We start from the raw sequence: 72089 nt of genomic DNA, 5'->3' as shown, positions 1-72089 counted from the left end.
AGTTTTGAAGGCCTGGGAAGAGGTGGTGGTCCAGAGCTGAGGCAGAAGTGAGTTCCAGATTCTCACCGCCTTTCCAGAAAAGGATTGGGCCATCGATCTTTCCTTCTTGAAAGTGGGAGGTTCAAGCAATACATTTTCAGCATTATGTGATGGTCTAGAGCCTCCAGAGAGTTTCAGTTTATTCGCCAGGTAGCAAGGAGAGGAGGAGTGCAAGGCTTTGTGGGTGATACAGGCAGTCTTGTAGATAGATCTTGCCTCGATGGGAAGCCAATGGAGGGTGGATAAAATGGGTGTGATGTGGTCGCTTCTTTTGGCCCCATATATGAAACGAGCTGCTGAATGGAGAACATATTTAAGGGGGGACAGGTGGGATTTGGGGAGGGCAGTAAGAAGAGAATTGCAGTAGTCCAGTCTGGAGAGAACCAGCGATTGGACCAGGGTTTTATGGTCTTGCTCCGGGAAGAAGCGACCAATTCCCTAAAGAAGGCGCAGTTGGAATCGAGCAGACTTTGCAAAGGAATTGATGTGGGAGAGTAGATGGAGTTTTTTGTCGAGTATGACACCAAGGGATTTTGCGCTGTCGACAATGATGGGTTTATTGTTAAGTAGATTCATCTGATCCATCCATGATTGAACTGGGGGAGGAGAAAGTGAGGAGGACAGGAGGAGGTATTCAGTTTTGGAGGGATTCAGAATCAGTTGATGAGTTAACATCCAGTTTTGAATGGAGTCGAGAGTAGAGCTTAGGATGGAGAGATCGTGAGTGGAGGCCCCCTTAAGGTAGATTTGAGTGTCGTCCGCATAGAGATGATAGTGGATCCCTGATATACTTAGGAGATTTCCCAGTGGTTCTAAATAGAGATTGAACAATGTGGGTGCAAGTATAGAGCCTTGAGGAACACCTTGACCCACCGCCACAGGAGATGAAAGACTGTTCGCTATTTTGATCATTTGGGATCTATCAGAGAGGAAGGAAGCAAACCATTTAAGCACAGTGCCCTCCATGCCCATTCTCTGTTGAAGAGTGTTAAGGAGTGTTGTGATTGACAGTTTCAATGGTTGCAGTAAGGTCAAGGAGAATTAGAAGACAAGATTCCACCGAATCGAGTATCCGCAGCGCGTGATCAATCACTTACAGCAGGGCTGTTTCAGTGCTGCAGTTTTGAATATAGCCGGACTGGAAATTGTCAAGAAGATCATTGTCCTTGATATGATGAGAGAGTTGTTTCGCTACACATATTTCTGTGATTTTTGCAAGAAAAGGTAGGTTAGTGATAGGTCGGAAGTTGTTGAGATCGTTCGCATCAGCAGTGTGTTTTTAAGCAGAGGGGTGACCTGCCCAGTTTTGAAGGAAACAGGAAGGGATCCTTGACAGAGGGAGAAGCTAACCAGAGTGGTCCAATAGGAAAGAGAATGGGTATAGAAGTCAATGGCAATGGCACTAGGGATGGGGTCAAGAGAATGGTTGGAGGGCTTTGTTTCGAGGATGCATTTGAGGAGGGCATCTTCAGAGATGGGGTCAACGTTCTGCCAAATGGTTAAGGATTTGCGCTCCTCTGGAGGGGTAGGATGAATGACCTGATCCACAAGTGATTTCACTTTTTCGTCAAAGAATATAGCGAATTCCGCTGCTTTCTTTGTAGAATCCTCCAACTTGGAGGTTGGGGTAGAGCAGTTTGGATTCTTGATGAGATTGAATAGTTTTTGGGTCTGTTTTTGGCTGAGTTGAGGAGGGTTCTGAAGTGTGACGCTTTTCCAAAGAAGATGTGCTTGTGGTACTTGGATCTTGCTGAACGAAGCGTGGCCAAATTATCGGTGGAGGGCGCTTGTCTCCATTGTTTCTCCAGGAATCTTAGGTACTTTGTTTCTTCATAGAGGGATTTGTTGAACCAAGGAGCTGAGGGAGTAGGCCTTTTCTTTTTCCTTTGGAGAGGAGCGACGTTATTGATTTCGACTGCAGGGACTGTGTGAAGCATTGGGAGGTGAGTTTGTTAACATCTAGGTTCAGGTCTAGCCTTGGAAGTGATAGCGAAGCTGATTCACAGAGGGTACCGAGGTCAATATTTTTAGTGTCACGGAACCAGGAGGTAGCCCTCTTAGGTTGGCCGAGAGTTATAGAGTGTGATAGGTGAAGAGAGAATGGGATGAGGAGGTGGTCAGACCAGTCTACATGAATAGGGGTAGCGATAGTAAGCATGCCTGCTTTAGAAATAACAAGGTCCAGGACTGAGCCCTTAGAGTGTGTTGTTTCTGTGCAGTGTTAGATAAGATTGTTTGCAGAGAGGCAGGTAGCCAGCAATTTCGCAGAAGAGTCTTGAGGCGAGCCTCAGTGAAGATTGAAGATCTGATTGTCACTTTGCGAGTATTGGTCGCTGATGAAGCCAGTGAGTTCCTCCATAAACGAAGGGTCGCTACCAGGCGGGCGGTAAATGGCATGGAATCTGAGGGGTGAGCGGTGGTGCAATTGAAGCTCAAGAGATAGGCATTCAAAAGTGCGGAAGGAGCTGTTAGGAAAGCCTTAAATTGAAGGGAGTTTCTAAAGATGACTGCAACACCTCCCCCAACTTTATCAATTCCGTCATTTCTAAATATAGAATAGCCTGTGGGTAATAGGAGATCAAACATAGAGTGAGAGGTATCGTTGAACCAGGTCTCTGTGAGGAAGAGTATGTCAATATTGTGAAGGATGATGGTATCTGAGATTTCAAGTTTGTGTTTTATTGCAGATCTGCAGTTGTGGAGCAGACAGCGCAGCGCTGTCGAGACTGTTTTGGTGATGGGGCACTTGGGCTATGAGGGGTGATAGGGATATTGTACTTATACGAGGGTGCTCAGAAGGGTCTAGGTGGATAAGCGGTTCTGACAGAGGAGATGGTCGGAATAGTGTACATAGTAGGGTTACTTGGAGATGAAAGTGGAAGAAGGGTGGCTTTCGAGGACTTGTGTGAATTTGCAATGTTTGCAGACAACAGGTTATGCTTGGCTATTATGGGGTGTGGGGGCGAGGTGCATCTCGTGGGAAGGTGAGTGTTTTCCAAAGGAATCGAGGTGTATGGAAAAGTGGAAATCTTGGAGCTTAAAGTGAAATGGTAGCTTCGAGTTGGGAGATGGAGGTGATAAGAGAGCCTGGCTTATTTTCCAGAGAGAGTAGGGCAGAGCGCGCAATGTTGGGGGGCTCGATGGAAACAGGAGGGGGTGCAGTTGGCGGTGGAAGGCAGGGAGAGGTAGGGGAACGGGAGGGGAGTTGGGGTACAGGATTCAGAGGTGGGGAAAGGTGGTGGTTGAGAGCGGGCGTTGGTGCATCAGAGGTGAAAGGAGAGTTGTCTTTGTTAGCGTTGCAAGAAGGATAGGAATTAAGGACATAATTAGGGGGAGATAGGTGAGGAGCGTGGTGGTTGGGTGGAAGGAGAGGGGAGGAATGTGTGGAGTCATAGGAATGAAGAAGGTTTGGAAGGAAAAGAGGGGAGGGGGTTGGAGAGGTCCTGTCAGCTAGGTGAGGTGGCTGTGAGGGAATGGGCATCTGGCAGAGTGAGGGGGGTTGGGAGATAGGGAAGTTGAAGAAAGTAGGTGGTTCTGCTAGGCCCGAGGGAGGAAAAGGGAAAGGGTTACCAAGGGGGAAGGGGGTAGCAGAGCATTGCTGGAGGAGTGGGGGGAAGGAGAGAGATGCAATGGGTTTGTGGAGAAATCGGGGTACATAGCGAGGGGAGGAGGGGAGGAGGGGGTAGAGAAGAGGAGAAGAGGAGGGAATAAGGGGAACGTAAGGAGAGTTAACTAGGGGAGAAGGTTGGAGGAGAGGTGGACTAAGAAGGGGGGTGGCAGGTAGGGATAGGGGGGAGGAGAAGAGATTGGAGTACCGGGACTGTGTAGATTGGATGAGGAGCATATTAGCTAGAGGTAAGGCTGAAGTGATGAAGGGGGGCATACTGTGAGGAGGGAAGAATGGGAGAGGAGGGCAAAGGGGAAGGGGAGGGAAGAGGGTCGACCTTTGCCTCCCGAGGGTGCAGCCTATTGGAGTGTAGGGGGGTCAAGAGGTGGTCGAAGAGAGCGAGACAGGTGTCTTTGGCTTGGATCATGACAGTACCGTTGTTATAGAGTGAGATAGTGAGGGAGCCGTTGAAACACACAGAGGGGGACATTTTTAGCTGTTTCCCATGAGGGATAGAGGAGGAGGAGGTGATGTTAAGGGAATTATATAAGCTAGTGGACCAAGAGGGGATGTTGTGAGTGAAAAAAATGAAATCGCTTTTGAGCCTCCCCTGGTGGTGGTGGTGAGGAGAGGTATAAGGACAAAAAGGGGGCACATATTTCAGACGTCGGGTGAAGATATCTGAACTAATGTGAAGTCTGGGAAGTGAGGCGATTAGGAACAGGTTGTTACTTCAGAGTAGGAGAAGATGGGGGGACAGATTCCAGTAGTCGAGAAAGCTTTACTGCTTGGGAGTCTATATGATTCCGCTGGTATTTGATGGGCCCTTCACCTAGGTAATCACATAATATACATGGTGCCACCTGGCACTACATCATATTTACAAGGGAATTGTTTACACATGACAGGGCCAACTGGACCACTGTCAGAGCTATCCCAAAGCAAACTTAATAAAAGTAAAACAGATAATAAACGTACAACCAGTAACCACTGGTAATCACTGTACTTAGCATCAGCCTGTAACATAAACCACATTCTGCACAGCATCACATTAGGCGCCAAACGCATTGTACGCCCATAATCTCAACAGTCTAATATTAGACTCTAACCTCCTAAGTATCACTAACATTAGAGGCATAAAGCACAGGGTGGAAAATAATCTCATTAGCCTAAACCATAATATGCAAGACTACCTCATAATCATAAAAAACACATTTAGAGGTAACCAGAACAGGGTGCGTAAATCATACTTAGTGCAGTGGTGTTTGTGTAGTGTAGGGGGTCGTGCTGGGGTAGTTTTTAGGGTTTAAGGTAGTGCAGTGGTGTTTGTGTAGTGTAGGGGGTCGTGCTGGGGGTAGATTTAGGGTTTATGGGTAGTGTAGTGGTGTTTGTGTAGTGTAGGGGGTCGTGATGGGGTAGTGTTTTAGGGTTTAGGATAGTGCAGTGGTGTTTGTGTAGTGTAGGGGGTCATGCTGGGGTAGTTTCTTAGGGTTTAGGGTAGTACAGTGGTGTTTGGGTAGTGTAGGGGGTCGTGCGAGGTCATGCTGGGGGTAGTGTTTTAGGGTTTGGGGTAGTGCAGTGGTGTTTGTGTAGTGTAGGGGATCGTGCTGGGGTAGTGTTTTAGGGTTTAAGGTAGTGCATTGGTGTTTGTGTAGTGTAGGGGGTCGTGCTGGGGGTAGTGTTTTAGGGTTTAGGGTAGTGCAGTGGTGTTTGTATAGTGTAGGGGGTCGTGCTGGGGATAGTGTTTTAGGGTTTAGGGTAGTGCAGTGGTGTTTGTGTAGTGTAAGGGGTCATGTTTTAGGGTAGTGCAGTGGTGTTTGGGTAGTGTAGGGGGTCGTAATGGGGGTAGTGTTTTGCGGTTTAGGGTAGTGCAGTGGTGTTTGTGTAGTGTAGGGGGTTGTGCTGGGGGTAGTGTTTTAGGGTTTAGGGTAGTGCAGTGGTGTTTGGATAGTGTAGGGGGTCATGCTGGGGGTAGTGTTTTAGGGTAGTGCAGTGGTGTTTTGATAGATCGACAGCAATAGATCTCGCCAAGCGCCCAGCGCATGCACTGCGTATCTAGGCGAGACCTAAAAAGCATTGCACCAAGATGGCTGCCAACACTTCCTGGATTGAAGTGTTGGCAGCCAATTAGAGCCAAGCTCATGTTTGTGTAGTTAGGTCCCGCCCAAATATATTGCGCATTTTTCCTTTAATATCTCAAAAACTACTGAACAGATTTACTCCATTTATAAAAAAGGTCTCTTTCTGAATTAAGGGCTACCTTTTTGCCAAATTTGTTTTAATTCCATTCAGCAGGTCGGGCTGTTGCCGTGTCTAAATTTTCCTATGGGAATTAGCATGGAGAAAACACGTTTTGGGACACCCCTTTTTTCTCGGCGACTGCTCGTCAAATCACCCCGAAACTTGCAGGATAGGAGCTGACCGGAGCGGGCCATGAGTTTTGAAAATTTCGCAAAGATTTGTCAACCGGTGCCAAAGTTATTGGGAAAACAATAAACCCTTTTCCAATGGAAAATAGGTCCTAACTATAACTATCTACTGGCAACATATATATATATATATTCACTGAAAAAACCATAGGTTTCACACACGTTATAGTTAGGAATTAGCATTTAAAAAACCTTGCAAATTCAGTGAAAAAACCATAGGTTTCACACATGTTATAGTTAGCTGGACATTTTACTGATAAAAAACCAATGAAATTCCCCCGTTATAGTTAGTGCAGGCAACTATAACTCACGCGACCGCAATCCTCTGCTGATGCTAATACTGTATTTAGACAATTATTTGCCCATGTCTTCTTCCATTAAATTTTAGCTATACATATATTACAAATATTTTTTTTTCATAAAGACACATATGTCATCAGCAGAGGATTGCGGTCGCGTGAGTTATAGTTGCCTGCACTAACTATAACGGGGGAATTTCATTGGTTTTTTATCAGTAAAATGTCCAGCTAACTATAACATGTGTGAAACCTATGGTTTTTTCACAGAATTTGCAAGGTTTTTTAAATGTTAATTCCTAACTATAACGTGTGTGAAACCTATGGTTTTTTCAGTGAATTTGTACGTTTTTTTAAATGCTAAGTTACTTTACGCCATTCGTGGCGTGCGCGCCCACTTAACGCAGTTCGTTCCGTGCGCGCACGGTGCGCTTCGCGCACCGTGCGCGCACAGTGAGCACGCGGTGCGCTTTGCGCACCGCGCGCCCACTTTACGCAGTTAGTGCTGTGGATGGGCCATGTACGCACGATGCGCTTCACGCACCGTGCGCACATGGAGGACATATAATGCGCTTCGTTGTGAAAGGTAAGCTTTTAAATTTCCGCTATAATTGATATGCCATGTACAAATGGGCACCATTTGCACACGGGGTAGGGAGAGTGTGGATAATTTTTTTTTTCAAACATTTTTTTACCGTACGCGTACTATAACTATCTACTGGCGACCGCCAGTAGATAATATATATATATATATAAATATATATATATATATATATATATGGTCGCCAGCCAGCCTGAGTTGCGGGCGACTGTGAAGACTGCAAAGGTAGGCGGACTTGCATTTTTGACCGGTGAAGAAGTTGTGCTGATTCACATTCACGAGTATCGACATTGTGCGGTGCCGTCTAAGTGAATATACTACAATACCAAATTTCCGTAACCTGAGCACCATGGCCGCCAACGCTGCGAGAAGCCGTGAGGAGGCGGCAATGGAAATGTTCGACGATTCTTCGGTTTTGGAGTCCGAACCGATTGTTTCCGCGGAGGTTCCCAGGGTGGGCAATACTGATCTGAAAGAGCTATTTAAAAAGTTGGAAAAGGCCATGCGAGTAGAGACCTCGAAATGGTGGGAACACCGTTCATTATCACGCTATTTGGAAGTTGGACGCATACCTCGTGGTTTGCGTATCATGCTGGCACCCAGCTACGAGAATCCGGACCCCCAGATGCTAGTAGACTGGGCGGAATGCAACCTACAATCTTCTGCTAACCTGTTGAAAATTCTGGTGAGATACGCTGAAAGCGATCGCCTAAAAATCCAAACAACTATCGAGGAGTTAAATGAACAAATTAATAAACTAGGCCCCTCGGATTTGGAGAAAAAATACCGTGATGAAATGCACACCCGATTAGCCAAAGAGGAAGAGGCCATTAAGAAACGCAAGGCCTTCAAATTTCAGAGGGACAAAATTGATTACCAAAATGGTCAAATTTTTACATTTGCCAGGAAGTTTGTCACTCTCAAACAAAAGGTTTGCCAATCTGCCACAATATCGAATTTGACGGGCAACATAATCGGGGCTCATTCATCATCTTCTGTTTCTGATCTTAGCTCTATTCCAGGCAGTGAGTCTGAAAATGAACAAACCTCTATGAGTAAAGATTTGGGGTTTACAAGGCTTACCCCGGCACAAGAGGTGGATTGCCTGCGACACGACAGACGCCAAACTTTAAGGCACATATACGGAATACAAGATTGGCAGGAGAATCAACATCAAGCGAAGGGAACGCAGAAAACATCACAAGATCAAACAGCGGTCAAAGATCGCAGAACAACAACAAGAGAGGTCAGAAGCGTTGGACTCGCAAACATTAAACAACACTTCCAAACCCCTCGCTGTCATAAACCTCACCAACATGCAACTTAGTGCCAACGAAGAAAAGATCCTTGCCCTCGGCCTCTCCTTTTGTCCAGTTGATAACTTCAACTATGCACAAACCCGCATAGATACTTACAAATTCATACGTAAGTTAAAGCTTCGAAAGTTTTTTGAACTAAACAAAGATAAAGCCATCAAAACACAAGGCGTAACATCAGCCATTCCCTCCAGTCCTCCAATAGGTACGGTGGGTGACTACAATCTTCTTTGCGACCTTCAGCTATTACAGGAAGAGGGCCGTGTTGACAATCTATCTCAAATCGACGTTGCTCCCACTATCATTACCAACAAACCGGGCATAACACCATTTAAACCGAAGTCCACTTTTAGTCCCATCATGGTCCATGACAATATAGAAATATACAATGAAATGGTTACCTGCCAACTAAAATCTCTACACAAATCAGTTAAAGGTGTTCGGCATACCCAACAACATTGGAACCATGGTTATGGACAATTGATGAAGAGGATCCAAAGTGATGACAATATCATTGTCCGTCAATCGGACAAGGGAGGCAACGTCGTTTTATGGCCAAGAAAGTTGTATGTTGATGAGGCCCTTTTGCACCTTAATGACAGGTCATGCTACAAGAGAAGCAAATGGAAGGTGGTCAAAGCTACATGGGGAGATTTTTATAGCAAACTTCTGGCATGGAAAAGTTCTGGTCTCCTCAGTATTGAGGAATTTAAATTTCTGGAAGTCAACCATCCCATCATGCCGGTTTTCTATCTTATCCCAAAGATACATAAGAACACAGCTAAGCCCCCTGGAAGGCCCATCATCTCGGCCAGGGGCAGTATCTTGGAGAACACGTCACTCTATGTCGATTTCTTCCTACAGAAGCACGTGAAGGGATTAACATCCTATATACAAGACACCAATGACTTTCTGAGGAAGATCAATGACATTGAGTGGCAAGATGAATACTGGTTAATCACGCTGGATGTCACCGCTTTATATACCAGTATTCACCATCATGATGGGATCAAAGCGGTTGAATACTTTTTGAGATCTGAGCCAATGTACATGATGGACCACTGTAAGATGATTCTGGATATGATCAACATCTGTCTGAATAACAACTTTTTTCTATTCCAAAACACAGTGTTCCAACAATTGAGGGGCGTGCCCATGGGGGCTTGCTTTTCCCCGAGCTACGCATGTTTACACATGGGCTTGTGGGAAGAGCAAGTCCTCAAAGTGGAGTATAGTGAAGTCATGTCTAAAAACATCATTACTTGGCTTCGCTATATAGACGACCTTTTTGTGGTTTGGAAGGGGTCTAGAACTTCGGCCTTGGAATTTATTCAGGCCATCAATGTCAACCGACTCAACCTACAATTTACAGCTCAGATTAGCCAAACTCAAGTTAGCTTCCTAGATGTGGAGGTTTTTGTTTTTGAGGGCAATCTACATACAAAGCTGTTCCGCAAAGCAACCGCGGGCAACACCGTGCTGCATGCTCTTAGCCACCATCCTGAACATCTTATACGCAGCATCCCGTATGGGGAGATGCTGCGCATTAGACGCATTTGCAGCACGGATGAACACTGTACTTTAGCCCAGGAACAGAGTAAATTGAGGTTCTTAGCAAGGGGTTATTCCCCGGCAGTGATTGACAAAGCAGTGGCACGTACTAGGTCCAAACCTAGAGACCTTACCCCGATTGCCAGAAATAGTGATTCCATCTCCAGTAAGGCCTCTAATTTGACTTCCATCCAGAATGATGCACCCAGATTAATTTTGACCTATAACCGTCAACATCACAGTTTGCGTAAGATTTTTAAGAAAAATTGGTCGCTAATCCGCTTTGATCCTGTAATAGGTAGCAATATGCCCAATGCCCCTGCTGTAACCTTTCGGAAAGCCCGGTCTATGAGCGATATGCTAGTAAAGAGCAGTCCCGAACTAAGCAGCAACACCGGTAATTGGCTACAAGCCAGTAAGGGATTCATTAAGTGTTCCTCTTGCAAGGCTTGCACATTGGTCAGAAATACCACTACCTATTCATCTCCATTTGCCAGCTCTTCCTGTAAGATTACCAAAAAACTAACATGCAGGACAGATTTTGTGGTTTATGTGCTGGAGTGTACGTGTGGCCTGCGATATATTGGCAGCACCAAATTGCAGGCACACAAACGTATACTCCAGCACATGAGGGCAATCACGAATCATGACACATCATACCCCGTAGCAAGACATTTCGGTGACAAACACAACAGTAACCTTAAAGATCTCAGCTACTTTCTCATCGATTCTGTGCCTCCACTAAGACGTGGGGGGGATCGGGAAGCCATCCTTAGAAAACTTGAGACGCGGTACATTTTGGAGCTAGACTCCAAGGTACCTAACGGGTTAAATGCCAGTGAGGACTTCTATACTTGGCTCTAACCATTGGCTTTACCGCAACTGTCCCGATGAAACATCCTGCATAGCATGTTATAGTATTTATTCCGCGCCTCTGTTCGGATTCTATATGACTGTTGAGCTTCGTTGTCCGTTTTTCCATGTCACTTTTTTATTATTTTTTGAACAGCAGCCACCCCCTTTTTTTTTTTTTCCTATCTCCTCTTTTTTGTTGTTTTTTTTTTTTAAAGAACCAGATATTGGTTCTTTTCTGATTGCACTATCAACACTTTCTTGAACGTAGCTTCATTTAGAAGGTCCTAGGAACATAAGTGGGTAATTCTGTTACCTTTTTTTAGTGGGGCATAGTTTAACATGAGTTGGAATGGATTAAACCAGTTAGTAACTCAACTGATTTGATATGAAATCAGTTGTTCCCATGCGCAAACCAAATATGAGAAATGACGTGTATTTAAGGTGAAATATGTTTACAACTCTGGCTCATAATTAGATGGAGTCTATACATTTGCTGCGTTAAACTAATGAAATAATATTATTAATAATTTTTTATGTAAACGTTTTTTCAACCTGTCGTGTTCTCTATTTTGTATGGTTTTCTCCATCTTGTGCCTACCGATTTAGATAAGTTTATCTATCTTTGTTTATCATTGTTTCCAGAGACCTATTGTTGACCTTATTGTCTTGTTGGGGTACAAAATGTATTTTACATGTATTATCACTAATTTTGGTATTACAAGACAATTTCTGATTTTCAAATCCACGATATTTAAATCTGTTGTCTATGTTCATGATTACGTTGTCACGTTATTATGCACTTGCACTTTAAATACTCAGGCTTTCTCTGTTAGCGTCATGTGACCAAGGCCTCCAGTAGGTCGAACCGCGTCATGGCGGTGGTGCAGGTTACGGAGTAAAATAAAGAATTAAGAGCACCTATTCCTGGGTCCGTGTTCGTCTTTGGCGTTTCCATGCAGCGCATTTTGTGAGGCGATTCCTTGTGGCGTATATATATATATATATATATATATATATATATATATATATATATATATATATATATATATATATATATATATATATATACACTAGCAAAATATTGCAGCTTAAACATCAAATACCAAAATATCCACATCAATGTACAGTGGAGATATGAACATCATCAATGTGTAAAGGGTTAGAAATTGTGTTTCTGGTTGACTACAGTATGCACTCAAGCCAGGCAGAACCCATCACTCTAGTCAGCGTAAGTCAGATATACACTGAAGATAACCTATGCTCACCCTCTGGTAGCTTGGTGGAGAGCATTCAGTCTTTCCAAAAGAGGAAATGTGTAAAGAATTTGTGTGACACACTCACCCAGCAACACAATGAACACACCACAAAAGAGACTCCACACAAGATTATATAAAAATATTTTATATTGCACATAAAACAAGACCAAAACAACATGAATAATGCCATTAGTGCAAGTAAAGCAAATTTGTTTAGAGACAAACACATGAATTACAATATGAACCCATAGGGCACAGAGGAACCTGCACTTCTATTAGACTGGTTACGGTAAATTATGTGAGCTCTTCTGAAATGATTGTATTTTGAAACAAAATGTAGGGCACAGGGGCACCTGCACACCTACTATTAAACGTTATACGGTAGACTCTTCTACCAAACCACATGTCCCTTCTACTATACCCTACACTGCATTGCTAAGAAATGCCCAGAGACAAACGTCTGCAGTTTGGGGCATATGTGATCTCTTCTGTGCCCTCTGGCTGGGACACAGAACAATGCTCCCTCAGGTCATACACATTTATGAGGGGGCAGAAGTATGCAGGGTAAGCAGAAGACCTTGCTTGGCTCTTAGATACCAGCTGCCCGCAAGCATGAGGTGCAGCACAGTATCTTTTTCGTGGCAAGGTTGGGGGCTCCAGCTGGGGAGAGAGTTGCCAACACGGTCTTCTAGAGTGTGTCCTTTTAGAAAGTAGCTACCTGCAAGTGCGCGGTGCAGCTGTAGAAGCTTAGCACCCTTTTCCTTGCAAGGTGGGTGCCGCCACTGGGGAGAGTTGCCGACACGATCTTCCAGACTGTGTCTTCTCTTCTGCACTGTGGAGCAGGAGGGGCCTCACAGGGGGGTTCCCTTGGGGCAGTGGCAATGATCCGTGCAGGGAGAGTGCTCCACATGCACTGTCTGGAAAATTAAATGGCCACCACGTGCTGGTTCATAGCACCTTGACAAAAGCACACTCACTTCAGGTTTGCAGAGAGGGGCAAGCCTACAAACCCTTGGAGTACACTTGGGGGTCACAAAGAAATTAGAACACAGAAGGCCAGCTCATTTAGGTCAGGTTGCAAAGTGACAGTATTAAATAAATCTATATATTCCATACTAATATTTAATTTATACTTTAGAATTTTTAATTGTTTTTTTTTTACACTATTGTATGACTTGTTTAACATCTTTATAGATGTTTTACTTTTTTTAATATTATTTAAACATTTTTACTATATTTCCCATTCATTTCCATGGTTAGGTGCTGCTGTTTGTCAGAACAGGTACTTCAATTTCTAAGGATTTTTTAAGGGTTTTGAGAATAGGGGGATTTAGGATGCATGTTTAAAACATGGGTGTAGTTTTGTTTGTGAGTTTTTGGCACATTTATATGTGTTTTTGATGGTGTTTTTCACTATTGTGTTGTTTGAAATATTTTAAATTGTCATATTAAAGTATGAATATTTTATGCTAAAATATGTGATGTTATATTTAATTTTTACAGGTTTTTGTCTACAAACGATTGCTCTGGGAATTTTGAGGAGTTTACCTTTTTTGTGAGGAAATCAGTTTTTATTTATTACAAACTTGTGGTTTTCACTTAGATTTCCTTTTTTTGGGAATTCCTGGAGTGGTTCTCTTTTTTAAAAACGTTCTTGTTTTTTTTTAATGGAACCTACATATTTTTGATTGCCTTGAGGGATATTGAGTGGAATGTTTTTATTTTTGCATTTTTTGGGGGGCTTTTTGGATTTGTTTTTGTCATCTTTTTGTGGATTACTATTTTTGTTACGCAGAAATGGAGTAAGATCTGCAGCTGCAAAAGAGTATGTTTTATTCTTACTTTTTTTGTGGGTGGGAAATGTGATATCATATTGTTTATGTTATGTGTATGTTATTATTATGTGGAATTGTTTAGATTATGGGGCCGATTCCAATCCTGGAAAAAGGCTGTACAAATCGTTGTATGGAGTGTTTTTCCCGTACAACTCGTACCCGGTAAACTTTTCTTACAACCTAGGAAGTACGATTCGTACAGAAAGCCTCTTTCCATACAAATCGTACAAAAGACCATACAGCTAAAATAAACCGACGATTCTGATCCGGAACAGCTTGCACGCGACGTCTGTATGTATTTAAGCAATGGTTTCCAGCCCAGCAAGTACGATTCGTCCCTACGGCACTCCGTACGGCTCTTTTCTTATGGGAGCCAAAAACAGCTATAAAAGCAGAGTCCCCAGGGGTATGAGTCGTACAGGCATACACCCCCGTGCGTTGTGTATGTACGGTGCGAGGTTGGGGTATGCGATGTTGGGGTACGCGATGTTGGGGTATGCGATGTTGGGGTACGCGATGTTGCTGTACGCGATGTTGGGATATGTGATGTTGGGGTACGCAATGTTGGGGTACGCGATGTTGGGGTATGCACCGTACATACACAACGCACAGGTGTGGATGCCTGTACGACTCGTACCCCTGTACGACTCGCACCCCGGGAACAACTTTTCCCAGAATACGAGTCGTACAAAGTTCGCTTCGTAGCGGGTAATGGCATTCCCCATGTACGGGACGTTTTCCGTACAAATCGTGAATCGGAAAGCCGGTGTGGATTTACAATTTGTATGGAAAAGTGTCCGGGTCCGTCTGGTACAACTTTTCCTGATCCGATTTGTAAGGATCAGGCCGATCTGTACAAATCGGATCGGTAAAAATTTTTATTTTTCCCGGACGAATCGTACTTCACGGGTCGGACGGGACTTGTACGATTTGTATGGAAAAATTTACCGATGCGAGTCGGGCGGGAAAAAAAATACAGGATCGGAATCGGCCCCTATGTGTTGTATTTATTTGAAGTGATGTGTTGAAATTGTTTTTAAGTTGGTTGGTTGGTTATTGCAAAAAAATATATATTAATTTTTAGATTTTATTATATCAGTGTTTATTAACTTTGTGATTTTACATAATTGTGCAAATTATGTAAAAAAAAATATATTATTACTTTTTTTAAAATTATTTGGTTCGTTGGTTTAGAGTATTTTGCACTTTTTGATGTTCTTAGTAGGTTGATATATTTAATTTATAATATTTTGGATATCATTTCGAAGTAATGTAGTCAGTTGTTTATTATGAAGAGTTTGCCTTTAAATTGTCACATGTTGTGCATTTTTTTAGTTTGTTTGCTAAGTTTAGGGCGTATTTGGGTAACAGAATTCTCTATTCTTAGTTCTTGGTAGCTTTGCTCTTTTCGTAATGCTTCAGTAAATTTGTATAATGTAGGTTGAGTTCTGCCTATTCCTGAAACTTGGAGGGGAGCAGAGGTAATAACTATCTTTAAAAAGGGCGATCCTGCTACCCCCTCCAATTACAGACCTATTAGTCTAATCGATAATCTTCAGAAGATTTTCGCCAGGCAAGTTTTAGATAAACTGCAAGAATGGATGGATGCTAATAAGGTATTGTCCTCTGCCCAAGCAGGCTTCCGTGCCAAAATTAGCACGTGCGATCAAGCCTTCAGGTTTTCCCTGCTGGCATGGAAGTAAATGCCTCTTAGGAAACAGCGGCTCTACGTAGCATTTGTGGACCTGCGAGCCGCATTCGATTTGGTAGCACGTAATTTATTGTGGAAGACCATGCTTGATCAAGGAGCCCCGGAATACCTGGTGTCCATAATAGACAGATTGCACAAGGACAATTATGCTCAGATCAGGTGGGGAAAAAACGGGGAATTGACAGAGAGGATGCAGATTCTTCGGGGGGTGCGCCAAGGGTGTGTTCTCCCCCCCACATTGTTCTCCCTGTTCATCAATGATGTGCTTAGTTGTTTAATGGGCTGTAAGAATGATGCCCCTTTGATGAACGATGCAAAAGTCCCCTTCCTACTCTTTGCAGATGACTCTCTATTAATATCTACAACTCCCATAGGTTTACAGGCAGTATTAGATAAATTCCTGTGCTTTTGCAAAGAGAGGAAACTGGAATTGAACACCTCCAAATGGTGTTCGGAAAAGTACGGGCGGCATACGAGAGATCAAGATTTCACAAGAACCATTGAAGCGGGTAAAAGGTTTTGACTATTTAGGCATAGGCTTAAATGAGACACTTAGCTGGGAATATCAGCTGAGGAAGAGCTCTCTAATACTAGGCTAAAGATCCAAATCAGTGTTAAGATTTTTAAAACAATCATACACCCAATCCCTTTCACCGGCCCTTGAAATTTATCGTGCAAAAGCCCAAAGTGGTGCCCTCTATGCATATAGGGATTTATCTCTGTAAATAAATTAACGATTTGCGAGAATAACTTTGCAAGGGCTCTTATTTCGCTTCTATTACAACACCACTCACCCAACTTTTTTGTGATCTTGAGATAAAAAGAATAGGCGACTTAGCTGCCCTGAGACCACTAACTTATTGGCTGCGCCTTTGGAACACCCCGCAATTAATTGACTACCGTAATTCTTTACGGGAGGTCCTAGCACGTAACGGGGCAAAACAGCTACCTTGGTTCAGACATATTGCTAAATGGTGCAAACTACTAAACTTGATGGGCTTATGGGAGAATACAGAAAGGGCTATTAAACGTGACATTCTGACCCTCAAAGCTACGTACTGGAGTGCAGTAGGGGAACATTATACCAATAATCAAAGAAGTGGTCAGCTGACATCTAATTCTTTAAATGTTAAATCTAGTGTTCTGTTTGAACCCTTTCTTGACCTGATTTCACCTCCTCTTGCCAAGAGTTTGGTTTGTAGGTTTAGATATGGTAACTTGCTACTGAAATTTCCAGAGAAAGAGGTGACTGGCCTGGTTTTAGATTTTTGCCCTGCCTGCCGTGAAGTTTACGAAACTGAAGAACGTGTTTTTTGTATAAAGTATTGGCAGTTGCGCAGGAAATGGATTAGACCTTTATGTCTCAATCTGGGAGCTAGACAGCACCAGATTGCGTTCAGGATTTTAAAATCAGGCACATCAGGGCCAATAGTTTTTGCTCTTAGTCGTTTTTAGGTCTCGCGAGCCAAAGGCTCGAAGAGACATTTTATATGTGGGATTTTCAAAGTGCTACCCACATTCTTTTGGCTGGCCTAAACCGTGAGTGCACGAGATCACATGCACGTGCACAGCTGCTCCTCTGCTCATTGCATTCCCCCCTCCCTTCTCACCCAGCCCTTTGATGCTCTGCTCCATTACTTTCACTTTCGCTGCTTTGACCCTTGCATTCCCCCCTCCCTTCCCACCCAGCCCTTTGATGCTCTGCTGGCATCTCCCTCCTCCCTGGGCGTGAAGTGGAGACAGAGCCATCCTGCTTGATTAATGGCTTTGCATTCCCATGTGTTCCCGTAGTAAACATGCCCGAGGCGCCAGCCGAGCACAAGGCTCACAGAGACATTCTCTTTACCCTCGTTTGTTTTTGCTTTGAGCCGTAGAGCAGAGAAATGGGCATAATTTCAATGTTGAAATCCAAAAAATTATCTAAGTGGATTGTTTCACAGGTTGAGTTGATCTTGTCCCAAAAACCAGGATATACATTTAAAATTAAGAAAACCGCCGAGACACCCGGAACAGTATTCGGAAAACCGGGACTGTCCGGCCAAATCCGGGACGTCTAGTCCCCTATTGTGCATGCAAAACCAGAAATGAGACTTTCACACCGTGTGCGCGCGCGCAGTCTACACTTAGAAATGAACACTGTACTCGTGCAGACGAGGTTCACCTTGGTATCACACATCCGTGACATCCCACAAACACCTTTACGTAAGAATAAAAATCATCCACACCCCTGCCGATAAGGCTTTTTTTTAGACCTTATATTCTCGGTAGTATAATATGTGTGATTTATACCCATTCGAATGTATAATGCGTTACTGCAACACACTCTCCAATAAAAGTTACACACTTGTATTAAATAATAATGTGATGTGGCGCTCAATTTTAAGACGTTGTGCATTCAGAACAAAAGAAGTGTGCAACCGTCTGTGGACGCTCTGTGTAATCATGACGTGTGTTTGCAGAAAACTACATTGTGTGAGTTAATTGCTTCAAGGAAAGTTCTCGTCAATTAAAGTTACACTGGGAAACGTAGAACACGTCAACACAGAGCAGGTTCGATTAGAGTGAATTTAAGTTTCTGACAGAACTCATGTTGCGGAAGCGGCCGCACCCCCAGAATACACAACGTGGCCAGCTAACTATTAAACTATTTTCACTTTAAGAAGAGCTGATAAGCCACAGGCCTTCCCCTAACACGCCGCACAAGCTGCCTGATCTATGCAGAGTTCAACGTGGAAGGTTCTGTGAATTCTTGAGTGAGAAAATCACCGTTCAAGTGAAAACAATTTATTTGTGTTTTGTTTCATTTAAATCTACCGAAAAAAGTTGTCCCTTTTGAATTTGGTTTGAACCCCCCTGTAGGTAGATCATAAGTCGAGAATATTTGCGAGGCACGCCCTCTAGTGGTGCTTGAGAACAGAACAGCCAACCTCTGCCGACCTTCCTCTGATATAAGTATTGTGCACTGCTGCGACAATGTATCTCTTAAAAGCCTGCGGCGTTGAAAGCACTAATGACCTTACATATTTTTCCAAGCAAGATAGGCTTCAAAGCCAATTTTGAAGGAGTATTTGGGGGATCTGGGTCCTCTGTGAAACATGTAGTTTAATGATTTAGTATCAAATCGTGTGTTTGTTAAGTAGATGCCACCAACCAAACCGCATGGTAATTTAGCTGCCAAATTTTTCATATCAATGCGTGGCATGTTAGGCTAATCTTTTTTTAATTACAATTCTGGGACTTGTAGTCTAGTTTAACCCAGCATAAATCCAGGACTACGAGTCCCAGGATTCTAACAAGCATTGGCATAGCCAATAGGTCTCGCTTTTGGGACGTTATAAGTGTTTAGCAATGCAACAGTTGCATAACTAAATACTTATAAAGGTCCCAAAAGCGAGACCTATTGGCTATGCCAATGCTTGTTTATTTTCCTTTTGGCTGATTCGCAAAAACTTTTTATTACAATAATGAAGTCACTTGTTAACTCTTTCCCTTCTTATGTTGTACATGTATCTTAAAATATTAAGTTGGTACATATGGTCCAGTACCCTAAATGTCTGGAAGACTGTATAACACTCCCTCTTTTAGCTTGACTAGGTCGAATGAATTTTTATATGTTGTTTTTTAACCTGCTTCGGGATGTCATTTGTACTTGTGCTCAAAATGGTTTATTATTATTATAATTGTATATATCTATGTGTTTTATCTTTTGCAAACTTTGATGGTGTTTTGTACAAATGACCGAATAAAGTAAATTGATGATGATGATGATTGTAACTATAACCAAAATGCTATACTACTATTGTCCATCCTTCCTTTTATGTCATGTTACAACTGATGTTCACTTATCATGCAGGTTACCATTTGTCAAGTGTTGGTTAGTTGAAATAGAAAAGCTATCACTACTACTATTAAGCCGTGTGACTGTAAGTCTAACCAAGATGCTATACTCATTTTGCCTCTTCTCACTTGTCGGCCATGTTACAACTGATGATCACTAATCATGGACTGTGCAATGTACATACAATGCTCTACTCAGATACATGTCTAACTACTTTGCTTGATGGTGTCCTGGTCTCCTCAACTGAAACTATTGATGGCATGAGTGACACCATACCAAATGTGTACCTCTAATATATGTAAGCCATGAAGGAAACTCAGCTGATTAGCAGTGGCAGGTGACCCGTTAACTATGCATTCCTCACATGATGAATAATGCTGAATATACAAACAAGGTGTATATTTGCCTGTGTTATACACAACTGGGCCTTGGAATGGTCAAATACACATTATGACTAATCTGTGTTGGTAGAAATGTTTTGGAAATGTCATGTTTATCCCTACAGCCAAAATGCCACATATCAGCATATCTAATGAGAAGATCAATTCTATTACATGTATTGAATGTATCCATATGTCTAGTAACCAACTTCAATACCAATCTCTACCGATTTTGTTTTATTCTAGGTCTCTATTTACTGTGACAAAAACGATGTACCTGTAGATACCACACTCCCACCAATAGCAATGTTCTATATTTCTCAACAGGTCAACGGGCACAGCACCTGGCTAGAGCTTGGCCACTGAACAGACCACAGCTCCACCCCAGGATGAAGCCCTCAGTGATGACTACACTCCTGGAGATGTGGACATCGATGATGGTCCTGGTACATCTGGTCAGCCTTGGCAGATGGCAAGAGTGGGGCTTGCTGTGCCCACAGCAACAACTCCCACCCACGCTGCAACAACACAGCTAACCCCTGCATACCCAAACTGTGTACCTAGCACAGTCAGTACCATGTTGTGCCAACAGTCCTGGATTCTGAGGTGGCTATCACCACCCCATTCAGTGAGGAACCAATGAACCAGTTGGAGGGTGCAGTCTGTACCAAGGGCATAAGCTCATGGGGTAGGGTAACTTTGGGCCCTCAGAGTGAGCCCACTGGGGCCACTGACACCCAGGCCACCACGACCAGTCTGGGAAGTTTACCAGGACTCCTAAGGTGTGATGGGCCGGGTTCTTACTGAAATCCAGGAAGTGATGCAGCAGTAGAGAGGCACATACCAGGAGGTGGCTGGCATCACCACCAACCTGGCCTCCCTGTTTGGAGTGCTGCAGGAAATAAACACCACCCTCTGCAGGGCTTTTCCACCTGCATCTGCCACATCCTGTAGCCCACATACATCCAGGCCATCAACATATGCAGCACCCACAGGAAGGGGGCCCTATTAGAGGAAGACATATCTGCAGACACCCCTGTCTCAGCAGCAGAGGATCCCCCCTCCCCAAAAGGAGGATACATCCACCCAAACATCCAGGAGGTGGGAATGGCAAGACACCCACCAATGTCAGTAAGAACTCTCACCTCTAATTTACCGCTGGATGTGCAACACACTCACTTTGTGGACTGTTCCTGGTAACTTTTCCATATCTGATTGGGAGTAGTATGTTGAACTTTGGACTCCAGACAATTTGGACTCTACAATGATGGTTTCATCCACCATGACTGACTATTTTACTTTTGGTTTTCCCTGCTTACATTTGTATGCACTTTTTGAAATTATCCTTGTTCACTTCAATAAATATACAAGTCACCAATTCATTGTCTTGTATCGTAATGATCACATCTACCAATGTATATGTACTACCATGTGAACTTTATAATGACAAAACTAGGTACTTCTGGAAGCAAGGATATGTTATATGCAGGCAGTGTTTAACTCCGAAACACTACCATGTCACAACAACGCATACATACAAGTGTCTTGTCTGATAACATCTTTATTCCATTTTTCAAATCATAGGCTGACAGAAAAAAAGCAAATAACACATGACTCAATTCTTTAGTGTCAGTGATCACATATTTAGTTGCAGACTTTCACAACATGGAAGGATGACACACATGACAAAATCCTCCTTAATAGGCAACCTTAAAATAGGTCTACATCATCAACTGGAGCCACATTGCCTACCTCACAAAAGGAACCCCACAGCAATAGAACAAATAAACAGACATATGTCAGTACAACAGTTTCTGACCACAAGGTCATTCCAATCCAGTGTTGCTTACATTTGGTGGAATGTCACAAACAAATGTCAGTGATGTGCCACAAGCACTTTGGCCTACCAGGAGGAGACACATCAACGGCTACATACAGTTCATACACAATGAGGATTTAGCCAATCTAAAGGCAGTTTTGCATAAACTGGGCCCAGCACAACATTGTGTTGGATCACATGATGGGACATATATTGCATTAGAACCAACACACTACAAGGAACAAGTCCAATGGAAGCCATGTAACTTTCATCCTATTGCTGTCCAAGCTGTCTTGGTACCAGTTTTGTACACCCAAACTCTGTGACAGACATACACAGGACCAATCCATGTCTGCTTCGTACATCTGAACAGCATCATATACCAGCTAATATCACAACTCTGAAATGTCCAACTGTAGATGCCAAGGTGAAGAAATCTAAAACAAACCAATACAGAGAGATCAACTGAGAAACCAGACGTATGGCACAACTCATATACTCAACTTCTAGTGAACAATGTCTAAGATAAAGTTTAAAGCTAAACAAACCTAGACTAACAAAACAAACACCTTTCACCCGATATTGCTAAAGCCTTATATTTCTATATGTAGCATTAAAATCCTCCTCACATCATCAGAGCAAGAGTTGCAATAATAGTCAAAGTCATAACATCTCACACCATACTTACACTCAGGAGAAGTTTTGGATGACATCTCAACGCAAGTCCATTCCTTCCTCTTCACCACTATCATCATCATTTAGCATTTCAGGTTTCTCACCCGGTGGCTCTTCATGGCCTGCATCCTCTGCAATGTTAGGGATGTTCGGTCGCAGGGCTATGTTGTGGAACATGCAGCGGGCCACGGTGATCTTACATATGTTATCGAGTGAGTAGAGGAGGGCTCCCCCAGTTTTGTCTAGGCTTCTGAATCTTGCTTTCAGGAGGCCAAAAACCCACTCCACTGGCCGTCGTGTTCTTCCATGGGCCTCATTGAAGCGGACTTCCCGTGGCGTTGTAGGGTACCTCAACAATGCCAATAACCATGGCTGGTTGGGATACATTGAGTCTCCTAGATGGAGGACAGACATAAGTGCAACAATGATTTACACACTTTCAGATTATACTACCTGACATTACTCACAAAAAGTTATGATGAATGAAACTTACCTGCAAGCCAGGCCCTCTCTGATAGTAGACATCAGCTGGGGTATGGTGCTGTTCGCAGTATGAAAGCATCATGTGCAGAGCATAGGAACTGGGCATTTTTTGGATATACCAATCCATTAAGCAGAAAACGTGCCCGTTGATAGAATGGTAGTGCTTCCTGTTGTGGTACACTTGTTCTCTGGTATGTGGTGGTACTAAGGTAATATGTGTGCCATCAATGGATCCAATCACATGTGGGATGACAACAAAACCATAGAAATAAGCATTCACTGAGGCTAAATCATTACGTCTGGGGAATTGGATGTATCTGTCCACGTGTCTCAACATTGCTGTAAGCACCTCTTGGAACGAACGACTGACCATTGTTGTGACATCCCACCAGAAATAGCGATAGTGAATTGAAAGGAACCTGTGGCCAGAAAATGCATTACTGATATGAGTTTCATAAGTGGTGTGATCGATATAGGATAAGAGATGTGAGGTAGAAGGTCAAGCTCCAACTGATGACATAAATCCAGTATTATTTGACAAATCAAACAAAATTTCCTGATCGCAGGTCTTTCTTCCATGGTCTGACGGTCTGGAAAAGGCTGCCATCGCCTCCCTCTCCCAGGGTACCTAAGTGAAGAGCAAAATAAAAATGTACATTGGTCACAGTGTCCTCCGTAACATATATGAAGATTAAGGACAAAAGTCATGTGACAAAACATAACAGTTTCATGAACCATTACACATATTCAGTGTCATCAAAGTCTACTGTTAAGCATCCACCAATAATCCCCAATGTGTCATTTATGTCTGTAACAGAACTGTATACATCATCAATTTAAAAAAGTTAAATTTGCACTACAGTAAGCTTTCCATGACATTTCATGTGAAATACCACCAACCACGGTGTACAGTGCACCTCGCACATTTTGGCGATATGCACAGTTGAGGTACACAGATGAGGTATTGTACAGGACATGATATATAAGGGAGTCCATCAAATGTAAACCTGTTAGGCCTCATTTGTAGTGGTGTCGTCGCACTGAACAATCACAATCACTGTCTTTCCTACCACTAAAATGGCAGATGCCTGACCTCGCATGTAGGACATTTGGTTGTTGACCGCATGGTGGGCGACTGTTACCCTGGCAGACACAGCCATAGGCTAACATTGATGACAGTGATGGTTGCGGTCCAATATCTTTGTGAGTCTATTCTGATGACTGCGTATGTGCCGTATATGTATGTGGCGGTTTGAAAAATTAACTCACATGCTACCTGAGACTGCTACTATCAACACCTACTCCACTTTAGCTGTTGTTTGTCACCTCTGGCAGCATGCAGGTGAGAGGGCCCGTCCCTTCTTTCCAGAGGAGCTAGAAACCCTAGCTGAAGAGGTCCTTCCACAGTATTGACAGCTCTATGGCTCATCAGAGGATCATGTTACTATCTCAAATACAGTTTTTCACTCTGCTCAACTTCTTGCTTTTGATTCCCATGGGCTACAATGTCCCTCTGAGTCCTAGAGTGTAAACTTACTGTGTTGTTCGGTGAAATGAAGGGGTCCCTACATAGGAAGATCATGTAATGAATTATGAGGCACTGTTCATTGTGGAGTGAAAATCAGCCTTGAAATGTGTGATCATTTCTATATTGTACTTGTGCTACATGCATAGATATATGCATGCCTACATTTCATAGTACCTAGAATGATTTCCCACATCACATCATGGTATATGTGCAAAGATATGTATAGGCTTTACACCATGTGCTGTGTTTTATACTGGTAGGGGCATATGGGGATCATGTTACCCATGTGTACATTCCCACAGATTACTCAGCCCGCATCAGGCATAGCAAAACTGTTTTCTGGGAGACCCCTATACTTCACAGACCCCTTCAGAGTGCCACACAACCTTATGGTTGCATATTAGATGGACAGAAGATTCACTTGTATGTATTGAATTGCTGGAAATGTGAAGTTCATGTGGGATCGGTATACCCAGCCTGCAGAGAGCAAGGTCTGATAATGAGATGTGGACAGTCTGGACCATGACCCAGGCTGGGGCAGAGTTACTGTGTCAAGACAACTGATGCACTGAGTAATCTCCCTGTAGACCTGCAGATCCATGGATGTTCCCAAAAGCAGTTTTTGTACCACTGGTAGCCCTAATATCTGTTACATGGACCATATTTGGAATGGTGACTGAAATAACCTCGTGATCAGATACTTCTTTCCATTGACCTACATTGTCAATGTGGGGGATTCACTTATGACACTCCCCTTACTCAATATAATAAAACAAGGGGGGACAGGGGGTTTGTTTAAGGAGGTCCAGTGTACATACCCCAAGAGACTATCAGCGAGAAAGGGCACAAAGTTCCTCATGTACAGTAGAGAAGAGATAAGGAAGGCGGTGGAAGGAGGGACTCAACCAACCGCTAGTAGCCAAGGGATGCCCGGGGGAATTCCGTTGGTGGAACTAGAGCTCTCACACACCCAGCAAGCTAGGTGTCATGCTTCATCATATGAGCAATGCCCCTCGTCAAGTCGGCGCTGCAATCCTTGACGGGCTCCCGAAATCGGGGCTCTTTATTGGGGATCTTTTGTTCCTGCCGATAGGTGCATGGGGGTGAGGGGTCTAGTATGTATGGATGTAGCAGAAAGTGAGGTAAAAGGGGTTAGTTAGTCCTAATTACTGTTTTATTCACAAGGTAAACTACCCTATTAAAATGGTGTAGAGTGGCCAGGCACCCCGGAGCCTGGCTGTTTGGGTAGGTCTTCCTGTATAACGCTGTATATGTGTTTGATGTGCTCAAGTTAGGGGTACGTAATAGCGTTATTTGTGTGATTAATTAAAACCATTATAATAGTGAGAACAGATAACAGTCAATTACACAAAGTATTCAACCCTGATTAAAATCCTACATTTACAGTTTGGTCTTATTCAGATACAACAAGGTTCTGTGTGCAAAGAATTGTACAGCTAAAACAGTAAAAGATAGCTATTAAAGGTAAAACCGCTGTTAGCGACTAATCTTATAAAAATTAAGAGACCATAAGATTCTGTATGGGCAGCAAGAACAAATGTGCAAAGTCAGAAGCATATAGATTTTTCCTACAAATAGCAATAGCAAAGACAGGAAAAGATCATTTATCCAAGTTAAAACCTGCTTTTAGCAACTAAAATTATTAAGATTAAGAGGGCATAAGACTATGTATAGGGAGTAGGAACCAACGCGCAAAGTCAGCAGCTTTAGACTCTTTCTGCAGATAGCAAGAGCAGTTGTGCAAAAACAAGCGTTTTTAAGTTCCAGTTAAATGATCCCCCTGCCTTTGGCTATTCTGTTAGTAATCTGTTTGGCCGTAATTGTGATTTTGAGTGTTTACTGAGCGTTATTTGGATCATGAGTTTTTCCTACATCTGCATAACCTGTTATCTCTTCTTCATTTGCACTTCAGGGAGAATCTGTATTAAAGTGATACCAGAGAAAGCTTGGCCAAGCTGTCAAGTGAGAGCTGACTCAATGAAAGGTAGGATTCTGTAAACTATTTACCGTGCACCAGAATCTTGTGCTGTTGTTACTCTTTATGTCATGGAGTAGCTTGGCCCAAAGCGTCTCTTCTAATTCCCTTTTCAATTGCCAAATTATCTTTTTCTTAGTTGCTTTTAGTTGCCTCAACTCCTGTAGGGCATTAGGATCCAGGCCAGATTGGTGAAGCCTCCTCAGTGATTAATTTACTGCTTTCTTAAGATGCTGAATTTGCGTATTTTGTGAAGTAGAGACGCAATTAGCTAGCCTGTTTTGTGATGTGGAAGGATCCCAATGTAAAGGCATTTCTCCTATCGTCCATCGTGACCCTTCATTTGCTGAGTAAGCTTCTCCTACTGCTTTGGTGAAGTTTTCCCAGGTGCTGGTTACTTTTAGGCCTGTCATTCGATTTTCTTCCCATAGATTCTTCATGAAAGCCACAGTCATTTTGGGTGATGAGATTTGCATTTGATCCTTTTATTATTTACTGTATGGGTGGAGCTAGAATCCTCCACTGGCCGGTTTGGAATTGCACCTTGCACTCATTGTAATATCTTGTGGAAGATGGTCACTATGATCTTTTGCTCTTAGATGGAATTCTGCGATTTTGCATATTAAGGGGAGGGTTACAAAAGTGTAGTCTATTGTGGTGCTAGCTGACACATTGTGAAATGATGCTGCAGGGTGAAGGTCTCCCAGGAAGCATCCGTTTAATGTGCAAAAGCTTATATATTCCATATCCCTCAGTAGATATTTGGCTAACCTAATTTGCTTTCCTCACTTATTTCTTTCCTGCTGCGAGATGTTCCAAGCAGAGAGATGTTCTTCCAGGAAGTAGTGCTCATCTAGTGGACCCAGGAAGTGCAGATTAAAATCGCCCGTTAGTACGAAATTTGGAATTGGCACCTCAATTAGTAACCTTATTAGTTCCCCTCCCAGGATTTTCACACCATTGATCTTATCACATTGGGTACAGGTATATGTTTATGAGCACCAGCTGTAGATCCTTGTGGCCACTTTTTATATCCACTCTAAGGCCCCAATTATGACTTTGGTGCAGCTGCACCGGCTCACTGCCAGTGCCAAAGTGCATGAAGACCGCCCGCCCAATAATGACTTTTTAAGTCATTATTGGCGGGCATTTCCTCTGCCATTTCCATGGCGGTGCCTATAAATAGGCATCACAATGGGAACGTTAAAGGAAATTCCAGCACAGCATAGGCTCAAAAGTCCATGCCGTGCTGGAAATATTGTGCATGCACTCAGGGAGGGCACATGTTGTACCACCTGTGTGCATCCACAAGGCATGAGGCACATGGGGGCCCTGCAGGCCTCCTTTCTTTTCTCCCTGCCATTGTTTTCATGAATGAAAGACCTCCATGAAATCAGTGGCAGAGATGAAAGTCATATTAATCTTGGCAGGACTGTGGTAGTCCCACCAAGTATATAGATGCCTCTTGACCTCTGCGCTCCCACCAAGGAATGGTGGTTCTCTGGCGGATCCGGCAGTCCCAGGCTGGCATGACCACTAGGGTTGTAAGACCACCACCTCCGTACCACCATGAGTCTGGTGACCTCGGAATGCCAGACTTGTATCTGGGCCCTTACTGTTTGTGTGCCATTTGTCGAACTTGACTTAGTATTGAAGGAAGTGGCCCACTCGGGCAACTCAGGTTACCTTGGACCACCTCTCAGCCTTCCTTACCAAGTGAAGAGTCAGGGGAACAGTGGAGAATATATCAATAATTATTTTATTCAGATACACTCAATGGAACCCTGTCTGCACAGTCTCGAAGAGTGGTACAGTGGGAACTGAACTCAACAAGCATAGAGATACATTATGTACATTTCATTCCCGGGCAAAGGCCCGCCCACAGTGGAATTTTCCAGGCAGATGCAGCTGGACAGTGAAATACACAAAAAAAGTTTTGGTTCTCATATTGTACAGAACCTAGTACAATCCAAGGTCATTTTACCATGTGCCCACCACCAGACAAGTAGGAGAGGGCCTCTGTCTAGTGAGAAAGGTATGCGCTAATATGAACAGTCTATTCCTTACTGAAGCAAAACTTAACATTTCAGAAACAAAACTTAACAGAGGCTTTTCTCAGAAACAGCAAAGGATTAGTTTCCATCATGATTCAAAATGGCGTCTGAGCAGAAAATGGTGCAGCGAATGCTAACTTATATAGGGCACTGCGTAAGCATTCACAGGTCTATTCAAACAGACCCTTCTTTGAGCATGACCTAAAACATTTTTAACTTTAGCATAGAAGAACAAAATTGCAAGCGATAATAGAGTATCAAACTAGGTTGCAGTTATGAACACTCCATACCATCAGCATCACAAAGTAAAACAGCAAGGAGGGATGAATTCTCAAATATTCCTTTATCAATATTCATCAAATCATCAACATCTTTCTGAAGCATTATAGCGGCAGTTGTGTCATGAATTCATATTTTCTTTTTGGGTGTGAAAACAGTGGTACAAAAGGGACAACAAAAGGGGAGACACTGAACGAGGACACAGCAGAGCATCAATACCACAATAAGATAAATCACTTTCTCAAGAATCCATCCCCAGCTGCCGAAAAGGGACCAACTCCAATTCCCACTTTCCATTCCTTTGACACTTTCACGAATATCTAAAATGTGTTTGATAATATTCTTTTCCATCTTCTTGGTTCCCACCACACACTGATCGCCAACTACCGCGCATGCACCACCACTCTCCAACCGAGTGGTGATGTCACGCAAAGCTGCCACTGTAGTATTAGATAAATTTTGCAGCTTGCATCCAAAGTATTATCTAGCCTTCTCACCCCTAGCCATAGAAGTACCACCTAATGTGAAAATAGAAGAAAGGATGCATCCAAAGGTGATACCATTACTGTAAATGTTGTCCTTTATATCGGTCACACACCCTCACAGAATTCTTTCACTAGTGTCCTTTTAATCCATCTTATTTTAGGCTTGGCATATTTACATGGTACACCCAAAGGCAATACCATTCCAAGGGCTACATCGTCGGTACCATTATAGACATTGGAATAAGTTCCATTAGGCAAGAAGAAAAATCCTGAGTGTGCATAAACTGGCCCCTCATAATCCACTGCAGCGCACCTGGAATTAATTCCAAAGGTACTTGGATCCACTTTATTCACTAATTGGAGGTATGTTTGTACAACACTATTCCTGAACAATTTATATACAATGGAGTATCCATACTGTTCACAATGGGGCAACAAGCAGGGTAATAACCGGCCTCTCGAGGGAATGTCAATTCCTTGTAATGCCAACCCACCAATGTTACGTTCTGTTCTTCCAGGTAAAAATTATCACAATATATATTGTTATCACAACCTGGATAACCCACTCCCAGTGGCTTTTTATGGTATAGACATGGCCCAGGATAACCAAAACCAAACCCTCCTTTCACTTCTGTAAACTGAGGTGGTAGAGTATATGTATAATATACGAGTGACAATGGATATGCAGTCCACAGACTGGTGACAGATTGGTTTGGGTAACAGGCGAACCCTTCACCAAAGAACCTCTTATGTGTTTCCAAGAATACATTACTTGGGGCAGTTCTTTTATTTTGTCTGGGGAAAATAACCTTACCCTTACTGCATAGAGGCACCCTTTGAGCATCTTCCATAACCCATGACACCCCACACAGTATTATTATCACCAGTATCAAAAGAACAATGCATGTTATTTTACTTTTCCTTGACCATATCATATTACGTTGTGCAGTAACAATTGACTGCTCCTCCTCAGCAACCCTTTTACCAAAGAAATCCATAATGAATTCAAAAGAAGAAAGATGCAAGAATTTTTTTTCCAGTGTCCGTTAGAGCCTCACTGGCACATGCTCCTGTTGTCCATCAATAAGTTGGCATTCTTGAGCACCAGTGGTGGAGTTTGCTCTGTCCTAAGCTCTTCTCCTAATCTTCTCCCACGTTGATAAAGGTGATTTTTTTCTTTCCTGACTAATGTTCAAACAACCAAGGCAAAAAAAATAAAGAATTTTCGCTCATTTCAATTATTTGTTGGTACTGTTATTCAGTACTACCTATCTTGTGTAGTCCGTCCCTAATATTTTTTCTCCTTATACTCAGTGGCCCTCAGCCAAGGACGCAAATTGTACCTGGTAGCCCCAGGCACTGTGTGATCAATAAACAAAGGTTCTTGGATAGCTCATATTTCTGATGGAACAGCCTCATTCAAAACATTGTCACTCTTCTTGTCTGTTTGTGTCCAGGTCAATTGAGCATCACTGAAGGGGACAAACCTAGGCACTTGCTCATATTCAGTGTTGCCAATACCCTCCTTGACCCACTGGTTGTATGGCAACAGCAAAAGAATCCTCCGGCAATGGGTGGTATGCACCCAGTTCTTTCGACCAGCAACCTTTACAGCCATCCGTGTCACCAACAGAACTTGCTCAGGGCCTTTTCAGTAGGGCTCCAGACTTTTCTTCCTCTGAAAATTCCTAACCAAGACACAATCGGCTGGTTTATTGTTGTGGCCTAGCCCCTCTGGTATAGGAGGTAGGGATTCCCTCACCTGTTGGTGAATGGAACGCAAACTTTCTGTCAATTGTCCAAGATAATCAAGCAACACATGAAATTCAATATCAGAGTATTTACAAGGATGTGGGACACCCCAGACATTTGACGAGCGTCCAAACATGACCTTGTAAGGTGACAAGCCTGTTCTAGAGTGTGCTGTAGTTCTTGTTGATAGAAGAGCTAACGGTAGAGCATCTGGCCATTTCAACCCTGTTGTCTCCTGAATTTTTACCAATTTAAATTTGAGAGTACCATTGTACTTCTCAACTAAACCCATTGACTGTGGATGATTAGCAGCATGACATTTCTGTTTAATGTGTATACCTTAACAAATCAATTTAATCACTTTCCCATTAAAATGAGACCAGTTGTCAATCCAGATAATTCGGGGAAAACCAAATCGAGGAAAGTATTCTTTAAGGAGTACATTAGCAGTTGTAATGACCATATTGTCCTTAGTGGGGTAAGCCTCAACCCATTTGCTGAACACACACATGACCACTAAAACATACTTAAGATTATTGCACCATTCTAAATCAATGAAATCCATTTGGAGGACTTCAAATGGGAAAGTGGGTGGTGCAAAATTACCAGGCAGTGTAGGAGTACCTTTCCCTGGATTATGTTTCATACAGATCATGCAATGTTTCACCAAATGCGAGGCTGTCTTATGCCATCATTATGCCAAACAGGGGCTAACAATTTACAGATGTTATGTTATGTTAACAGGGTATTTGTAGAGTGCACAGCTACTCAAAAGAGTGTCCCGGCGCTAAGTGGGTGTGGCAGATAAGACCTTTCGCACTAATATAGGCTGGACCTTGGGCCATAGTAACCATAGGAAGTACATATACATCGGGCAACATCCATTTCTGTTCTCCAGATTTATCAATCCAACATCCTTCCTCATTTAACTGTGCTGTACTCTCTTGCCATTGCACTAATTCCTTTATTGTGGCTTCGTTTTCTATCTCCTTTACATTCTCAACAGTATTTTCAAACATAGCAACCTCTGGAACCCACCTAGCTGGACCTGCAACTAACATTCTTTTCATTTTACTTTGGGCCGTCTCCTCGGCCACCCGATCTGCTAATGCATTTCTTCTACCCACGTCAACAGTGAACTTCCTAAGGGCGCTGCACTTAATTGTTGCCAATTTCTTGGGGAGCATTAATGCCGATAACAATCACAATAAGATGTGTCCATGTTGCATTCTAGTACCATGAGATGTAAGGAAGCCTCTCTCCACCCACAGAAGACTAAAATTATGGGCAACCCGAACCAGCCCTTCACTCAATTCGCAACCTCAGTTAAGGGCAACAAGCTCAGCAGCTTGAGCTGACTGATGGGGGACCCGTCATGTCTCTACCACCATACATATGCAATGTAGTAATAGCATAAGTTGCAGTGGCAGTGCCATCTAGTAATTTAAAACAGGAGCCATCAACATTATAATTCTCCTTGGGGGTCAGATAAGGGAACATCAGTCAGGTCTTCCTGTCCTTTCGTCTCTTCTTCAGTCATGTTTGTCAACTGCATCAGTCTCAGAAGAGAAGGGTAGGAACGTGGCTGGGCACACAGTGGCATATCGTTTGATCGTAATATGTTTAGCAAACAATGTCCATTCATAACCAGTAAGACGTGCACTGGATAGGTGCTGTGTCTTTGTCTTATTAAAAAGTGTATCCACATCATGGGGTACTATAACTGTAAGATCTGTATCAAGTACAAGTCCAGCCAATTGCCTGATTAAAGTGGCCACAGTCGCGACCGCTCTCAGACAGCTCGGAAGGGCCCAAGCAACAGGGTCAAGCAGAGCACAAAAATAAGCACAAGACCTCTGTTTATCCCCAAATGTTTGTGTTAAGACAGAAAGTGGGTAACCAGCCATGTCATGAACATAAAGCACAAACGGTTTCCTATAGTTAGGTGTCCCAAGCACCAGAGCTGAACAAAGCGCAGTTTTTAATTGCTCAAAAGATTGCTGACATTTTGGCATCCAAGGTCAAGGCTCATGCACTGCTTTCATTGTTAATGCAAGCAAAGGTTTGATTAGTAAAGACTAATTTGGGATCCACCGGTGACAGTAGGAAGTAATACCTATAAAAGTGTGTACGTCTTTTTGAGTTTGTGGAATGGGCATCTTAATAATGGTACTGATGTGCTCAGGGATAAATCTCCTACCCTCCTTCGACAGCAGGTGACCTAAATAGGTGACCTCCTGTTGACAATATTTAAACTTCGAAAGTGAGACCTTATGTCCATGATGTGCAAAATGCAGCAACAATTTCACTGTACTCTTGTTACGTATTCATATGCTCATGCGTGCCTTTCATTGGTCCTGGTACTCCAGATGGCATATCGAGGATTTCCTTCACCAGGATCCGCGCGCAGAAGCGGAATAATTGTGAACTACAATTCCCATTAGACATAGCACGTTGACGCTATACGTGGATGGAGACCGTCTACTAAAATGAAGATAGATTGCGGAACAGCGCTGGAAATTCTTCTTGGTTCCCGATCTATGGAAGGACACCGCGTTGCCTGCTGGTGTGGTAAGGGTGCTCTGCACCACTCGCCTTTACTCCATGATGCTTCCCTGCATGACGGGGACGCCCTCTTAGTGTTAACTTGTGTTGGGACTGTAGTTCTTGCTCCGCTGTCCGACGCACAGACTCCTTTGACTCTAGCCCTCACCTATCTTGTTGAGCCTCTCTGGTTTGGCTTGTATAGTTTTTTTGACTTGGGCCCCGATTTGTGGAGCATTTCTCATGAGGCTTTCCATTCTAAAAGCAGAGAATCACGGCTAGTAGTTCTCACCAGACAATCCCTGACATTATCCATTGCTCTACTGGGAGATTGTACTCAGCCAGGACCTTTTCCATTCATTGACGATTGATTGGATTTGGCTGTATTGTTCTACTACACAAATCAATGGAATGAGGATTTCCTCTTGTGTACTTATGGGGATGAAATATCTGGCTCTATTTAACAGGGGTGATGACCAGAGTGGTACTGGACTATGCTCAACCCCTGTGATGACATATGGAGTCGATAAAGGGTAGGGCACATTGTGGGAATAAGCACGTATTCCTTAGCTTATGAGCTTGGTATTGTTATTATGCTAGTAATGTTATAGAGAAATTCTTATTATATATTTTTTGATACAGCAAACCCAGAGAAAGAACAAAATTTTCCCCACCTGAACTATGAAATATGTAGGATACTGCTTGCTGTATGGAAGTATTATTTTTTGTTACAGGTATTTGGAATGTTCTATCTCTTGAGGAATTGTGATGTTTAATATACAGTCGGCAGTAGCGGCCCGTGGTGGGAGTGCTGCCAGATGCTGATGTGGAGCGGGGGAGAGGCAGGGTGGGGAGTAGTAAACTAAGGATTATGGCTGATTAGAGGTAAGTAAACATATAAATAATTAAAACAAATTTTGTTGCGCGCGCTGCATCGCAATGAAATTCCTTTTATTTATTTATATGTTTACTTACCTCTAATCGGCGTAATCCGTAGTTTACTACCCCCCACCCTGCCCCTCCCCGCCACATCAGCGCCCGGTAGTACTCTCACCATGGGCCGCTACTGACAGTCGGCCGCATTCAACAGTAAAATATATTTATGATCTTTTGCTGTAATTTCAGATCTCCCTCCCTGCTGGTCCCCTCCTATCCTTCCCTCGCTTCATCATCTCACTGTCCTGTACTATTATAGCTATTCTGGCTTGAGACTATCAAGAGGTGGACCATTCTGACCTATGAACTGACCCTGAGGATTTTAACCTTGACAACTGTCCTTGCAACCTTGTTCCATCTCAGAAGCAATTAACAGATCAGATACTCCACCAATACATTACCTGGGTAAAGCGATATTGAATCCAACTGACTTTTTAATGCTTGACTATAAATACTAGGACTCTCCGTATAGCCTTGGGGAGCACAACATAATCTAAAGATTCTGCCAGCCAGTGTAAATACAGACAAATACCTACTGTCCTGGTGTATAAGAATACCGAAAAATGCATTTTTCAGATCAATAACAGAAAATAACTTAGCAGTAGATGTGATCATCGATAAAAGTGTAGTGATGTCAGGAACCACCGGAAATTGCGGAAATACAATGTTATGAACCTCTTGCAAATCAATCACAAAGCAATAAACATCATCAAGAACACCAGAGGAACCCAAGGGTGTCCTTTTAAGGACCTGAAGAATAGGACTATTGCAAATGTTGGCAGAAGTTTCTTCCACTACTCCCTTTCGTATAAAATCCTAAATAATCTGAAGAAGGGCCCGTTCCCCTGCCTGCGATATTTTATATTGAGGAATACGGGGCAGATTAGCATTATCTTTAACTTGTATAGAAACTGGTGGTATATGCAACAGACCTACGTCTGTATCACTGGTGGCCCATAGTGTGGGTGTTACCTGAGCAAACTCATCTGGAAGGGGCACATCCTTAGATAAACACTGTCTAGTACTTTTATCTGGACCCATAGTAATATAGACACCATCAGGAGAACAATAAATAGCAGCATGCACCTTCTTCAACAAGTCCAAACCCATAAAATGTTCCCCACAATTAGATGTTAACAAGAATGGAGACTCCACAGTAAAAGGACCAACAGTAAGTTCAAGGGGGCGTGAAATGGGGCTAACAACTGGTACACCGGAAAAACCTACCGAAACATTATTTTGGCCAGACAGGGCTGACCCAAGGACCATATGTCGAGAAACATAACTTTTTATCGCACTTGTGTCCACCAGAAATTCCTTTGTGAAACCTTGCAAATCCGTCATGACATAAGGACCACACTGATCTACAGGTATCTGAACTGCTCCTTCACCCTGTCCCTGACTGTCATAGCTGTAGGACATACCTCGTCACATCATCTAAGTCATAATCATCATGATAATACTGTCCATCTCTGGGGTCATCAAAATAATTTTGATCAGAGCAGCCCACAGGAGCCGCAGTATTCTGATTTCTGTCGGTCCCATGACCTCTTCCACCAGAACCGCGTCCTCTAGGGGACAAAACCTTCTGTAAATGCACAGGGCACTGGCTACGCCAATATCCTTCCTCTTTACAATAGGCACGCTGATTCTGTCCCAAGGTTGTCAGAGAATGCTGCCTAGTACATGGGAGTTGTCGGGAAGGACCACCTCGTCCCCTGGTATTACCCCAAAAAGCCTGCTGCAACAACACTTTTGTCCTTAAATCTTTATGCTTTTATCAGTTTTATTCTTTTCCTCCTGATCTCAATGCTCATAATATTGAGCCATATTCAAAATAACAGAGGGTGAATGTAGGAGAGTAGGATCTGCTTCACATGGTTACCCCCACTTTTTACTGCTGTAACACTGTTTTTCGACTTTAGTCTGGCTGCGACCCTGCTATTCAGGGCCCCTGCCTAGCTGCTTCCTCTCTAAATTGATTCCATATACCTTAGGTACATCACAGATTGGATTCTGACGTGCCCTTATAAGTCCCTAGTATATGGTATACTATGTACCTAGGGCATAGGTACCCCAGAGGCCTACCAGGGGCTGAAGCATGTATTATGCCACCCCTGGAAAGCCCTCCAAAATGACACCACAGGTCTGCTATTGCAGCCTGGGTAAGGTGGTACATGCACCCCTTACTGAGATATAGGTTCACTATCTCACCTATCACTGCACATAGAAACCTATCAGTCACCCCTATGGCGGGCCTTATCAATCCTGAAGGCAGGGTTCTTGGTTATATGTGAGAGGGTGCCCAGGCATGAGCTGAGCCCCTCTGCAGCCTTCGGAATCTCTTCTCCGGGGTTGTCAGTAGTGCAGCCTGACCATATACTCTTAAGTGCATTATATCTAAAATGGTTAATGCTAACTTTGGACTGGCTGCACGGTAACATGTTGTGTTTGGTGTCAAACACCTTGGAATCATACCCCCACATCAATTCCTGATGTGAGAATATGATCCCACCCTTTTAGAGGGAGAGACATGGCAGCTCCGGTATACCCGGTACCAACTTACCAGAGCCCTGGCATCACAAAATGGATGCTGCAGCCACAGACATGGGTCTTGCCTCCTGCTGCTGACTGAAACTCTGGCAGGGGAGGCCTGGACAATAGCTTTCCTGTCACAGGGAGGTGTAACCACCTCCCAGACAGTCTGATGTGTATTGGGGCTGGGTGGGAGCACTCTCAGAGTGCTTTGAAGTCCTGAACTGGGGGCATATTTGGTGTCCCTGTGCATACCCTCCCATAGGTGGGTCTCTTGAGTTAGTCCAACCCCTTCCTTAGGTATAAGTAAGGAATCTCTGGCAACAGGACTTTAGATATCCCTAGACGAAACTCTGCAACTCAATCCTGGAACTTCGACTCTCTACTCAAGACTAGAGGATGGAAGAAATCTCCCTTGAGGTCAAGGAGTGACTCCCCTGCTTGGTAGGCACCAATGAAGCAATTGTTGGTCTGCATCTCTGAAGCTCCTGCTGGATGCCAAAGACTTTGCAACACAGGAAGAGAATTTTCAGACTTCTCAGAGGCCGACCCAAGTCCCCAGCAAAGCTGAGACCCGCAGCCCTCGTGAGTAATGTGGAACCGGAACTCCTGGTCACTGTGCACTTTTGCAAGTGCATTGACTTCTCGACATCTCTTGAAGTTGTGCTTGGGGTTACTTGTAGCCCCTACCTCAAGCAGAAAACCCGTCGAAGATTGTTGGCCTAGTCACCCCGACTGACCCGTGTGCTGCCATTTTGTGATTCCTCTTGAGGTCCCTTCGTGATCCCTGGTCTGTCGACTGGTGGGTCCCTGTGAAGGCAACTTTGATTTTCCTTGGGCTTCCCTGGTTGCTCCAGACGTGCCCTGACTCCCTACCAAGTGGTGAGTCCCTCAGACCTTGCTGGTCTGCACCAAAGGATCTTTCTCCTTTCTGCGTGGGTTGCTTTTGCCAAGGCTTGTTGTGTCCAATCCAGGCACCGATGCTGCAGCACTCGACATCCTTTGAGGGGACAGCTTGAATCCAGCTCCTGGTTGTCCTCGATGCCTCCTGGTCCTCGTGGCTGAAGAGTCAAGCTTCACCTTCTTCACCTGAAATCACCCGACATCGGTGGGTATTTGTCTATCGTGCCCCTGGTCACTGGCAAGTGACTCAGACTCTGTCCCCTCTGCTTTCAGGTTCTTCTCAACTTTGATCCAGGCTTGGATCTCTTCGGACACTTTGCATCTTCCCGGCAGCAGCTCTTCTTTGCCAGCTCCCATTGAAAACGAGAACGCGATCCAACACCATTTGATACCTATGCACCCGGCTTCCTTGGGTGAGGTAATTCGAGTACTCCAGTGCTCCCGTGGGTGTTGAACCTAGAACTTCCTAAGTCCAAAAGGGTTTGGTCCGGACTCATTTCTAAGTGTCCCTAATCTTTAAAAATCTAACCGCAACTTTCCCCATAGAAGCTAACGGGAGCTCGCGGCGATTCTAAAGGCTCTAGGTCTTGTGTCTTGTTAAGTTGTTGTTCTTATACCACTATTTTAGTATATGGTTTGGCTCGCCCCTAGGGCCTGACGTGTATTTGTGCTATTTTACTGTAATATTTGAAGTGTAACTTATGTGTTTAGACCTCTAGCCTCATAAAGAGTCTAGTAGAGTGTGTTTAGAAATAAATACATATATTTTATATATATACTTGGTGTGGTTCCCTTTCATTTGGTAATTCAAGAGATTATAGACTGGCTTTACATTCCTTCAAGACTTAGCCTGAAGGCTGCTCTCCATAACTACCACTAGGATAGCTTTCAATAAAGGTTGTCTTTAACCTATCATCAATAAGGGGTTGTTTGGACTAGTGCAAGGTGTCCACTATAATTAGTGGACAGCATATACCAGGCCAACATCTCACAGTGAAGACGTAGAGCAAGTACTTTCAGACGCCTGCAAACAAGTTATTATTTCAGGAAGAAGATTTGTAACAAACCTGTCAACAAACAAACAAACTCCTCCCTCCGTGGACATATCCTGCCCACTGTAATCCAAAAACATATCTTCAAACCTGGTAAAGAAATCGCATACACTCTCATCCTTCTTCTGTAAACAGGCTGCCAATCTATCTCAGCTTACTTTCTTATGGGGAATAAGTGTATGCATATATGTCATAATACGATCAGGCAGAGCATTTATAGAGCGCCCAGCTACACCAGCTCGTGTGTCCCCGCGCTAGGAAGCAGTTTCAGCTGGAGCAGAGGAAGAACCTGACTATATCTGATAGAGCCAGGTTTTCAGACCTCTACGGAAGGTGGATTCTGATTTCTCTACACATAGCAGAGGTGGGAGTGTGTTCCAACTTTTGGCCGCCAGGTAGCCAAAAGAGCATGCTCCCATCCTAGCCCTTTTTATTTTCGGTATTTTGAGCAGGTGAGCTCCTGTCGATCTTAACTGTCGACTTGGGTTGTAAGGGGTTAGAAAATCATGCAGATAACTGGGGGCTTTCCCCTGTAGGCTTTGGTGGCAGATACACATGGCCTTAAAAAGGATTCTTTTTCCCACTGGCAGCCAGTGAAGGGAGTCAAGGGCTTTCGTCATTGAGGCACGCATCGGTAAATTAAGGACTAGGCATGCCGCTGCATTCTGAATTGGTTGAAGGCGTTGCAAGCAGCCTTTTGGCGCAACCAGGTACAGGACGTTCCCATAGTCCAAATGCGAGGTCACCAGGGCGTAGATTATAGTTTTCCTTGCTGATACCGGGAGGATGTCTAAGGTTTTCCTTAGCATCTTGAGTGTGCCAAAGCATTTCCCTGCTACCTTTCTTGTGTTGGACTCGAAGGATAGTTTTTGATCGAGCCACACTCCGATATTCTGTACCTCTGATTAAGGCATGTGGACAGGGCCCAGCCGCTGTGGCCACCAGGCTGATCCCCAGATAGAGGGAGATTTCCAAATGATCATGACCTCCGTCTTACTCCCATTCAATTTTAGGCAGTTGTTTGACATCCATGAGGCCTGATCATTGAGACAGGATGAGAACTGAGTTGCTGTCTCACCAGAGTCTTGCGCAAGGGTCACCACAAGCTGGGTGTCGTCAGCATATGACACCATAGAGATCTTATATTTGTCCATAATATCTGCCAACAGGCTGATATACAGGTTAAAGAGGGTGGGGCTTAGTATAGAACCCTGTGGAACCCCTTGGAGTAGTGGCAGGGTTTTGGATCAGTAAGGGTGTTGTGCCACCTGGAAACTCCGGTCCTCTAAAAAGGACCGCATCAACTTAAGTGCTATCCCATCCAGTCCACAGACCTGCAGACGCTGACGAAGTACTTTGTGGGAAGCCATATCGAAGGCAGCGCTTAGGTCCTGCAGGACTAGGGCAACCGTCTGATTGGCATCCACTTGTCTCTGTATGGACTCTGTTGCGAAGAGCAATGCTGACTCAGTTGAGAAACATGGTGTAAAACCCGATTGAGTAGGGTGTAATAGATTGTGTCTGTCAATATGAGCCACTAATTGCTTATACACAACCTTCTCTGTGATTTTGGAGATGTAGGGGAGTAGAGAGATGGGCCGGAGATTGTCCAACAGCTCGGGCTGACTGAGGGTTTTTTCTTTAAAGGTATGACAATGGCGTGCTTCCATGACTTCGGGATCTCCCCACAATTAAAAGATGTGTCTATAAGTTGTTGTACGTAAGGACGAACCAGTTCTATGCCCTCCCTTATTCTGCTAGGTGCAGCAGGATCGGCAGGGAAACCAGATTAATTTTAAAGCCACTTCCTTGAGCTCTGTCATGGGGGGTAGTGGAATTTCCACAGGGGAGTGAACCCCAGCTCAATAGGTTTCTTATATTGTCCATTACGGCCATTACGTGCTTCCTCAGGGAAGGAGTTATATATGCTGGATATTTCTTGTAGGAAGAAATTGGCAATCCGATTGCACCTCTCCTCAGAGCTGATAGGTGTGCTCCTTGTCCTCTCAAGAGATGAAATCTCTCTAAGAGTTGCAAACAGTTCCTTGGAAGAGTTTTCTGCCATTTCTATTTTCTCCTTTTAATACACTGTCCCATGTACCACCCAACTTGGCAGCATTGTCTTGAGTATGCACCTGCCACCAAATATCGACCAGAACAAGAAGACCGTAAAAACATTTCAATATCAACTAGAGTCATTCCAGTAGAAAATGCAGCTTCTGTTAATTCTTATAATAGGCTGTAAGATTTTTTCTAGGATCGACAAAGTAGCCTTAAGGGCTGAAACCTCACTTCTTTTCCCTGGAGTATAAACCCATTGCTCCTAGAAACGGGCAGCCACAGCTGGTCTAGTGGTCACACCATGCTGATCCCTCAATGCAGGCATTTCTGGATGATAAATTGGGTGCACTTCACACATAGGGAACTGATTTATTTGAATAGGGCTCTTATCATACAACCGACCTCTATAAGAGACTATGGTAGAAACATTACCAAACACTTGTTCTGGTGCTAAATCAGTAACATAAACACGGTCTCTAATATCAAATAATATTTGGGGAGTCCGACTCAATGTGTGTATGCCAAAGATCAATCAACGTAGCAGACATATGTTGAAGAGCATGCTGTTGTAAAAAGGGCTCAAAATCACGTATAACTCACCAAATATTTTATACACTATAAACTGCTTTACGGTCCCACCGCATTGCCTGACTCACTATTACCCTTTTCTCATCCTCCCCTACTCCAGATCGCATCAACAGACCTGTTAGTTCCCTACATCTCGCCAAATCCCTGTCTTCAAAACCACGTACAGGGGTAACAGCATCCAACATCGGAGAAGGAATAACTGCAGAAGGAGGGGTAATAGGAGTAGTAGGTAGAACTGTAGTCAATGATTGCACTGGAGAAGAAAGAACAGAGAGTACATAAGTAGGAACAGTGGACGTAATAGTGGTCACTGTCGTCAAAGATGGTGAGGGGAGAGAAAGAATAGGGGGCACAGTAACCGGAGCTGTGTGTATAACAGCCGTAGATACAGGGGCAGATGGAGCGGACGAGACAGGCTGCTATGTCTGCAAAGGAACAATGGGATATATCCTCTATGGGGCATAAGGAGGCGGGGGTCGAGTATCTAACATCTCCTCTACAAAGGTATCATCTTCCTCTTTGGACACATAGGACTTGTCAATACACAACCGAAATCTCCTATTCTCACATTCTATTCCTGTTTCCTGTTTTTCTCTCTCATACGCCACAGCTTTCTGTGTAAGAGTCTGCTTTTTCTCTTTTCGTTCTTCTTTCTACATTTTTAACTGCCTTTGCTTAGCCTCCTTATGCCAAATTCGAAGAGAGTCAAACATCGACTGTCTACTTTGTCTCTTAACCCATTGCGTGCTTCTGTCAGCCAATGGCCATCGCGTGCACTACCTTCGTAGTGCTGCACACATCCGTTGGCCGACGCGACCCCACCCACTCATCAAAGTCGCTGCACCGTTGCAGAATTACTGCCGCGGTAAAAGGGTTAAACAACTGCTCCTGTAAAACCCCAATCTTCTGCTCATCAAAAGAGCCTCTCAGAGGCCACTGCAACTCAGCATTGTCCCTCGTATATTTGTGCCATAATGTACTAAACAAAATAGGGCCAAGACCATGTATCACATATATATCAAAATTATGGCTACTTACAATAGGCGCAGGCTGAGCTTCTTCCAACCTGGCATCTGCAGAATAATGACAACACAAACTCTGAAATTTTCTCAGACCAGGCATTGCCAAGGAGAAACAAAATTGTTATTTTTACCTGGCAAAGTATTTGCAAACACTTTTCATCAAGACAGTCCTTAGACCGGAACAAACTCAAACCACAATGGTACCCTATCCACATAGAACCAAAACAAAATCCCCGCATATCAGAAATACAAACAAACAGGTTCTCCACTGCCGACTCCTCAGACCAACCAGTCAGATCAAGGGTTTCACCGTTCAGGACTCCAGTCGGGATGACCACTCCACTAGGCGAGGTACCGCCCGGTGGTACAGAGGGAGCAGCTGCGAGTAACTGAAACTCTTCGTGCAGGGATCCCTGAGCTATCAGTTCGACCCGACGATGTCCTCGTCCTCCCCATCTGCAGAAAAGGGATGGATTAATAACCCAAAAGAGTCCCTGTTCAGGCGCCAACTGAAGAAAGTGAGCCACTCGGACCACCTCTCAGCCATTCCTTACCAAACGAAGAGATGGAGGAACAGTGGAGAATATACCAATAATTGTTTAATTTAGATACACTCAGAGTGGAGCCTCATCTTCACAGTCTCGAAGAGTGGTACAGAGGGAACTGAACTCAACAAGCATAGAGATACATTATGTACATTTCATACCTGGGCGAAGGCACGGCCATAGTGGAATTTTCCAGGCAGATGTAGCTGGACAGTGAAATACAAAAAAAAAGGTTTTGGTTATCATACCATACACAACCTAGTACAATCCAAGGCCGTTTCACCCTGTGCCTGCCACCAGACAAGAGGGAGGGGGCCTCCATCTAGTGAGAAAGGTATGCGCTAATATGAATAGTCTATTCATTACTGAAGCAAAACGTAACATTTCAGAAACAAAACTTAACAGAGGCTTTTTTCAGAAACAACAAAGGATTAGTTTCCATCATGATTCAAAATGAAGTCTGAATAGAAAATGGCACCGCGAATGCTAACTTATATAGGGTACTGTGTAACCATTCATGGGTCTATTCTAACAGTATCCAACTCATTAGCTGCACTAATGCTCATCTGAAGGTGTATATTGCAAGCCCTCCTTTTAAATGTCCAAATGTAGCACTTTTTGCAGCTGGGCAATGATGTGTTTTGAATCCTTGTAGACGAAATGGTCAATCTAGCCAGGTCTCTTGTAAGAAAATAAGATTGAATGTTTGAAAGTATAACAGCAGCTGTTATTTCAATATTTTATTTCCCAAACTGTTAATGTTCCAAGAGCATAATAGTAAATAGGTATTTTCCGTTAGTGAGGGTTTTGTTCCAAGTCTGGAATTATTACTCCAAATATTTATTTTTCTAGCTAGCCAGTCCTAATCTTCTGATGCCGAGGTACCAATCCTGGCTTGCCTAACCTTCCAACCGTCTGATTTCTCCTTGTGCACTGGTGATGTACTCCGTGTCCCTCTCAATATGGATTGTGTCTTCATCATAGTCTGCATGGGGCAGGGGTTTGACTGCTCATTACATTTAGGTAGAAGGGGTTCCGGATAACCTATTTTTTGATAGAGCATAAATTTGATCTCTCAGACATTAAATTGTTTTTGCTCATCCATGATCCTCTTCGCTATTCCAGGTGATGCCCAGGTTGCTTTTGTTGCCTCATTAGCTGAGAAATGTTCGTGCTCTTTGAACTCAGTTGATTTCAAATCAGAATCAGAATCAGAAAAAAGCTTTATTTCGATTGTAACCAAACAATCATAAAAAGCACAGATAAAAAGCGTTAATAAAATCAATATAAAATACATCACATGTTCTTAAAAAACATTAAAAACCAATTAATATTACATATAAAAAGAAGCAGACATCCTGATTCTAGATAACAATACTCTTTCTCTGGTTAAAAATTATTTAAAAAAACATGGATAGCCTCCAAGCAACGTGTTTATTGTCCAAGAGCTGAAGTTTCATAAAAGCAGGACAACATTGTCTCAGCCCCCATTTCCGTAGAATTGGTAAGATCCAGACCTTTCTTGTGTCCCCGTATAGTTTGCAAAATAAAACAATGTGTATAGGTGATTGGGACGACCGGTTGTCACATGGGCAAGGTTGTACCTCGTTAGCCGAATCATTCAATGTGGAAAGGAGACAAGCCTATGTATTGTTCCTAGTCTGAATCTTGTTAGTAGAAACCTGTCGAAAGCCCCCAGCACAAAAGCTAAGTATGGCTGCAAGCTAAAAGATTTAAGAACCAACTGATGCTGCATCACGCTGGGTTTAGTTATTTCCCTTGATAATCTTTGGGTCTCCAGGTATGAGAGTACATCTTTTCTTAGCTTTTTCCTGGTAATCAAGGTAATAGTGTCAGGGTTAGTAAAATATTCTTATTTACCCATATCTTTCGTAAAATCTTGGATAAACTTAACCCAAGGTATCCTTTGTACACCATCCAGGCTGAGACTATCCTGTAATAACTCTCTATTGAGGGTGGTCTCATAACATGACCAGATCCTGTGCCACAAGAGAATAGGCTCTACTTTGATGAGGTCTGATATTTGTGGAAGACCCAGTTCAGCATGTGAAACATAAGTGGGGGTACTAGAGGGAACCAATAAAACGTAAATTGTTTTCAACTAATTGAATCGGGTTAGTGTTCACAAAGCCCCAAATACCCGCCCCATAGGTGGCAGTTGGTACACACTTAGCTTTATATATTTTTAAAAGCTCTAGAGGTGATTTACGACCCAATTTATTTGCGAAGCTGGCTAGAGTGGACGTAGTTCTAACTAGTGCCAGCTTCTTTGCTTCGACAGCCTTAGCCCAGGTATCGTTATTACTAAATAGGATACCTAGATAAGAGAAGCTCTTGGTGGCAGTGATCCGATTTCCCTCCACAAGGATATCCCTACACTTTTTAATACCATGACCACATCTCATTATAAATGTTTTTGAGATCTTAATTCTGAGGTCAAAATCCTTCATATTTAAAGTCTTCTGCAGGCCATTCTGGGTACATGACAAGATCACAGCATCGACCGCATATAAGAATGCTGGGATTGGGCGAATGCCTACCTGTGGAAAGTCATTGACATCTTTAAGGAGAGCCTGCCCTAACCCGTTGACATAAAGATTGAAGAGAAAGGGGGCTAGGACACAGCCTTGCCTAACACCACTACCTATCGGGAAAGCAGCAGTACGTTCTCCTCCCAATCCAAATTGCACGCTTGATTTGGCTCCATTATAAAGGAGGCGGATAAAGTTAATAATATTTCTATCGATCCTCAGCTGTGACATGATCTCCCAGAGCTTTGAGTGCCTTAAGCAGTCAAAAGCTGCCGAGAGATCTACAAAGGCCAAATAAAGATTGCCCTTTTTAGCCCTGGTATACTTTCCCATCAATATCACTAGGTTTAGGCTCTGTTCCACAGTCCCTAGGCCTTCTCGGAAACCGTATTGAAGATCTGATAAAATTTGTTTTTCCTCAGCCCAGAGCTGCAGGCGCTCTAAGATGATACGTCCCACGACCTTGGCCATAGAGTCCAATAAAGAAATAGGCCTATAACAGAGTGGATCCTGTGGATCCCACTTTTTAAATATGGGGACAATAGTGGATTCCACCCGAGTTGGTGGAAAACCGGCCTTACAACTAGCGTTGATTATTTGAGTGATTATTGGAAGCCATAAAGTGACGTTGGACTTGTTCAGGTCCACAGGAATCCCATCTTGCCCGGAGGCCTTCCCACCTGCACTTGCGGAAAGAGCCCTACTCACTTCGTCGATATTGAAATCTAGGTTAGAAAACTGATTAATCAGTCCTGAATTTTCACTAACTTGACCAATACCAGTACTTGCCCTGTTGTATATTTTGGAAAAATGATCAATCCATTGACCCTCTGACATAGCTACTTCAATAGTTGGGCCCCCAGGATCTCTGACAAAATTTCGAAGGTCAGAAAATCGACCTACAAAAATATCGCAACACAAATATCGATGTCAAGAATATTGACATCCTATCTACAACATGGTAAGTGCAAAAATATCGAAAAAAAAATATAGATGTCAAAAATATCGTTTATAAAAATATCGTTTTTTTTTGTTATAATAAATATGTTAAATAAACATAATAATACTTATAAATAAAATAAACATAATTAAATATATTTAATAATGTTAAAAATTAATAATTAATCAATATAATTTAATAAAAAATGAATTAAACATATACATATAATATATAATATATATACTTACTTAATAATGTTTTTATAATTATTGTAATAAATTATAAATTATTTAAAAGTATTAAAAATTGCAAAAACATTACACACATAAAACAATAACATAAATAAAAATTATATAATTATGTATAACAAATTTACAAAATTACATTTAATTTAAAGATTGTTAAAATTAATTATATACTACATTAGCTAAAATAATAAAAATAATTATTAAATAGCAGAGACAATAAAACTACTACTCCAGCTCCCAAAAAAACAACATAAAGGAAAATTTTGGATAGCGCAGGGCTAAAAATTACTATATCCACTCCAGATAGTGTAACAGTAGGGAAAGTGTTGGATAACGTAGAGGTATAAATTACTATTCCGACTCCAGGGAGTGCAACAGTAAGGAAAGTGTTGGATAGCGAAGGGGTAAAAATAACTATTCCAAATCCAGAGAGTGCAACAGTAGGAAAAGTGTTGGATAGCGTAGGGATAAAAATTACTATTCCAACTCCAGAGAATGCAACAGTAGGGAAAGTGTTGGATAGCGTAGGGTTAAAAATTACTATTCCAACTCCAGAGAGTGCAACAGTAGGAAAAGTGTTGGATAGCTTAGGGGTACAAAGTACTATTCCAACTCCAGAGAGTGCAACAGTAGGGAAAGTGTTGGAGAGCGTAGGGGTAAAAATTAGTACTCCAACTCCAAAGAGTGCAACAGTAGGGAAAGTGTTGGATAGCGTAGGGGTAAAAATTAAGATTCCCACTCCAGACAGTGCAACAGTAGAGAAAGTGTTGGATAGCATAGGGGTAAAAATTACTATTCCAACTCCAGAGAGTGCAACAGTAGGGAAAGTGTTGGATAGCGTAGGGTTAAAAATTACTATTCCAACTCCAGAGAGTGCAACAGTAGGGAAAGCGTTGGATAGCGTAGGGATAAAAATCACTATTCCAACTCCAGAGAATGCAACAGTAGGGAAAGTGTTGGATAGCATAGGGGTAAAAATTACTATTCCAAATCCAGAGAGTGCAACAGTAGAGAAAGTGTTGGATAGCGTAGGGGTAAAAATTAGTACTCCTACTCCAGAGAGTGCAACAGTAGGGAAAGTGTTGGATAGCGTAGGGGTAAAAATTAAGATTCCCACTCCAGACAGTGCAACAGTAGGGAAAGTGCTGGATAGCGTAGGGGTAAAAATTACTATTCCAAATCCAGAGAGTGCAACAGTAGGGAAATGGTTGGATAGCGTAGGGGTAACAATTACTATTCCAACTCCAGAGAGTGCAACAGTAGGGAAAGTGTTGGATAGCGTAGGGCTAAAAATTACTATTCCAACTCCAGAGAGTGCAACAGTAGGGAAAGTGTTGGATAGCATAGGGGTAAAAATTTGTACTCCAACTCCAGAGAGTGCAACAGTAGGGAAAGTGTTGGATAGCGTAGGGGTAAAAATTACTATTCCAACTCCAGAGAGTGCAACAGTAGGGAAAGTGTTGGATAGCGTAGGGGTAAAAATTAAAATTCCCACTCCAGACAGTGCAACAGTAGGGAAAGTGTTGGATAGCGTAGGGGTAAAAATTAATATTCCAACTCCAGAGACTGCAACAGTAGGGAAAGTGTTGGATAGCGTAGGGGTAACAATTACTATTCCAACTCCAAAGAGTGCTACAGTAGGGAAAGTGTTGGATAGCGTAGGGGTAACAATTACTATTCCAACTCCACAGAGTGCAACAGTAGGGAAAGTGTTGGATAGCGTAGGGGTAAAAATCACTATTCCAACTCCAGAGAGTGCAATAGTAGGGAAAGTGTTGGATAGCGTAGGTGTAAAAATTACTATTCCAACTCCAGAGAGTGCAACAGTAGGGAAAGTGTTGGATAGCGTAGGGGTAAAAATTAAAATTCCCACTCCAGACAGTGCAACAGTAGGGAAAGTGTTTGATAGCGTAGGGGTAAAAATTAATATTCCAACTCCAGAGACTGCAACAGTAGGGAAAGTGTTGGATAGCGTAGGGGTAACAATTACTATTCCAACTCCAAAGAGTGCAACAGTAGGGAAAGTGTTGGATAGCGTAGGGATAAAAATTACTATTCCAACTCCACAGAGTGCAACAGTAGGGAAAGTGTTGGATAGCGTAGGGGTTAAAAATTACTATTCCAACTCCAGAGAGTGCAACAGTAGGAAAAGTGTTGGATAGCGTAGGGGTAAAAATTACTATTCCAACTCCAGAGAGTGCAACAGTAGGGAAAGTGTTGGATAGCGTAGGGGTAACAATTAATATTCCAACTCCAGAGAGTGCAACAGTATGGAAAGTGTTGGATAGCGTAGGGGTAAAAATCACTATTCCAACTCCAGAGAGTGCAACAGTAGGGAAAGTGTTGGATAGCGTAGGGGTAAAAATTACTATTCCAACTCCAGAGAGTGCAACAGTAGGGAAAGTGTTGGATAGCGTAGGGATAAAAATTACTATTCCAACTCCAGAGAATGCAACAGTAGGGAAAGTGTTGGATAGCGTAGGGTTAAAAATTACTATTCCAACTCCAGAGAGTGCAACAGTAGGAAAAGTGTTGGATAGCGTAGGGGTACAAATTACTATTCCAACTCCAGAGAGTGCAACAGTAAGGAAAGTGTTGGATAGCGTAGGGGTAACAATTACTATTCCAACTCCAGAGAGTGCAACTGTAGGGAAAGTGTTGGATAGCGTAGGGGTACAAATTAGTACTCCAACTCCAGAGAGTGCAACAGTAGGGAAAGTGTTGGATAGCGTAGGGGTAAAAATTACTATTCTAACTCCAGAGAGTGCAACAGTAGAGAAAGTGTTGGATAGCTTAGAAGTTAAAAATAACATACTTTTAAATGAAATAATTATTTAAAATAATTAATAATTTAATTATTAAATAACTCAAATTACTTACAAATACCAATACATATTTAGTAAAAACATAACTACCAATAAATAATTAATTAGCAAAAAATTATTAATAAATACCAATAAATAATAATTAAGGAATATTAATTACCAATTTAAACATTATTGAACAATTAAATTTTGTATACCAAAAATTAATTATCAAACATTAATTACCAATTAAAAAATCTTAAACAATTACATATTTTTTAACACAAAATAATAATTATTATACATTAATTACCAATTAATAATTTATTATTAAGATATTAATTAGAAATATCACTAATTAATATTTAAACATATTTAATTACCAATTGATTATTAATCAACAATAAATTTTTTTTCATAACCCAAAAAGTATTATTTTAAATATTTACCAATTAATAATTAATCTACAATTAATTAATTATCAATACCCAACTACAAATTTAATAATTACTTAATTAGATTTCAATTACTTCCAACACTATTCCCCTATAAACGCACGAAACACTCAAATAATAAAATAATACAGTCAAAATAATTATCAATTAATCAATTATTCAAAACTAGTTACCAATTAATAAAAACTTAATTACCAATTAATAATTAATTAACAATAATATAATTAACAATTAATCAATTATTCAAAACTAATTACCAATTAATAAAAATTAATTACCAATTAATACTTAATTAACAATAATATAATTATCAATACCAATAAATAAATATAAATATTACTTAATTACAATTAAATTACTTCCCACCCTCTTCCCCTATAAACCCACAACCCGCTACAGAATTTAAACGCAAAAATTATTTTAAAAAAATGTATAATTCCTAAATATTTATAATTAATTTCATATTATTAAATTACTTCCCACCCTAATCCCCTATAAACCCAGAACCCGCTACAGAATTTAAACGCAAAAATTATTTAAAATTAATTTATAATTCCCAAAAATTTAAAATTACATTCATATAATTAAATTACTTCCCACCCTATTCCCCTATAAACCCACAACCCGCTACGGTACTAAAACACAAAATTAACTTAAAAAAAACCATTATTAACATATATAAATTGTATACATATATTTTAAAAACAGTAGAACACTTAACAAAAAATAATTAACACATACATATTAAATACATAATAAAATACATAACAATATTATAAATATCGATATTAGTAACATGGATATTAGTAACATCGATATATTTCATATCGATATTACTAACTTCGATATTACTATCATCGATATAACAAAAATCGATATTACTTACCTTAGGGTCGATATTCTGTCCATCGATATTCTTGACATCGATATTCTGTCCCTACGATATTCTAGACTCTATATTATGGTAGGTCGAAATTAAATTATCGATATTTAGACTGCTCACCGGGCCCCCAACCGGGGTCAACAACAGTTTTTTAACCGCTTTCCAGAATGCAGCACTATCTTTTGAGTGTGCAGCTTCGGAAAGCTTCTCCCATGCCTCTTTTCTGAGGGCATTCTTCCTTTCTTGGAGAGCCAATCTGTAGTTCTTCCTCACCTGTCTGATATTAGTGATGTTCCTTGGTACATTGTGCAGTTCTTGTTTCAAATGGGAATGTGCCCGAGAGCAATTTAAATCAAACCATCGCTGGATGGCTGGCTTTTTACCCCCAGGTTTGAACATTATGTCCCGAACCACAGTTGCCAAGTTTTGAAATGAGGACAATATGCTCTCAGGGGATGCTAATTCGTTCAGACAGATGTCAATGCCCTTACGACACCTTGTGATTATTAGTTTATTAACTACCTCGAGCCCATCATGTTCCAACGGAGTGTATAACCATTTGTTTTATCTAGTTTTAAGTGTACCAGGGCATCATCTACCTCCTGGTTCTTACTTCCTTAGCCAGTCACAACAAGAGTCAATGTGATACATAGAGGGAAATGATCACTCAGAGAAATTGTATCAACTTAAAAAGTAAGCAATCTTGGGGCAAAACTGTTCGGCAACAAGATATAGTCTATTGTGGAGCAATGGCCCCACCATTGTAGGTCTGCTGCATTGGGACAGATCTTGTACATAGATCATTGGCAAAGCCGAGGTCTAGGTTGAAAACTAGTTCGTTAAAAAGATCACCTGTACCCTGACGGCAAAAGTGTGTATTATGTGTGCCTTCTAACTCATTAAGACCACATATCCTTTTGTCTTCAAAGGGGCACAGGGCACAGTTAAAATCCCCACATACAATGCGCATATTTTCAAGGCCCATTACATTACACATAGGTGCCGATCACGATCCGGTAAAAAATATCCCCGTGCGACTCGTATCCGGTCTTTTTACCGTACGAATCGTACAAGTGCCGTACGAACTGGCAATCACGATTCGCATGGTAAAAAGTCCATACGAACCGCATTGGGAATCATTCCCCACACGTCCTCGGGTCGGAAAATGTGTCCGACACGTCCTCGTACGATTTACCGTACAAACGTGAAAGGTGAAGTCTGACCGAGGAATCACGATCCATCCCGTGCGTCCGAGGTTACAACCGTATGGAAAAATCACCGTCCGCACCGAACTCCCATAGCAACCATGGAGACGTGCCCGCATACGCGCCGACCCCCCCAGCCCCCGTAGGTACGCGCCGACCCCCCCAGCCCCCGTAGGTACGCGCCGACCCCCCCCCAGCCCCCGTAGGTACGCGCCGACCCCCCCCAGCCCCTGTAGGTACACGCCGACCCCCCCCCCAGCCCCCGTAGGTACGCGCCGACCCCCCCAGCCCCCGTAGGTACGCGCCGACCCCCCCAGCCCCCGTAGGTACGCGCTGACCCCCCCCCAGCCCCCGTAGGTACGCGCCGACCCCCCCCAGCCCCCGTAGGTACGCGCCGAACCCCCCTGTATGTACACCCGTGTACGTGTCGAACCCCCCCGTGTACGTTCGAGTCGTACCCCCACCCGTGTATGTACGGTGCGTACCCCCCGTGTACGTTCGAGTCGAACCCCCCCGTGTACGTTCGAGTCATACCCCCACCCGTGTACGTTCGAGTCGAACCCCCCCGTGTACGTTCGAGTCGAACCCCCCGTGTACGTTCGAGTCGTACCCCCACCCCTGTACGTGTCATACCCCCGTGTACCTACACCCCAGTACGTTCGAGTCGTACCCCCACCCCTGTACGTGTCGTACCACCGTGTACCCACACCCCTGTACGTGTCATACCCCCGTGTACCAACACCCCAGTACATTCGAGTCGTACCCCCACCCCTGTACATGTCGTACCACCGTCTATGTACACCCCAGTACGTTCGAGTCCCACCCCCACCCCTGTACGTGTCGCACCACCGTGTACCCCCACCCCAGTACGTTCGAGTCGTACCCCCACCCCTGTACGTGTCATACCCCGTGTACCTACACCCCAGTAAGTTCGAGTCATACCCCCACCCCTGTACGTGTCGTACCACCGTCCATGTACACCCCAGTACGTTCGAGTCATACCCCCACCCCTGTACGTGTCGTACCACCGTCTATGTACACCCCAGTACGTTCCGGTCCTACCCCCAACACAACCTCCTAAGCATAGAGCGCACCCCAGGCCCCAACATCACAACCGCATGTACGAGTCGTACCAACCCACACACAAGGACAGCACCGTACAACCAAATGGCCCATGTACACACCGTTCACACGCTCAAAACGCACGTACACAACCAGGACAAAACAAAACAACACAAGAATACACCATTCGAATGGCACAAAGCCACTAAACATGGCCAACAAACACTACAAATACACCTTCACTGACCTGCAACTGCCAAAAACAAACAGAGGCCCAAAACACCACCACTCCTTATAACACACCCACCCAAACTTCAAACACTGCCACACCCACCCATGGACCAATAAAAAGGGCCCACACACACAAACCATGAGCCTTTGCAACAGACTCACTGCTGCCAGACACCACAGAACCATACTACAAGCTACACCACACCTTACACTTGCACACCTTCACACAACCACCCTCACAGACACCCTCTCATCACATTCACACACACACACCCACAACCATCCACACACCCACCCCAACATCCACACACCCCCCCCACCATCCCCACCCACACCCCTCACCATGCCCACTACCAAGAATCCAAAGTTCAGTAACCGAGAGTTGGAGGTCCTTGTTGATCAAATCCTCAGAGTCGAGCCACAGATCTTTGGAACATTGGTCAGAAGCACCAGCCTGGCAGCAAAAACAGCCATGTGGCAGACCATCGTCGATGCTGTGAATGCTGTTGCGGACACCAGAAGGACCAAGCAGGAATGCCAGAACAGGTGGTACGATCTGCGGAGGAGGGTCAGAGCCAAGAGGCAGGAGGAACACGACCAGGCCAACGCCACCGGAGGAGGGCCCTCCCGCAGACCCGTACAGTACCATCCCTGGGAGGAGAGGGTGATGGCCATACTGCCGGTGGAGGCAGTCGAAGGATTAGAAGGACTCCGAGACCCGGGTGAGTACACAAACAACGCACCTCACATGGGGGGAACTGCATCCACAACCAAAATCACTAACAGGCACGCAACCACCACAAGCCATCGCATGACTCAACCACACTCCATGAGCAGGCACATGCCACTGCTGCCACCATGCCCCATGCACCCAGCTGGACAATGTCAAGTCACAGGCCACAGAAGACAACAACACATGACACGGTAACCCGGATGGCCGGAGGCTGGGCCCCAAAAATCACATAGTGCGACTCCGAAGCAGACAACAATGCACTCTGCCCATATGGCCTAGGTCACAGCCAGACAAACAGTGTGTCCCAACACAGGAATGACTTGCCAGCAAATGGCGGACGCCTTGCATCAACACATGGGGGTGAAGGCACTGTTTTGCACATGACAGCAGCTAATGAACAGCCAACATTGTGAAAGAGTGGCAGCACACACCACCACAGCAGCAGCGCACAGACACACATCACACCCAATGGGTGCCTGGAGATCAGAAACAAACTCACATCAACAAGCCAAGGGCCACTCAAAGATCTGCTAACAGTGTGTGCCCAGGAAGCTGGGCTGAGGTGACAGAGGGTGACACACAGAGGGAGGGAGAGGGGGACAGAGAGGGAGGGAGAGGGGGACAGAGAGGGAGGGAGACACAGGGAGACGGACAGAGGGAGGAGGCAGACACACAGAGGGAGGGAGAGGGGGACAGAGAGGGAGCGAGACACAGGGAGAGCAAATCAGCCGTGTGGCGTGTGGGCATGGCTGCTCGTCAGCAGGTAGACTGCGTGCATGTAGACAAGGGTGGCCAGTGCCAGAACCCCCCCTCTTCACCATGGCAAAACACAGGGCCATGTCACAACCTGTACACGAGCACAAGGACAGCTACCTGGATCATATAAGTGTGTGGATCCACTCCATGTGCACATGTACAGTGCTACACGGAAGGCGCAAATGCATGGCTCGCCACACCTGCACACTCCACTGCTGACTGCAGTCACACTTGACGCATCAAGTAAGACTGTGCCACACATAGTTAAAGGGGCCAAAGTGGTGCCCAAGGGACACACCCATGCACAAGTGCACTGTGAGTGGAATGCAAGACAGATCCTAATTCCAAGAGGAAATGTGCCAACTTTGAAAATGATGAAACATGGATGTTGCATGGACCAAAATTAACATTGTCTCTCTCACACACAGGTCAACGTCGTGGTGCACCCCCCAACACTGGGGGGGAACACTCACAGGACCTGGATCTGCAGGAGCCCGATCCCACCGGCAGCGACCACTCTCACCACTCTGCGGACGACCCCGACCGACCTGGCCCCTCTGGTGTCCAACCACCTGCAGCACCTGCGTCAGGTACAACTGTGCCAACCACCACCCCCACTCCTGCCACATCCCAGGAGACACCCACGATCCCTGCCCCAACACCACAATGCAGCCAGGCTCGCCAGGAGGGACACGGTGTCCCGGGCACCCAGGAGGAGGCAGGCGACAACGCCAATGCCACCCCTCAGGGGTCCCGGAGACCCCATGTGCCCACAAGGGCAGGCCAGGCGCAAGTGGGCAGGGGTGGTGGGAGTGGAGGACGGCGGAGGCGCGAGCCTGACCAGTTGGCTGGGGATCCGGCATTGTCCCATGTCAATAACATCCTGGACACATACCGGGAGGACACCACGGGCATGGCCCAGGTTGTGTCCGTCCTCGAGGGGATCAAGGCACAGCAGGCCCAGCAACATGCCTGTCTACTGGAACACCAACGGAGGATGGAGGACAGACAGGCTGAGCAAGTGACGGCATTCCAGGGGATTCACGCTACACTCCGTCGGATGGCCGACATCATGGCCGACCCTCCCTGTGCCAGAAGGCGGAGAACATCACCACCCACAGGGAGGGTCCAGGAGGAGGAGGAGGAAACATCCGACGGAGCATCCCAGATGTCGTCACGGCCTGCTGCTGAGGTTCCCCGCAGGAGGCCGGGTCGTCCACGGAAAGGACCGTGAGGGTCGGCGCTACATCACCATCTCCCAGGACACCTGGCCTGGCACCTGGCCCACTGGAGCAACAGCATCACAGCATCAAGAGACATTCTCTGCCACATGGCCCTGCTGGTCACTGGCTGACCAATGTTGACAAAGACTGTGGCATGGACTCTGAGGATTTCCAATGGCAAGGACACCAACTCCCCTACTGAACTTTGGATTCCAAATTCCCGGAAATACACTCACTTTGTTTCCCCCCCCCCCCCAATAATAAATCACATTATGAACAGTAGATGCCTGCTGGTTGCATAATTACCTAACATGTGTCTTGTAAAGTCTAAACATGCCTGAGTCATCTATTGTCTTTAACCATCCACACCCTGGGGCCTGAGTCTGGCACAGGACACATGGGTCACAGTGTATTAGGCAAGACAAACATGGAGCACCATACACACCCGTGATGGGCCCAACCAGCTGAGGGGGTTACCGAACAACCTTGCTGACACACACATTGAGTACAGCAACAGTCATGCACAGAGGTCAGGGATCCAGTCCAGTGTCCTGGGGGGCACCCAGGTATGTGTAGACAGGTGGCAGAAACATGTCCTGCAAGCTTGAGTCCGGTGGATGCAGGGAATGGGGGCCTGGCCAACGTTTGATGCATGGGGATGGCACATGTCACAATACCCACACAGTCATGGACATCATGCACAATACACAGTCTCAGCCCACACACACAGCTTGCATCTTGCCACTCGACACATTGACACATAGCCACAATCAGGGAATACCATGCCAGACAAGCAGGATGCACCGTGGCAACACACCAGCATTGACTGAGAAGAGGCACCTTGGAGGCATAGGGACACCTTTATCAGTCATGTATTCGGGATTGCAGAGGCAACTCGAAGTACACATGAACACATCATGTGGAGTAACATGTGGGTCCAACACTGGCACCCCCCTTCTGCAGCACAAATGCGTGTTAGCCATGGAACTGGCACACAAGCGTCGGCTAACAGCTAAACACCCACAGCTGCTCACGGAGAGCCTGCCATACACCATAGATCCGCTGATGTGGAAGTCCCACACCATGTCAAGCCAATGCTAACCGTATGTGTCCGAGGGCAGTGTCACACACATTGATGCCATCATCACAATCCCCTATCCCATCACTGATGACTGTCAACCAGGCAGACCATCTATTCAGGTGTACACAGCTGCATGTCGTGTCCCATGGGGATGCGACATGGCTGCAGAGGAACCAAACCCCGACAGGGGCAGTGTGCACACATCGTGAACAACTGCCACACCCAATACACCCCAGATGCATCCCTTACCCCATGGAGACTTCCAAACGTGTCCGTGCCTGTAACGCTGAGTCAGCCCACGATGTCATGTCCATGAGGAATAGCAGTGCCACAACAATGCAACCAGCAGACGGCATGCGCAGGTACCTGGGGAAGAGAGACACACAAGAAGCCAGCCACAAAAAGCACAGCCACTTGCATGTGCATTGACTCGACACATGTATGGATGACAACATGCTAGGTCACAATTATGACTGGGGAAATACTACCATCACTGCCACCATCACTCCAGTGACACACCCACACACACCTCTGTCTCACGTGCCATACATGCAGGTGGAGACACACATCACAACGCATGCCACACGGGGACCAATGCGTGCACACTCAGACACTGGTACTCACCACTAAGCAAAGAAGTCGCGTATGAGCCGAGTCCGGATGTCCTCTTGCGGCTCCACATCCTCCACATCACTAGCCCCATTGCCAAGCCCTTCGTCCTCCACGGGTGGATGGTCCTCGTCATGTTGATCCAGGATGAGTGGCACAGCTCTTTCAACTGCCATGTTGTGCAGCATGCAGCAGACCATGAAGATCTTGCAGACCTTCGCCGGGGCATAAGGGAGTGCACCGCCGGTCTTGTGGAGGCACCGGAATCGGCTCTTCAGCATGCCAAACGTCCTCTCTATCACTCGCCTTGTCCGGCCATGGGCGGTGTTGTAGCGGAGCTGGGCAGGCGTGATGGGGTTGCGGAGAGGTGTCAGCAGCCAAGGCATGTTGGGATAGCCAGCGTCCCCTACATGGGAAGCACATGGTCATCGTTAGAAGTGGTGAAGCGGTCGTGCTGGTAGGCTATACAGAATACAGGACAGACAGACTGTACCCACCAACAACACATGCACGTTCGTTGCGCAGCTGCATCATCATATCAGGCATCCCGCTACGCCTCATGATGTAGGCATCGTGTGCTGATCCTGGAAAACGAGCACAGACATGTGAAATCACCATGTTGGACAGACACACCACAAGGGCATTGATGGAGTGGTAGTGCTTCCGATTGCGGTACGCCACCTCCCGTGCGTGTGGTGGTACCAAAGCTACATGTGTCCCATCTATGGACCCAATGACATGGGGCATCCCTCCCAGGGCATAGAATCCACGCTTGACCTCTGTCATCTGTTCAGGGGTTGGGAACTTGATGAAGTCATCCAGGTGAATCAACATGGCCTCTAAGAAATTATGCAGCACACCGCTGAACATGCTCTGGGACATGCCACCAACATGAGCTATGGTATATTGAAAGGTACCCGTGGCAAGAAAATGTAGGGCAGCCATTACCTTCAGCTGGGGTGTCAGTGCCGTGGGATACCTGTGCAGCGGTTTCAGGTGTGGTGCCAGTCTCGCCGTCAACTCCAGAATCAACCGTTGGGGGAAGCGGTAGAGCCGGATGCTGTCATTCTCCTGCATGGCAGCCAAGTCTGGAATTATCCGGGCAAGAGGCGGCGCTCTGCAGTAATTAGGAAGTGACAAGGAACAGTGAGTGCACTACGACAACAACTCATGTGTACTGAGCACATGTTAATCTGGCAATACACACATGCTACATAGGGAGTCAGGTATGTGCTACATGGCCAGGACACGTATGGATGCAAGGTGGCACTCCTTCCAAGACCCAGCTACACACGGAGATTGAGAACCTCCCCATGCCACGCCATGGGAATAGCTGTGTCCCAGTGCAAGTGAACAGCCAGACGCAAGACAGGAGTGACATACGCCCACACATCAGCAGCAGTAGGATGCCGATTGCAGAGACTGGTAGCGGAACACTGGAGCCACAGGTCACATGACATTACACTAGGACAGCCCACACACCTTGCCATGAAGGTGCACATGTAATGACTCACCACACATTCCTTGTGAGGATGCTGACATGTCCTTGTCACGCTACTCCGTGTCCCATGCTTACATGTGCACCTCACATCCGATACCACATGTGGCATGGTGTGCGGAACAGTGTGCAATGACAATCTACACACAGACACATGTTGGTTGCTGCAACGGCTGCAGCTTTTTAGGGTGCACCAACATCAACCTGATGGGAAGCCCCCACACATACATGACATAGTCACATTGTATACCGTGGGTAGTGACAAGTCAGGTGTGATAAACCCTGTACCGGGCATCAGGGGACACTTCCGTGTGTTGGTGTCCATGCCATGCCAGTGACGCTAACCCCAAGTGTGCAGTACGACATGCACACATGTCATAGGAGTCAAGGCCATGCCTGGCACACATTGCACCATCACACGGTACATCTGTACACATCTCATCATGCATCTGGTGCCTTCTCCACTCAGGAGTCATGTGCCACATCACAGGCCGTCACACCTGTGCCCCACACATGTAGGAATGCACAGATGATGCCTTGCGTCAATTAATGGACAAGTATGTCCATCCATGGACAAGTATGTCCGCCCTATCCCTACCTGTGTGCCGCCTGTCACCACTGTGATGTGTGAAAACCGCTGTACTGCTGCGAAGAGGGCCTGTGTATGTTCCGATATCACTATGGGAGTGCTGCCGTATGTGTACCCATCGTGATGCCGAGCGTACAGACGTGTGTACGGCCCGTACCACTACGACTACGCATACGCGAGGCCATCCATAGTGATAGGGCCGTACACACGCCTGTACGCTCACTATCACTACGAGTACGAATACGCGAGGCCATCCATAGTGATAGTGAGCGTACAGGCGTGTGTACGGCCCGTACCACGACGAGTACGCATACGCGAGGACACCCATAGTGATGGGGCCGTACTCACGTCTGTACGCTCACTATCACTATGGGTGGACTCGCGTATGCGTACTCGTCGTGATACGGGCCGTACACACGCCTGTACGCTCACTATCACTATGGATGGCCTCGCGTATGCGTACTCGTAGTGATAGTGAGCGTACAGGCGTGTGTACGGCCCGTACCACGACGAGTACGAATACGCGAGGAGACCCATAATGATAGTGAACGTAGGCACGCGTGTAGGGGCCGTTGCAATGCATTTGTGGTGCCCTTGGGCCCCGAAACGCACCGTACCTGTGTGTGACACTGAAAATTACATAGGGGACAAGTATTAAGGCCTACATGCATGCTGGTTGTCATGGAGACCAAGTTCAAATTTCGAACTTGTTCTGGAAGGTGCACAGCAGAAGTCAGTTGGAATTCTTCTACTTTGTTGCAATGTGTTTGTGGGGCTGAACTCATGCAGGAGAATGAAACCGATAGAGAACCCACAGACTGCTAGGTTTGAAGGGATTGGAGGAAACATAGGATGCAAATGTGAGTGACCAATCACTCTGTACCCCTGTGCATGAGATGGGCCAGCAAGGCAGATATAAGGCAGCCAGGTCCCATGAGGGAGCACTTGCCTGCACATCTCTGTATTCCACGACCCAGCTGCTGCTACTGATTCCCTGGAACCATGTCAAGGGCTGTGGAGAGGTCACAGCCATTCACCCTGGAGAAGAACATGGCTTTGGTGGATGTGATCCTCCCACAGTACCCCATGCTGTATGGGCGACCAGGTTATCAGGTGAGTGCAGTGTCCACTGGCACAGACTGTGCCCCTTTTTCGTGACTGTGACTTCTGGCATTGTGTCCAGGTGTGACCCACATGCTATGTACTGTAGGGGGGTCCCAGGGGTGGGAATGCCTGATGTCTCCCAGCAGTGCCCTGAGACAGGAGGGGTGGGGGCCTATCACTCCCAGCAGTGCCCTGAGACAGGAGGGGTGGGGGCCTATCACTCCCAGCAGTGCCCTGAGACAGGAGGGGTGGGGGCCTATCACTCCCAGCAGTGCCCTGAGACAGGAGGGGTGGGGGCCTATCACTCCCAGCAGTGCCCTGAGACAGGAGGGGTGGGGGCCTATCACTCCCAGCAGTGCCCTGAGACAGGAGGGGTGGGTGTGATGCACAGTGTGAGCCTGGATCATTGATTGTGTAGTTGCCCTCATTCCACCTGTGTCCTTTCAATGGCACGTACTGCTTTTGGCCTTCCCCCAGAGGATCATGTCCCTATGACAAAGGTGCAATGCGTTGGATGCATACTAGGCCTTGTTGTAAACAGTGAATGTGTTCTAATCTGTGTCCCTGTGACATGTGCCAGGTGTATTGATGTAGTGTCACTTGTCCATCCTCACAGGTAGACGCCTCTGCCAAGGAGAAGATATGGCTGGACGCCGTCAGCGCCGTGAGGAGTGCGGATGGTCGGAAGCGGCGCCTGCCCCAGGTGAGGAAACGCTGGCAGGATATCCGGTGCTGGACGCGGAGGATCGCACGGCTCCTGCTGGGGGACTCACCTGAAAGCCACAAGAACCGCGGGCGCCGCCGTCACTCCCACATCCAGAAACGTGTGCTGGCGGTGGTCTTTCCTGATTTGGACAGGCGTCTACGGGAGATGCAGCAGCCGGAAAGGGGTAGGTACATGTGTGTGTTTGTTGTGTTTCACCAGCATTTGTCTGTGCACTGTTCCATGGATACACTTCCAGGGTTTATGGTGCTGTGCAGATCATGTTCCCCTCAGTATTGCAGTGTTCTCCTGCCTCCCTTCCCCTCCTTGCAATGTGTTCCCTGGTCTGTGTGTAGTCACTTCATCACAAGGTTATGTTGCCTGACACCTTCTCCAAGTGTACAATGCCTGCAGCATCATGTGTGGGGGTGGTGTGTAACAGGTTGTGTGACCTTGCCTGTGCCCTGTCCAGTTCTGGACTTGTGGGTTCCATGTCAGTTGGCACTAATGCTGTGTCCAGACATGGGAGTTAATCTCTCGAGTGGCAGGCCTTCCAGCAGGCATGTCCCATGTGGTGGCCTGTGACATGATGTGCATGATTGTGCATTAGGCCTAGTGCAGGGATGTTAGCGTGTGTCGCAGTCATTCCCATTCAGGAGCATGGAGTTGTGTGCCCACTACTGTCCCCAGGGGCATATTTTCCTAGGTATCATGTGTGTAATCCAAATATGTCGACAATCTCTGTGTCTACAGCATAGGTTGTGCTCTGTGCCATTGTCCCCTGGCACCATGTTTATTGACGTGAGATGTATTACAAGTGTCCACTGTACAGCCTGACCTGATTTTCCTATTACATACTCACGGTGGCCATTGCCTTTGTGTCTTGTTGCAATCATCTGATGCTGCCCATTTGTACATGATAATTTGCACTGCCGCACCTTGGGTAGTTTGTGTGCAATATAGAAGTTTAGCATCCCATGTGTATTTCACCCAGACTAAGAGATGTACGTGCTTCCTGTGTCTCCATTGATTTGTCTCATGTAGGGGGTGGGTGGTGCGGGCATGTCCGACATGTCAAGACCTGATAACTCCTTGCTAGGACTGGCCAGTGTGTGATGTTTGTCTGGACATACACTCAAGGTGCAGTGTGCCAGTCAGGGTGGCCATGTTCTCAGTATTACCTATGCTGCATGTGCCTCTAGTTCCTGGATTTTGTCCTTGCTCATCCCAATTTCCTGCCACGCTGTGTGGTACAGATGCAGTGCTAGATTGTCCCCAGGGCCATGCTCCTCAGTCAAAATTCCATATCATCTCATTTGCTATTGTGTGATGCTCTCCATGGATTTTCAATGGCATGGTTGGTCAGAAAACTGTGTCTTGCATGCCCTACATATGTACCTTGTGATGTAGATATAACTCTTCCTTTGTTTCAGGCTATGCACTGTTACCTACGTAGATTTGACTCATGTGACTAATGTATACAGGTGTATGATAACTTCCTGTTTCTTCACCCTGTCCACAGCATTGTCGGGGGACACGGAGGGAGACATGGACACAGACGGCGCGGAGGGACCGAGCACCAGTGCCAGCAGTGACATCAGTGCTGGCATTTCGAGTGGGACAGAGGCGGTGGAGAGTGACCCCGGGGACCTGTCGACTGGCACAACAGACTATGAAGCTGACGGGTCCGAGGGTGATCACTCCGAGTGGGCGGTGGCTGCACCACCATCTGACAGCAGCCCTACATCTGGCACCGCCCCCTCCATTGGCATCAGCCGCCTCCCACGTGCTCGTGTCCCTTCCCAGCGTGCCCGGTCCCCACATGTCTCCTTCCTGCCAGGCACCGCACCCCCTGCCCCTGTCTCCACTGCTGCCGCCAATGCTGAGTCTGTGGACATCCAGCGGCAACTGCAGGTTGGTCAGGCTGCGATCCTTAATGTCCTCCATGCCCACGGCAAAACCCTCACCAACATCGAGGCATCCTTGGAGGGCATTCATTCATCGCAGGCTGACCAACGCAACTTGCTGAGGTCCATAGACTCCACACTGACTGCAGCAGTGGGTCTCCTGCAGCGCGACCTCCCCCCACCTACCCCTGCCCCATCCACACTTCCCACTCCCATGCCTGTCCCACGTACACCCAGACGTCGGCATGCACCCACATCAACAGACACAGGCACCACACCAGCAGGGAAGGTCCACCGCACTCCTCCTGACACGCACACACAGGGTGAGGTAGGCACACCCACTGGGTCGGGGGGCAAACGTGTGACACGCAGCCATAGTGGGAGTCCGCATTCCACCCAGTCCACTGCCTCCAAATCCCCTCCCCTCAGCTCTCCTGGCCACATCTCCCCCAAGGACTCCTTCATGGCCGCTCTGTCCCTGAGCCCCACAGTTACACCACCACGCAAGCGGTCAAGGAAGTCCTCAGTCAGGGTGGTTGATTCTCCCCCCCTGTCTCCACCCTCCCCCGGTGGCGCTGCGACCCATCCCTCTGACCCCCCCCCTCCTTGGGGCCTGAGGTTCCTTCGGGTGCAGGGGACTCCCTGGAGGACCTTGCTAAGGTGTGTAGTGCCATCCTGGCCTCCGCCTTTGGCCCTGACCCACCCCCTGTGGTAGAGTCCTCCATCCCTGCACCCACAACGCCGCCCCTTTGCCCTGATGTCCCTGCGGTGCCTGGTGCTTCCCCCCCCCATGATGCCCTCACCAGTGTGGAAGACGATGCCATGTGACTGTGCAGGCAAGGTAGGGGACACGCATCCCACTGTGTCCCCCATCCAGCTGAGAATCATTGACTGCTCTATGGGCTTTGTGAATATTGAACTGCCTGCGATCCACGGACATTGTGCTCATGCTGAATAAAGCTTAATTTTGTTTTCATTCTCACACTACTGCTATGCTGCTATTGGTGTTGGTGGGGCTGCTACATGGTTTTGGGTGGTGTTTAAGGGTTTGGGTGTGTGGTATATGTAGTAGTGTGCTGCTCATTGGGGGGCCCTGGGATCTGTGTGCCATCACAAGGTGTTGGCTAACTTTCTTTGTTCATGTAAGCAGTTACTGCATGGTGCAATTGTCCCAGGGTGTATTCCTTCCTCTGTGTACCCTGATTTCTTCCCTGCAGGGTGTTCCCAATGTTTAGCGCAGAGCTGTGTCTACATGAGCTGTGTGTGTGACGGAGCCCTTCTACTTTGGCCATGCATGCAGGGCCATGTCTCCACCTGCAACAATCGTGGCATCCTTGGTGATCACTGTACTTGTGTGTGGAGTCTGTTGACATGAGTTCATGGGGACATGTTCCCTTGTAGGCAGTATGCATGTGGGTAATTCCAGCCTCACACACATGTGTTACACCCCTCCTGTCTCAGGGCACTGCTGGGAGTGATAGGCACACACCCCTCCTGTCTCTGGGCACTGCTGGGAGGACTCTGCACACACCCCTCCTGTCTCAGGGCACTGTTGGGAGGACTCCACACCCACCCCTCCTGTCAAAGGGCACTGCTGTTAGTGATAGGCACACACCCCTCCTGTCTCAGGGCACTGCTGGGTGGACTCTGCACACACACCTCCTATTTCTGGATATGTACGCTTGGAACGTACACGGTGGGGGTACGCTCCATGCATTCGAGGTGAGGGTACGAGTCTAGTTACACTGGTGTGGTGGGGGTACGGTCCGTACGTCCGCGGGTGAGGGTACGAGTCGTACTTACACTGGTGTGGTGGGGGTACGGTCTGTGAGTCCACGGGTGGGGGTAGGAGTCGTACTTACACTGGTGGGGTGGGGGTACGCTCCATGCATACGGGGTGAGGGTACGGGTCGTACTTACACTGTTGGCATGTGGGGTACGCTCCATGCATACGCGGGTGGGGGTACGGGTCGTACTTACACTGGTGTGGTGGGGGTACGGTCCGTGAGTCCGCGGGTGGGGGTAGGAGTCGTACTTACACTGGTGGGGTGGGGGTACGCTCCATGCATACGGGGTGAGGGTACGAGTCGTACTTAGACAGGTGGGGTGGGGGTAGGCTCCATGCATACGGGGGTGGGGGTAGGAGTCGTACTTAAACTGGTGGGGGTGGGGGTACGGTCCGTACGTCCGCGGGTGAGGGTACGGGTCGTACTTACACTGTTGGCATGTGGGGTACGCTCCATGCATACGCGGGTGGGGGTACGGGTTGTACTTACACTGGTGTGGTGGGGGTACGGTCCGTGAGTCCGCGGGTGGGGGTAGGAGTCGTACTTACACTGGTGGGGTGGGGGTACGCTCCATGCATACGGGGTGAGGGTACGAGTCGTACTTAGACAGGTGGGGTGGGGGTAGGCTCCATGCATACGGGGGTGGGGGTAGGAGTCGTACTTACACTGGTGGGGGTGGGGGTACGGTCCGTACGTCCGCGGGTGAGGGTACGGGTCGTACTTACACTGTTGGCATGTGGGGTACGCTCCATGCATACGCGGGTGAGGGTACGGGTCGTACTTACACTGTTGGGGTGGGGGGTACACTCCATGCATACGGGGTGAGGGTACGAGTCGTACTTAGACAGGTGGGGTGGGGGTATGCTCCATGCATACGGGGGTGGGGGTAGGAGTCGTACTTATACTGGTGGGGGTGGGGGTACGGTCCGTACGTCCGCGGGTGGGGGTACGGGTCGTACTTACACTGTTGGCATGGGGGGTACGCTCCATGCATACGCGGGTGGGGGTACGGGTCGTACTTACACTGTTGGCATGGGGGGTACGCTCCATGCATACGCGGGTGGGGGTACGGGTCATACTTACACTGTTGGCATGGGGGGTACGCTCCATGCATACGCGGGTGGGGGTACGGGTTGTACTTACACTGTTGGCATGGGGGGTACGCTCCATGCATATGCGGGTGGGGGTACGGGTCGTACTTACACTGTTGGCATGGGGGGTATGCTCCTTGCATACGCGGGTGGGGGTACGGGTCGTACTTACACTGTTGGGGTGGGGGGTACGCTCCTTGCATACGGGGTGGGGGTAGGGTCCGTACATATCCGTCCCCACGCTATGTGATGCTTGTGCGGGCCGTACCCAGGCCTTTGCCACGTGGGTACGATCCGTCCCGCCATTGTTGGGGTGACGTGTGTGTGGGCGTGGTATGTCTCGTACCCACGCTCTTCAGGCGTGGGTACGGGACGTACCCGTCTGGTTGTGTTGCCGGTTCGCGTCGTGACGGACTTCCGTTGTGGCGGTCGCTGGCTTATCAGGACACGCCCCCACCCCCTCGTAGTGACCAGGCCATGGGAGTCAGGTATGTCCAGGCCATGTGTGCTGTGTGACTTTGGTGGGGGTTTTGTGGCCTGCCCTGGTCCTGCCACCCCCACCCCACCCCACTTTCCCCCCTCCCTTAGTTATTCTGACCTTCTGCGGCGTCTGCGTCTGAACCTGTAGAGGAGGTGGACTGCTATGAGGGCAGGGATGACTCGTAGGTTCGGGTCCATGTCTGTCCATCGCGTACTGGTACTCCTTGATCGCGTCGTCCTGTCGCGTACGGGTCCTCCTTGGTCGCGTCGTCCTGTGTGTCCGTCGCGTACTGGTCCTCCTTGTTTGCGTCGTCCTGTCTGTCTGTCGCGTACTGGTAGTCCTTGTTCGCGTCGTCCTGATTTCCCGGCAGTTTTTGGCAGCCGGAAAATATTCACCGTGCGGGATGACGTCGGTGCGAATCGTAATTCCTGGGTCGTGAATGGCTGGCTGCGAGCGTCCCGACGTCAGGTTGGCGCTTTCCCGGATCGCATTGGTATGTTTTTTTTGGTCGGTCGGGCTTTTTTACGAATCGTACGGGAATGGTGTACCCGTGCAAATCGTAATTCCTTGTTTGTAAAAATTGACGACCGGGTACGCGTCGGACGGAGATTTTGCTCCGTCCGACGGTTCGTACCCGGTTTTTACCGGATCGTGATCGGCACCATAGTATTTAGTTATTTACAGAGTGTGTGAACCACCTTGGAAATACTATCAGGAAAAATATTATTATAAAAATTAACCAGAGTTATTGAGTTGGAAGCAGATGAATACAAGGTTAAAAATTGGTAATAGGGGGACGCCAATTGAGAGACAGTTCTAGCAAAATGTAGCTTGTTGCTTTAAATATACAGAGACCACCTTTATCTCTGCCGTTAGACAACCCTATCACTTGGGTATCAAATGTTCTATAACCATTCAAATGGATTGGTTCCTTTAACCAAGTCTCTTGTAGGCAAATAATGTCCTGTTTTAAAACATATTCAGACCATAAGGGATTGTTAATCTTGGAGCGCAAGCCAGCTATATTCCAGGATACAAGGCTACGCCCAGGATTCATATTATCATTGGAAGAACTAGCTAACCCCAAATCGGTCACATTAACAGCAACATTGCCTTCCACATGTCCTATACTGGGGCGTGAGTTAGTTGAGGATAGCGGTAGTGTGTGTTCCCAAGGAAATAAGCCATTTGAAATACCCTCGTCCACAATAGTATGCATCGGTGGGAAGCCCAGGGGGACAGTTGGTGCCCCAAAGGAAGATACATTATCATGTAATTCAGCCACTGTACCTTGTTCATGGGGTAAAAAGCTTTGGACTTCTACTGTTGTATAAGGCCTATTTATATGGGTTCTCCCCCTGCATCCCGACAGCCTAACTTGCTCACCAATAGGACTAATATATTTCCTAGAGTGTGATTGTCAATCAATGTCATCCAAAGTGCAGAAGACATCGAAACGATTACTGGTTGGGACAGAGTATCTAGCGCGGTTATCGTAGGTGGGCGCCTTCTCCCTAGAAGAAAGCCATGGGTTAGCCGATAGAGCCTACGAAGAAGGAGGGTAAAAGTGCCCTAAGGGTTGGATAGCGTAGGGTTAAAAATTACTATTCCAACTCCAGAGAGTGCAACAGTAGGAAAAGTGTTGGATAGCGTAGGGGTACAAATTACTATTCCAACTCCAGAGAGTGCAACAGTAAGGAAAGTGTTGGATAGCGTAGGGGTAAAAATTACTATTCCAAATCCAGAGAGTGCAACAGTAGGGAAAGTGTTGGATAGCGTAGGGGTAAAAATTAGTACTCCTACTCCAGAGAGTGCAACAGTAGGGAAAGTGTTGGATAGCGTAGGGGTAAAAATTAAGATTCCCACTCCAGACAGTGCAACAGTAGGGAAAGTGCTGGATAGCGTAGGGGTGAAAATTACTATTCCAAATCCACAGAGTGCAACAGTAGGGAAATGGTTGGATAGCGTAGGGGTAACAATTACTATTCCAACTCCAGAGAGTGCAACAGTAGGGAAAGTGTTGGATAGCGTAGGGGTAAAAATTACTATTCCAAATCCAGAGAGTGCAACAGTAGGGAAAGTGTTGGATAGCGTAGGGGTAAAAATTTGTACTCCAACTCCAGAGAGTGCAACAGTAGGGAAAGTGTTGGATAGCGTAGGGGTAAAAATTACTATTCCAACTCCAGAGAGTGCAACAGTAGGGAAAGTGTTGGATAGCGTAGGGGTAAAAATTAAAATTCCCACTCCAGACAGTGCAACAGTAGGGAAAGTGTTGGATAGCGTAGGGGTAAAAATTAATATTCCAACTCCAGAGACTGCAACAGTAGGAAAAGTGTTGGATAGCGTAGGGGTAACAATTACTATTCCAACTCCAAAGAGTGCAACAGTAGGGAAATTGTTGGATAGCGTAGGGGTAACAATTACTATTCCAACTCCACAGAGTGCAACAGTAGGGAAAGTGTTGGATAGCGTAGGGGTAAAAATCACTATTCCAACTCCAGAGAGTGCAACAGTAGGGAAAGTGTTGGATAGCGTAGGTGTAAAAATTACTATTCCAACTCCAGAGAGTGCAACAGTAGGGAAAGTGTTGGATAGCGTAGGGGTAAAAATTAAAATTCCCACTCCAGACAGTGCAACAGTAGGGAACGTGTTTGATAGCGTAGGGGTAAAAATTAATATTCCAACTCCAGAGACTGCAACAGTAGGGAAAGTGTTGGATAGCGTAGGGGTAACAATTACTATTCCAACTCCAAAGAGTGCAACAGTAGGGAAAGTGTTGGATAGCGTAGGGATAAAAATTACTATTCCAACTCCACAGAGTGCAACAGTAGGGAAAGTGTTGGATAGCGTAGGGGTTAAAAATTACTATTCCAACTCCAGAGAGTGCAACAGTAGGAAAAGTGTTGGATAGCGTAGGGGTAAAAATTACTATTCCAACTCCAGAGAGTGCAACAGTAGGGAAAGTGTTGGATAGCGTAGGGGTAACAATTAATATTCCAACTCCAGAGAGTGCAACAGTATGGAAAGTGTTGGATAGCGTAGGGGTAAAAATCACTATTCCAACTCCAGAGAGTGCAACAGTAGGGAAAGTGTTGGATAGCGTAGGGGTAAAAATTACTATTCCAACTCCAGAGAGTGCAACAGTAGGGAAAGTGTTGGATAGCGTAGGGATAAAAATTACTATTCCAACTCCAGAGAATGCAACAGTAGGGAAAGTGTTAGATAGCGTAGGGTTAAAAAATACTATTCCAACTCCAGAGAGTGCAACAGTAGGAAAAGTGTTGGATAGCGTAGGGGTACAAATTACTATTCCAACTCCAGAGAGTGCAACAGTAAGGAAAGTGTTGGATAGCGTAGGGGTAAAAATTAGTACTCCAACTCCAAAGAGTGCAACAGTAGGGAAAGTGTTGGATAACGTAGGACTAACAATGACTATTCCAACTCCAGAGAGTGCAACAGTAGGGAAAGTGTTGGATAGCGTAGGGGTAACAATTACTATTCCAACTCCAGAGAGTGCAACTGTAGGGAAAGTGTTGGATAGCGTAGGGGTACAAATTAGTACTCCAACTCCAGAGAGTGCAACAGTAGGGAAAGTGTTGGATAGCGTAGGGGTAAAAATTACTATTCTAACTCCAGAGAGTGCAACAGTAGAGAAAGGGGCCGATTACGATCCTGGAAAAACCCGGTACAAACAGTGGGTTGGAGCGTTTTCTCCGTCCGACTCGTACCGGGTTGTAAAACTTTACAAACATGCAATTACGATTCGTACGGAAACACCATTTCCGTACGAATCGGAAAAAAGACCAACCGACAGAAAAATACATACAAATGTGATCCGGGACACCGCGGACGTGACGTCCGGACGGAGTTAGGCATGTTTCTACATACCAGCAATTACGATTCGCACCGACTGCAGTCCGGATGGGAATATTTTTACGGCACCCAAAAAGTGCCGGAAAAGCGAAGTACGCGGCGATGCGAGCTGATTAAGGGGCCCGGTACGTGCCGTACCCCCCCCCACCCCCCGTATGTACGGAGCGTACCCCCCAGCCCCCCGTATGTACAGGGCATACCCCTGTACCCCCCAGCCCCCCATATGTACGGAGCATACCCCCCAGCCCCCGTATGTACGGGCGTACCCCTGTACCCCCCAGCCCCCCGTATGTACAGTGCGGACCCCCAGGGGGTACGCTCCGTACATACGGGGGCTGGGGGGTACAGGGGTACGCTCCGTACATACGGGGGGCTGGGGGGAACAGGGGTACGCCCCGTACATACAGGGGGCTGGGGGGTACGCTCCGTACATACGGGGGGCTGGGGGGTACGGGGGTACGCCCCAGCCCCCCGTATACGGGGGGCTGGTGGGTACGCTCCATACATACGGGGCTGGGGGGTACGCCCCGTACATACGAGGGGCTGGTGGGTACGCTCCGTACATACGGGGGGCTGGGGGGTACGGGGGTACGCCCTGTACATACGGGGGGCTGGTGGGTACGCTCCGTACATACGGGGGGCTGGGGAGGGGGGTACGGCGCGTACCAGGCACTTGTTTGGACATCTCCATGGATGCTATGGGAGTTCGCTCCGGACGGTCTTTTTTCCATGCAGTTGTACAATCGGACGGATGGGACGGATCGTAATTGCGCATTGGGACTTCAGTTTTCCCATTTGTACGTAAAAATGTCCGGGGACGTGTCGGAGACTTTTCCCGACCCGAGGACGTGTGGGGGAATTTTCCCAATGCGAATCGTATGGACTTTTTCCCATACGAATCGTACTTGGCAGTTTGTACGGCGCTTTTACCATTTGTACGGAAAAAAGTCCAGATTCAATTGGGTTGGGGCAATTTTTTCCAGGATCCTAATCGGCACCAAAGTGTTGGATAGCTTAGAAGTTAAAAATAACATACTTTTAAATGAAATAATTATTTGAAATAATTAATAATTTAATTATTAAATAACTCAAAATTACTTACAAATACCAATACATATTTAGTAAAAACATAACTACCAATAAATAATTAATTAGCAAAAAATTATTAATAAATACCAATAAATAATAATTAAGGAATATTAATTACCAATTTAAACATTATTGAACAATTAAATTTTGTATACCAAAAATTAATTATCAAACATTAATTACCAATTAAAAAATCTTAAACAATTACATATTT

This window comes from Triturus cristatus, chromosome 11, assembly GCF_964204655.1.
Source record: "Triturus cristatus chromosome 11, aTriCri1.1, whole genome shotgun sequence".
In the NCBI taxonomy this organism is placed as follows: Eukaryota; Metazoa; Chordata; class Amphibia; order Caudata; family Salamandridae; genus Triturus; species Triturus cristatus.
Note: the sequence above shows the minus strand (reverse complement) of the source record.